The sequence below is a fragment of the Ctenocephalides felis genome, unplaced genomic scaffold (assembly GCF_003426905.1).
Source record: "Ctenocephalides felis isolate EL2017-DRISC unplaced genomic scaffold, ASM342690v1 CF-g0.4_SCAFFOLD_01604, whole genome shotgun sequence".
Classification (NCBI taxonomy): Eukaryota; Metazoa; Arthropoda; class Insecta; order Siphonaptera; family Pulicidae; genus Ctenocephalides; species Ctenocephalides felis.
The window spans coordinates 49,091,406-49,163,494 of NW_020537758.1; the positions used below are offsets into that span (position 1 = coordinate 49,091,406).

The following is a 72,089-nucleotide window of genomic DNA, read 5'->3' on the forward strand; positions in this document are numbered from 1 at the left end:
CCATACTGATTTTTGCAAACTTTGACGAATTTTTAAAGCTGAACCAGTTGTCGTAGGGCCGTAATATTTTAGTATGACCTAGAAAACTATGGTATCTATCGTCAAAAAAATAATCATAAAAATCGTCAAAAATTTTTTTTAAAAAGCTTTATTACAAGAAAATGGCCCGGCCGATCTTTACCAAAAACTAATCAGCACGATTCCCAACCAATATCTATCGAACGGTTTTTGAATTTTCAGAATCGATTCAGAATTGCGAGCTAAAACGTGGACGAAAAATTTTTCACTTTTCTGCAATTCACAAAGAAACGGCCCGGCCGATCGCCGCACAAAACTCAGAGACGATAGTCCTCATCGAGATACATCAAATGGCTTTTAAATTTTTGAAATCGGTCCAACCGTTTTGGAGAAAACGTCGATTTACTGCAAAAAATTTGTTCACACACACACACACACACACATACACACACACACACACACACATACTTTTTCCAAATTTGGTCTCATTCGATTCAGAATGGCTCGAAACGTCGAGAAAACATAAAATTAGCGATTCGGATTTTTTGATGAAAACATAAACTTCTCCTTCGGGAAGTTAAAAATACTTTACTGAAAAGGTGCTATTTTTTTTTAAAAAAAAAAACTTTGGACGTCACTGACAAAAGCTCCAGATACCTGCAGAGATCTATTCAATCTCTTAAGTTACGTTCCGAAACACTAAAATAAGATTCATTGCATTTCCGAGAAACTAGTAACAATTTCCATTCCTATTTTATAGTTTCAATGCTTTGATAATTTGCCTTAAATGTTACGCGATAAACTACTGTACTACTAATAGTACTGCTTATAAGTCAAGTAACTTGGAACTATAGTTAAATGAAAGATAATTGATTTTCTTAATATTTTTGTTTTATAATTCCTGTATCTTAAGATATTGATTTTTAAATATAGATAGTAAAATACAAAAAACAATGAAAACTTATACGTACGCTATATTTCCTTGAGGATTCAATTGATTAAATCGAAAGTGATTAAACATAATGTATGAATTTTAGCATAAAGAGATATTTTAGCATAAAGCGATATTTTAAGTTAATTTTCAATATATTGCAAAGCTTGATTTCAAAGTTCTATTACTCTTGTAATATCGCATTTTTAAAACAAATGGTTTAAATTTTATATAAAGTGCTTCATCAACTTTTGTTCCTAACCATAGTTTTTCAACTTAATAACTATATTCAGAGAAATAGTTAATACCTTTAAAATATTTTTGCCGAAATTCGACTTAACCACTATTTACTGGTGTGGCAGATTAATTTACAATATATATGTGTGCATTGTATATTAAACTCTAATGCACAAACCCTCTATAGGCCAAAGTTTTTTTTTTTCAAAAAGAATTGGGAAAACAAAAAATCAGTAATTATATGCCTATATTATCAAATAATGAAAAATGCATTAATTTTACTTAAAAAGCCATAATTATTTGGTAAAATATCTAAAAATTCGAAATGTGACCTGAAAAGTGACCGGGGTTAGAGAGGGTTGATATGCTTATTTAATGTATTTGAGCACATATAATTCTACTATTATATTCTTTGCATTAAGCGATTTTTCCAAAACGATTACCAATGTTTCTAGCTAATCAAACCATTAACGCAAAATCAAATTTTCTCACAGTACGTGCAGTAAACATTACAGGTTTTTCATTCCCTAGGCACTTAAGGTACCCTCATTTCGCGAATATTTCGGCCCACAGCATCCCCTATGAGAGGGTGTCAATACATAATCTATCACAACCCTCTTATAATATGCATTCAAGTCATTGTGTTTGAAATAATAGTACTTGCAGCATATTGTACTTTGTGCTGGAAGTGCGTGGGAAAGGCAAACCGAATTAGTTACGCAGTGTAATATGATAATCTGATCTCGAATTTGGAAATTTAGCCCAAAGGGATGATGAATAAATACAATAATTGTTCAAGTCTCGGATAAAAACTTGGAAATCAAAACATATACCTACTGCTCTTTTATTCTAGAATACAAAAAAAACATGAACTTTAATTATTAAGTTTTTAATTAATTGAAAATAAATATTAGGATTTTGTTTATCATTTAGGTTATTAACTTCCACTAGGGCAAGTTATAGTAAATCGCAAAAAAATCGAAAATGAAATTTTTATATGTCTTTACGTTTCAAAGGTTTCTGAATATTTTGGCATACCTCAGAAAAAATGGATGTATGTTTGTGTGTTTTAAAAAAAATACATTTTGAAAAATTAAAAAAAAAGATATACAAAATTTGAGAATATTTCAAAAATTAAAAAAATAGACAATTTCAAAAATTACTAAATTCTCAAAATATTTAGAAAAAACGTTTAGTTTAAATTACAAAAAATTTCAAATTTCTGAAAAACTTTCAAATTTTTGAAAAAAATTCTAAATTATCAAAAAATTTCTAAATTATCAAAACAATCAAATTAAAATATTTAATTTTATCACTCATTCTATTTAGGATCCATCGGTAAACTGTACATTTATTAAGTTTTTCAAGATTTCATATGTCTAAAAAAATATACGTATATGGATATAACCAGCTTGTAACTTGTATGCAATCTGTATATGTACATTCTCTTCAATCACATGCAATTTAATAAATAATTAAATATTCTAATGAATAATATAGTGTATGAGTATTCATAATTTTTAATGTTTTAAAGTGTATACAAATAATTCAATGTAATGTTTAAAAAAAATTCTTGGTAATTAAATATATCTTGTCTTGCAATATTCGAACGAACTTAATTATTCAATTATTTATTGCACATCACATATAACAGCAAAATTATATATCACGATTTAAAAAGATAATTAAACAACGTATTTTTGAACTAATGTAATAAAATAACAAAAATGCAAAGTACATTAAGGTGCAAGAATATAGTCAAATATGTATTTGTACTTATGTAGACTATTTGCCAGAAGCCAAATATATTACGCCTAATTCTACGACGGCATTGCATCAAATTTAATGTTACTACTAAGAATATAAACGAATATTTTGCATTTGTTGCAATTCTAACTGACATGTGTGAAATTTTTTATTTTGAAGAATAAAATAAGCTAATTTTTCATTAAGTTAACTAGTAGGAAGTGTACTTTTGCCTTATATTAGTTACACGAACTCTCCGATATTAGATAGTAATCGAGTCGATCAATATGCATTGACAAATTTTCGAATTTTCAAAATTGTTACAAAAACATTTTATAATCGTCAATTGCAAAGCAAGGTTTTAACCGCATTTTAAAAAAAGATATATTTTAATAGAATTTTATTAGAATTTAAAAAAAAAAAAACTTGAAGTGTTTAAATCAAATTAGTGGTGTTCTGACGTAGATAAAAGATAATGTGTTGAACAATTAGTTTTTTTTTTTTTTTTTTTTTTTATTTCATTAAGTAATTACAACTGTCTATAAATATGACATCTAGTAATTTTTATGATTAATATAAATAGAAAGGGCATATCAGGCCGCCCAGTGGTGGTCCTAATATTATTGTTGTTAAACTAAGGTAGATTTGATCCAGGTAGTCTTAAAAACTAAACAAATTAAACTATACATATTAGATAAAACAAAACGAAACAAACAAAAAAAAAAAAAAAAAATAATAATAATAATAATAATCTTCTAATCTAAACTAATCTAGTTTAAACATAGGAGTAGGTCTACATTATTTCTAAACGATAACTTAAAAACCTTATTGTGCTAACTGAATAAGTTTTGTTCTCTTCAGTCTGTAATCGAAAGTTGTGTCGTATAATTTGGCTGCAAGTTCGTTGCTGTGATTGTCTATATTTTGTTTGTGTCTCATTGAATAGTTTTTAATTTCTTCTGTGACTGTGGCTGTGCAAGTGTCTTGATGTATCATCCAGTTGGGGACATATCTGGGAGCTCCCACTGCTTGTCTTAAGAGTTTGTTCTGGAACCTTTGTATGATTTGAATGTTACTTTTTTTGGCGGATCCCCATAGTTGAACTCCGTATGTCCAAACTGGTTTTATGATGGTTTTGTACAACAAAATCTTGTTGTAGGCTGATAGTTCTGATTGCCTACCCAACAACCAGTGTAAGGTTCTTCTTATGTGTTCCATGTGTGCCCGTTTAGCGGCTATGTGCTCTTTCCAGTTTAATTTCTTGTCTAGAATCATCCCCAGGTATTTGACTGTCTCTTTTGCAGGAATTGTGTGGTTGAAGATTCTAACTGGAGGACATGTGTCTTTGCGAAGGGTAAAGGTAACATGTACCGACTTGGAATTGTTGACTTCGATTCTCCACAGCTTAAACCATTGTTCCATTTTGTCCAGATGAACTTGAAGAAGTAATGATGCCATTTCGGGATTCTGATGCTGAGCGATAACGCACGTGTCATCTGCAAACATGGCTATATTGGTATTACAATTAACAGGAAAATCGGCTGTGTATAGAAGAAATAATGTTGGTCCCAGAACACTTCCTTTAGGAACTCCGGCTCTAATATTTCTCACTTCTGACTGAACACCATTTATGTAGACGTAAAATTTTCTGTTTTGTAAATAAGAATTAAGTAAGATATATAAGTTATAGGGCAGACATTTTTTAAGTTTGTATAAGAGTCCTTTATGCCACACTTTATCAAAAGCTTTCGTAAGGTCTAGAAAAACTGCAGAGCAATAATTTTTTGAGTGAAGAGCTTCATTGACTGTATTAACTACTCTGTGGATTTGTTGGATTGTTGAATGCTGTTGTCGGAAGCCAAATTGATAGTTAGGTATTAAGTTTTTGTTATGTATTTCAGAGTTTATTCGTTTTAAAATAAGTTTCTCAAAGATTTTTGATACACAAGAAAGTAGACTTATTGGTCTATATGATGAAACTAAATGATGGTCTTTACCAGGTTTAGGAATTAAAATTATTTTAGCAGTTTTCCATGCTTCTGGAAAGCAACGAAGTCTAATTATTGCATTGAAGGTTATAACTAAATATCTTATCAACTTCTTGGGTGCTTCTTTTAGCATTCTTATTGTTATTTTGTCATGTCCTGGGGATTTTCCTGATTTGGATGATTTGATTAAACCGGAAATTTCTGAAAAGGTGGTTCTGTTAACACTGTTAGTAGTTCTTATATCCTGGTGGAGATAATCATTTATGAAGTCTTCTTCGCTACGACTGCATTGAGGAGGTGCCGGGTTAAAAGTTTCTTGTAAATAGTCAGCAAATAGTACGGCTTTTTCTTTGTGTGATCTTGCCCATGACTGATCAGGGTTTCTGATCGGTGGTACAGCCATAACTGGTTTCTTGAGTCGTTTGCATGCTTTCCACAGCGAATAATTCGTATCTTGAGTTGAAGATAGGTTGTTTAGGTAAGTCCTAATAGATTCATTTTTATAAGCATTAATTGTTGATTTTAAATTTTCGCAGGCTCTATTAAGTCTTTTCTTATCTTCGGGATGCCTAGTGACTTGCCATATTTTACGCAATCTTCTTTTGATGGCTATTTGTTTTTTTATTTCCAAAGGAATACTGAGAGTCTTGCAATTAACATCTCTGGGTGTCGAAATAGTTGCTGCTTGTTGTAGAATAGTTGTTACTTGATTGATGGCATTGTTGACTTCATCTTCAGTTTTCAGGCGAATGTTGCAGTGTAGGTTATTTTCAATAAAAATTTTATAAGTTATCCAGTTTGTGTATTTATTGGTTAGTAATTGACTGTCGGCAACAATATTGAAGTTTTGAGAATACGTTAGTATTACTGGTGAGTGATCCGAATTTAGGTCCAGGCAGGATCGAACTTCTATAGAGCTTTCTTGGATATTTTTGGTTATAAAAAAGTCGAGCAAGTCTGGTAATTTGCTTAAGTCAGTGGGCCAATATGTGGGTTCGCCTGTGGATATTGCATTTAGGTTTAGCAGGTTCATTGCTTTGTGGAGCTCACGTCCTCTGGGAGTAGTTAGTCTCGAACCCCAGCATGTGTTTTTTGCATTATAATCTCCTCCAGCAATGAATACATTACCAATGGATTGAAAAAAGTTCAAGAACTGTTGCTGACAGATTGTAGGTCTAGGAGGGCAGTATATTGCTGAAAAAATAATGGTTTTCGGAAATATGTCAACAGCAATATTTGTTGCTTGCATGTAGTTAGTGGAAAATGATTCTAAAACAGTATGTCTGATCTTGTTTTTAATAATTATGGCTGATCCACCATGCGCTGTTCCATCCGGATGATTTGTGCTATACGTTTGGTAATTAGTAATACGAAAGTCCTTTTTGTCTGTGAGATGAGACTCAGATATAAGCATGATGTCGATGTTGTTGTTTATTAAAAAATATTTAAGCTCCTGTGTATGCTGACACAGACCATTGGCGTTCCATAAACATATTCTTAAAATCCCTGCCATTAAAACTTCCTGTTTAAAATTGTTGTGAGTATATTGAGCATTGTGCTCATTTGTTCGGTCAGTGTTTTGATCATTGTTTTGAGTTCATATAGGTCGTTATTGTTGTTGTTTGTTTTGTTTGTAGTAGACTCTTCAGTAGTCTCTTCAGCTGGGTGTGTATTTCCACGAGCAATCCTTGAGTACGAAACTCCAGGTACTGTTGTGTTACTGGTAAATTGCCTATTGGAAGTGAATTGCCTTTCCCGAGGAGCTGGATATTTTCTTTCGAGCTGTTCTTTATAAACCCTGCAGCCTTTGTAGTTAGCCGGATGATTTCCATTGCAGAGAACACATGTTACTCCGCTATTTATTTTGTCTGTCCATGAGCATTTTTTAGTTGGGTGTTCCTGAGCGCATTTTACGCAGCGGGGAGTTCTGTAGCAAAAATTTCTTGTATGTCCTAGCCTTTGACATTGTGTGCACTGGACTATTTCGCGAGAATATCGTTTGGCTTGAATTTCAACTTTTGTTTTGCATAAAAATTCAATTTTGTAAAAATCTTTATTATTTTCTTTTTGCTCCAGTTCTACCGAGAGAATATTTAGTGGGAATTTTGTATATCTGCTTCTGAGGAAAGAGATGTGTACGACTTTATGCCCTAGTTCTTCTATTTCTTTTTTTACCATGTCTAGGTCGGTGCTAAAGTGTAAGTTTTTAACCACGACTTTAAATGACCGTTTTGACTTATCTTGATAGGAATGCATCTGTGTTCCTCTTTCTTTCAGTTTGTTTAGAATAATATTATAAGTTTGTGCACTTTCAAGATTTATTTTCACTTGTGATGTTCCTATAGTTTTTAGTGTGTATTGTTTCTTGGCTTCGCTTTCTAACAGTTCAATCAATGGCTTGATATTTCCCACTTCGTGAACAAAAATCGGTGGAGGTTTGATCGCTGTTTTATTTTGCACTTGTTTGTTTTGAGATGGTGAATTTTGATCAGATGATTTTTCTAAAACTGCATAATAATTTCTGGTTGGAGTACTAGCTTTAAGCCAGTAGTCTTTCGTTACCACTACCTTGGCTTGTCTTCTTGAAGACTCCGTGGGTGTTGCTGCTCGTTTCTTGTGATTTACAACTTGCCAATCAACATTGGCATTAGATGTATTTGATTGATAGTTAATAGGATTAACAATAGGATCGTCAACAAACTCGTCGCTTTCCTCCATACTGTCGAAATCACTTTCATTATCATTATTTAAGGTTTCAAGCGCTTTATAAACGACTTTTGAGCACTCATGATGGCTGACCCCAGCCGGGGTCATGCTTCAAACACTGTTGTTTTCACTTGCACTATTTGACACTTCTATTGATAACAATGGCTTATCAGTAGTTTGATTATTGAATTCACGTACCCGTACGGGGTACGTAAATACTGCAGGTATAAAACCGGATTATTCGCAGGTATAACGGACGATGTGCACTGCTTCGTAGCTGAAGCAAAACTGTTGAACAATTAGTTGCCAAAAAAGTTTTAAATAGTTTTTTGCATATACGCGCACATGCTTTTTGAAAATGATTCACAACAACATGAAACATCGAAAAATAAAAACTAGTATGGTGTATGGCATCGTGTCTTAAGGCAAATTGCTGGAACTTCCCGTACCGTAAGAAAGTGTTCGAGAAATATTGAATGTTTTCAGATAGATTGTTATAAATATTGTAACATCGTCTAATATTTATAAAACTTATATAAACTAAATTGCAAAGTTGAAATTATTTGTTTAAAGTATATTAGAACTTTGGTCAGAAATAAAAATAAAATCTGAAAAAAAAAGATTGAAAAACAAAATTTTGAAACAATTTTTTTTCCCAAAATCAATTATTTTGTTAAAACAAGCACAAAGTTCTTTGAATCATTCAAATAGGACGCTTAGTTCCATCAAAAACTGCTCTATTTGCACATTTAGCTCTGTATCTTCGAAATGGCTAAGCCTGCCTTTGCAAAAAACTAATAACCACTTGTCCCAATCATTACTAATTAAATGTTTTTTGGATCATTCAAATCTAATGCTCCGATCTCTCAAAAACTCAATTTCTATTTTTCGCACTCTTTGCTCTTTATCTCCGTGACTGCTAGACCTGCCTTTGCCAAAAACTAATCAACACATCTCCCTATCAATAGGAATCGAATGTTTTTTAAACCATTCAAATCGGTTGATTTGTGCGCCCGAAAACGTGACCGAAAAATTGTATCCATACATGTACACACACACACCCCCATTTTTTGTGAGTTATGCCAAAATGTTCAGAAAACTTCAAAACGTCGAGAAATGCAAAAATTTTCAATTTCGATTTTTGGACGATTACAATAACTAACCCTATGGGAAGTTAATAATCGAAACGGATTTTCAGCTGTAAAAAGGTAATAAGCGCAAAAAGTCTCAAATAGACATGATTTTATTTTCAAATTTATATACATATATTGAATTTGTGAAAGCACGAGTTGACAATGAGTTCAGAGTAGACCTTAGAGACAAAAAACAAAATAAGGTTGTTTTTATTTATACTTTTGAACAAAGTCTATTTCTAAATTGACAAATTTCTACATAAGTGACCTCGACATGATGTAATACTATCATATCAACTTAAAACCCTTCCATACATGCTTGTGTATTTCCACCACCTTCCTACCCAATGGGTCATATTGATTTCGCCCTTAAATTCATTTCGGCTCCCACGAAAACATATTCAGTTTTATCATCCGCAAAAGTCAAACCTCACACGGTTTCAGACTCGCCGAGTGCTTCTCAATACACATTGCACACACTCCAATATTTCAATATAGACGCACGTCCGGACTGCGCCACCGGCCAAACAAGCGGGTTGCTTTTAATTCGGTGATACTAGATCTCCCAGAAAATCAACCCCCAGCTACAAAAATAGGGGTGTATGGAGGATAAATAATAGGTGACGTGTCCCTGGTCTTCAAATGTCTATTGCAAGTGACATTATGGGCGGTTGGGAATCAAATACAGGGTACTAATTTGGAACTATGTAGACTGTGATGCAGAAGTAGATTAAAATTATCAGAACACATTATTTAGATTGTGCAACCGTAATATAAGGAATCATCTTACAGTTACTTTTACTACAATGTTCTACAAATTATGTCCAGTTACATTTTTCCAGATATACATTATTTATGTATATTCCAATAAAGATAATTTTTACATAAGCAATTAAATCATCATAATCTGTATTACATCATATCCTAAAGATACAAAAACTCTTAATTAACTTCCCGTAGGATAAGTTATAGTAACCGCAAAAAAATCAAAAATTAAAATTTTTGTATATCTTTACGTTTGCAAGGTTTCTGAACATTTTGGCATACCTTAGAAAAAATTGATGTATGTTTGTGTGTGTATGTTTAAATACAATTTTTCGTCCATGAATTCGGGTGCGCGAATCAACTTATTTGAATAATTAAATAAACATTCGATTCCTACTGATGAGAAGACGTGCTGATTAGTTTTTCGTGAAGACAGGTCCAGTCGTTTCAAAGATACAGGGAAAAAAGTGCCAAAAACCGTAATTCAGTTTTTGAGAGAACGGTGTACCCAATTTAAATGATTCAAAAAACATTTTATTTTTATTGACAAAATGAAAAATTGATGCAATTTTTGGTAGGCTGGTCTAGCGGTTTTGGAGATAAAGAAGAAAAGTGAGAAAAAATGATATTTGGCGGTCAAAAATGATCATTAGACATATGCACATCAAATTATCAGATTTTTGATAAAGTTGAGTAGAGATGAAGAAAAATGAGTACTAATTTTGCTACAATTTTGTTGGGTTTCGTACCATGATATTTATTATATTAATTATATTAACTTTTAAAGTTCACTTATACGGTGCAAGCAAATTTCAAAATTTTCCGAAATTTTTTTTAAAAAATTTTCAAAAATATACAAAGTTTTATACTTCAAATATGAATTTCAATTTTGCAAATCAGTTATATCCTCAGATGGATTCATTCGGGACCTCTTGCTAATGTAAACCTTCTCAAGTGCTATGAGCGATAAGATCGTTACAGTATATTTTATGAACGATAAAATATATAGTGATTATAATTATCAGTTTGAAAATCTTCAAAGCAATTGTTATTAATCATTGATCAATATTTAATGATTACTGATTTTTTTCTCTCGAATATTTATTTCTGGTACGGAAAGTTCCAGCAATTTGCCTTTAGGCACGATGCCATATGCCACTAGTTTCAACCTATGTTATACAAAGACCTATTTAACAATATTAACGAATATTTATTTGAAGCAAATGACCCTTTTACCCAATTCAAAATACGTATTTTTATAATTAACAAATTCAAAAATTTAATGAATATCATATTGAAAAATTTCAAAAATGTTCAAAGTTGGTTACAAAAATCAAAATCTATTTTGATTAAAATAGTTGCTTTAAACTGTAATTTATACATATAATTATATTAATCAAAATAATTTTCAATAAATTTAAACTTAAGCCATCGAGCATCAACAAAATAATTCCTACACCCGAATGAATTACTGAATATTCCGATGTGAGAAAATTACTCTGAAAACTTCATCTAATATCATCAAGGATGATTCGGTCAATATAGAAAGAGGGTGGATTTTTGGTTGTAAATTATTACAACAATGCACACACATGATGGGAACCTGATGCTCTGGTGTCTGACTAGACCAACCCTCTATATAAATTTATTTCTCCCACAAAAGTGGGGTTCAAGTGGTAGTTATACAATTGGGATTTATTACAATATGCTACCGATATCGTTAACACTTTATTATAGAGCCCTGCAGATAATATTACTAGTGGGAAAGAAATAACGATCCAAATTTGAGATGTTGAAGCTATCTGAAAGTACAGAATTAAGTATTCTGAAGATCACATACAAGTTTTCATAAAAGTCCTCACAATTTTTATTTAAAATTCAAGATATGAAGTTGAAAATATTATGTTATTTTGATCCTTTGATAAAGAGCAAACAAAAAATGATATTATGAATTATCAGCTTTGCAACATAGTCGGTTTTACTAACTAATACGAATTCAAACGATCCAGAGCAAAATATTTTTTATTTTAATAAAACATTAATTCGGAGCATAAGTTTTCCATTATTTGCTTCAACGTAATCTTGTAAACAAAACAGTACAATAAATAATTAAATTCAGCTTTCTAGAAATTCAACATATGCACAAATTTTCCGGTACTTAAAAAAACATTTCTCGTGAGTTCTAATTTCATTGAAACCAGAAGTGCAGACAAAATGCTATAAAATTAAGAAATCAGTGCTCATTAAAAATGTCATCATATGCAATACTTAGCTCGAAGTAAAAATGCACAATAAATTATTAATACTGTTTTATAATAATTTTTTAGAGTATAGGAGTAGGATTGTAATTTTCTATAATGTAGCAAAAGCTCATAAGCATCAAATAAAACTAATAAAACTTATAAATAAATAATAAAATATAATAAACAATAATTTATCATATTATTTCAAACAATGCATATTAGACAAAAAATTCAAACATCCAATACTATTTAAATATTTTAATAAATGTTGGCCATCAACGCTTTTTCTGATACATACAGAATACGATCATCTGCTGAGAGAAATTAATGGATCTCGAACAAGTTGTGGACAGTTTTGTATACTAATAATGTGCACACAAAATTATACAGGTATATTCAGTAGTAACGCATATGTAGTTTTATTTAACATAATCTCATGATTTGATTTAAATTTATAATGTATTGAGATCCATTTACCAGTCGTGATTTATCGAAGCTTGAAGTTTTCTTTTTTGCTTATATATTTTGATCGTGTAAATAAATTTGTATAATTCCGTGTGAACACTAATGTATATATATATATATATATATATATATATATATATATATAATATGTTATATATATAATAAGTTGAAGACACGTTAACGCTTCTTTTTTATTCTCCAATAATATGTGATTATTAAGATCAATTATACTTAATTTCTAAAAATATGTTAAAAAATATAAGTATTTTTTATGAGTTTTATACGTTTGTTTAAAATATTATATAGAATTATATTTTGTAAAAATATTGGCTGCCAAATTTTATAACCATATACTATGATTTATTATGTTATTCGTAAATCAATTGCATTACATTTCTCGAATGTCGATCAAAATGAACTGGTATGTAGAAGATTTATTTTGGCTCTATAATTGTCTAGCATAATTGGTAATTCCAGAATATAAACAACATCAAAATCAATGATTCGCAATATCAAGATAAATGTAAAGAATTGACCACAAAAAAATGTTTTGGCAATTGTATCATATTGCAAGCTTAAGAAGACAACGTTTCTTCCTTCATAATCTAGACATTTCATATAAAAAATGTTTCCACATATAATGTGTTTCGTTTTCCTCCATAGGTGGTTCTACTAAGTTTGGTCGTCATGATTTTAATGTACCTTTTAACAAATCGTTTCCTTATAAATATCGGGATCAATAAAATTATGATACGTCCCCATATCGTATCTCATGGTGTATGCTCCAGTGATCATAAGTAGGCTATCTTAACATGGATGAGGAAGCCAAAACAATGGATGTTATTTTTATAAGAAAGGACATTGAATGAGTAATTTGCATATTGTTGTCCACAATGATGCTATGTTTTAAAGGCTCAGCTCAGCACAGTTCAGTTACTTATAGTAATTTATTACTTAGGACCGCAGTAACGGAGAACAATACGCATCGTGCCGGTCAGAGTCGAAGCGGACATTCAAGAGAAACTGGGGACAGAAAACAACCACGAGGATTTGTTTTTAGAATTTACAAATACTTTTTTATAAAGATATCGTTATTGGTAACACGTACCAATATTGGTTTTTGCAAAACAATGAGGAAAACAATACTTTACTTTAAATTGTAATATGTAGTAGGCCAAACTTAGTAGAACTAATAAAATTGATATTTTTTCTCAAATAAAAGTAGAAAGAAAATTTTTATTAAATTCAAATACAATTGTGTTTTCTAAATGTTGTGCATTAGAATTTGTAGTGGACCTGTAGTGGAAGATTAAATACATTTCATGTGGAAACATTTTATTATGGATATATGAAATGTCTAAATTTTTAAGGAAGAAATTTTATTTTATCTTCTAGAGCTCTAAGGGCTCGCCCGTAGGTAAGCGGTTAAGAGCGACGAGACTTGTTTCGGAGGTTCCGGATTCGATACCCACTTCGAGCAGCCTGTTGTCAGGCAGCAGTGACAACGATTTTCACTTGAAAATGTAGATAGCAATATGTTTCCAAGTGAAAATAGCCCTTGCCTGGCATTGCTGCACCAATAAAATGTCAGCCCTATTAGATTAATTCTAATAACAAAAAATTATCAAATATGCATGGATTGTAACCATTGGGTTACCATCTAAAAAATACGAAGTAAGTAGAAGTTTTAGCCCAACAGCTCATAAGACGTAAGGTTCTGATTGCTGTTCAAAAATAATAAAAAAAAGAAAAAAAAAGCTTTAAGAATGTTGACATAACTTGTATAATTATGTCTACATCTAGTCAAATCGTTCAACAGCTTTTCCTAAGATTATTCTGTCCCATTACACTGTTGAAACTATGTTATACATTCCTAATCCCAATAGCAAATGATAAAATAAATCAACGATTGACAAAAAATAGATTGCCTTCTATTTTCAAATATTTAGAGCAATTGCCAGAAAGCTTTTTTTCTTAATAATAGAAATTCTTACGATCACTTTATTGGTTTATCAGTTATTACAATTATTGTTCAAATAAAATATTAATCACAGTTTACAAATTCTAATGCCTAAATCATAGAATATACAATGGTATTTAATTTGTTTAAATTTTTATTTGAGTTAAGAATATCAGTTTTATGAATAATTATTGAATTTATACATGATCACAAATAAATTAATAAAATCATATCAATGTCAAGAATGGAAAGGTTTTATTTGATTTTTTTTAAGGCAAAAACTGCTAACAATCCTTGTAAGGCTTATTAAAAAGAAAAAAATAGTCCTTCATAATTAATATATTTCAAAATAGAAACTGGTTCAAATGTATAAAATAAGTAATTTAAAGTAAGAAGGGAAATAGCTTTATTTGATTCATTTAAAATTAACTTTAGGGCAAAAAAACTGCTAAAAAATTGATATAGGGGTTATTGAAAAGCAAACTAACAGTCCTTTGTCGGAAATATGAGTTAAAATACAAGTTTTAACATTATTACACATTATTAGTAAACTGCAATCAACAAAGGAAACAACCAGTGATAATTAATTCATATATGCAGCCTCAGCTAAAAAAGTATCCAAATTTAGTTATAACGATAAAAAAATGAGAAAATGTGTAGAAATATATATTTGTGTACAATTACAGTATTGAACAAAAATTATTTGGGAAAAGATAGCATTATCAAGACAGTTGCAGTAATTAATTTGAAGTGATAATATATTAAATCACTTATTTTGAGTATAAATAGAACATGCTAAAACCTTATTTAACATATCTAAGAATTTTCCATATTTGGCATTATTTCCATAATCTGGCTAAAATAAGACCGAGACTTTAAATAATATGAAAACCGTAATTTGTAATTGCTAATTTTGCAATATAGATCAAGATCCTCAATTTTCTTTCCAAATTTTATACAAAAAAATAATATTACTTTTCCCGATACGTCTCTATCTAACCTGCATAGTGGTTTGGTTAGGAATCCACAGACACAATAGTGCATAATGCTACATCTAATACGATTAATAAAATTGCACATCAATAAACCATTACAAGCCGCCCAGGTGATGAAATGTGAAAACGTTTGTTCGGCAATATAATTTATATTAGTGCCAAGATTCTATTGTATATTGGACCTAATATTGCTCTGGCTTACATAGTAATTGCTGCAAATTATGTAGCAAGTTGATAGGAAAGTAGAGGCTAATATATCATAATTGATATTAATATCGAATCATTACATTTTTGACATGTAATTTATTGATCGAAAGATCAAAAAGTAACTAGTGGGGTGCATGGCATCGTGCCTTAAGGCAAATTGCTGGAATTGCCCGTACAATAACGAAATATTCGAGGAATATTGAATGTTTTCAAATAGATTATTGTAAATATTGCAACATTGTCTAAAATTTATAAGAATTATATAAACTAAATTGCAAAATTGAAATTATTTGTTTAAAGTATATTAGAGCTATAGTCAGAAATAAAAAATAAAATCTGAATTATTTTCGATATACAAAAAAAAGCACATTTCCCTATCAATAGGAATCGAATGTTTTTTGAATTATTCAAATCGGATGATCCGTGCGCCCGAAAACGTGGACGAAAAATTGTATCCATACATACACACACACACACATCAATTTTTTTTGAGGTATGACAAATGTTCAGAAACCTTCAAAACGTCGAGAAATGTAAAAATTTTCAATTTTGATTTTCGGCCCATTACAATAATTTACCCTACGGGAAGTTAAATATCAGTTTCCAAAAACGTCAATTTCATTCTAAAATTTCAAAATTCTCGGAAACCTAATTTTTTCAAACGTTTCAAAAAACTTTGAAGGTTTTAAAAGTTTCAGCAATTTGGCTTAAGGCACGGTGCCATGCACCACTAGTTCTTTGAATTATTCAAATCGGAAGTACGGCACTCTCTTAAAAACTGAATTACCATTTTTGGTAATTTTTACCCCGTATCTTCGAAACGGCTAGACCTGCTTTCGCAAAAACTAATCAGCACGTCTCCTTATCAATAGGGATCGTTTGATCCGTGTTCCCAAAATCGTCGACGAAAATTTGTATCCACACTCGCACACATCCATTTTTTTTAGGTATACCAAAATGTTCAGAAATCTCTAAAACGTAAAGATATATAAAAATTTCCACTTTCAATTTTTTGCGATTACCATAGCCCCTTCGGGAGCTAATAAATGTTTTTAATTCAAAACCTTTTGTCGCCAAAAAAGTAAACATATAATTAAGAATAGAGTCGGTTAAAGAAAGATCGTAGAGAAAATATCAAGAATTGCAAAGTTATAAATTAACCACAATTTTTTTCTGGTGGAACAATAATTACCAATAAGTCTTTTAACTATTTCCTAGTTAAACTGTTGCAATAATCTTTTATGTTTTCCTCGATTTAATCACCCATTTTCATTTACCCATGCACAATGCGCCTAACCTGACTCGTAACTTCTCCTTTATCTGACTGACATTTGGTTGTTACACATGACCATAAAATAAATTATTTATTATGCATTATTCAGACCGCGTTATTTTCTACTGTGGTATTCTGTAATGATTAAATTACAAAATGCATCTTGCCGCCTCATATTATTGCACATTAATACATTGTGTCGTATTATTGTTATTGTTATTTTGATTATTATATCTCGGATCATCTTAAGAAACGTTTTGTTAGACAGAACTTACCGACTTTTAACGAACCATTGTTATAGAGATTGGTATATCTAAATTGTTCAAAAGAAATAAATTAATCATCATTATTTAGAATATAAAGAGAAACTGATTCTGATTTATATACAGACTAAATAACACTTGCATCGAAATTGTTTATCAGTATTTAGCAAGTAATGAAAAAACTAAGATACAAATAAAACTCTGCAGCTTAACCAAGCCATTTCTGTGAAATCTGGATATGATTTTATATGTATCTTGAGATTTGAGAATTTATCATCTGTCCATTATCATCCGCATTCCAGGTTAATATATACAGAAACAGTAAATAGAATCAAAATTCATTTAAGGTTTACGCATAACAAAGTGTCAAACAATCTTAAATCGATAATGCTACTGAATTATTAGATATCACATAACCAGTGAGGCGATGTGATCTCGTAGGCTTTTAGCGGATTAAAATACAACGGAATTAATTTTATTAGATGTGATATGCATATCAGCCCAAAAACGTGAGAACGAACACTTGTTATTTCTTATATACATTTACCAAGAACATGAGCAAAAAATTCTGGAAATAAACGTAACCCTAAATCTTATATTCTAATATCTATTACAACTTTTAATATATAAAACTTTTCCCAACTTGATCCATCACACCTTTCGATCTTCTCTTTTTCAAGTGCAAACCAACAGTGTTACAAAAGTTCTGAGAAGAGTCACACTTGCCCAAATCCTGATAGCACAATGAGTTCTTTTTCCAAATAATATAAAAATAGTAATAAAAAAAGAGTGCGTGTAAGGTTCAAGCGCGATTGAAGTAAAACTTATTTGCTATTGTACAAGATGGCATTGAAGTAAAAATAAATACATCATATAACAATTTTGAATAATGCTAATTAGTAATATGATAGCACTCGTGAAGCACATATTAGTGTCACCATATAATGATAAATTATAAATTATATATTTATAATAGTATTAAAAATATGTATAATATTTAAAAACAATAATGTAGTTAAAGTCATACTTCAAATATGACATGCTCGGTTTGTCATTGTAATTAGCATTTAGAAATGAGCCTTTATTAGAGAAATGAAGTAACTGCTGATTAATAACTTCTATAATATTCGTTCACACAGTGGATTATGTTGAACAACGCGTAAACAACTATTGTTTTTGCAACTTCACTCATCATTTAATAATAGTGTTTGAAGAACTTCATGTAATTAAAATTAACATACATTCATTGACTGATGGTATTTTTTTTACTTTTTCGCTGGCAATATAACCTCATTCTTTGAACAGCTGTAACATTTGTTTTGTCTACAAAATATTTTCCATTTCAACAACTTCAAAGATTTATAGGAACTACGAATAATATAGAAATTATTTCAATAAACTTATGTTTCATACACGAAGCAAATGCTGCATTTATTTTATTATTATCATTATAATTATTTGCGGTTTTATAAATCAAGGTTTATATTACGATGTAACTTTAAAATGTTTATTTATATATGCCGATTTCCTTGTTGATATCGGTACGCATACAACGTTGACGCCGGTACGCATACAACGTTGATGCCGGTACGCATACAACGACAGATCTCTATTCACATACGCGAGGACTAATCACAATCGATCTGTATAGAAATGATCGAGAGCGAATGACGAATCATTGGCACTCGAATCTTATCTGCCGTAACGCACTTCCGTTGCATTTGTACGGATGTACACCCTAGTCGCGCCTAAAGAAGTTTTACTTAAAAAAACATGAATCATTTGTTTTAACTCTGTAAAAATCAGTATCCTAACTATTATCCTTAATAACAGTGATCATGTCAATAAAACATTAAACGGATACCTTCAAAAAGCATCGAACAATATTTGTTCGCGTGCTAACATATTATACGAGAGTACGAGAGCATTTTATTTCAGATACAGACACTGCACCCGAGGGGATGTTGATAAATAGATCACGTTTTTTATTATATTTTATTGTATGTCCCCAGGAATAGTTGTGGGAACAAAGTCGTGTTGCCTTGAAATTTGATAGGCATCGCGAATGAATTAGAGATTTCTGATGCAAACGGGCGTATATTGGCATTTTTAATTAGGGTGAGCAGAGGGGATGATGTTCCTAATTTGTTTTTGTATTGCTCATTTATGGGGATAGATAGATTTCACATCATAACTTTTTTTACTTCCACAAAATTGAGTTTTCTATTTTACACCGAGTAAAAAAGTAATTAGTTGGTATTGATATTTTGCCTTGAGGCAAGTTGCATGAATTTCCCGATATGTGTAAATAATCGACTTAATTAATAAAAAATTAATTCATTTAACAAACGTCAAAAAACAATACTAATTTTTGAAAACTTTGACGAATTTTTAAAATTAAACGACTTGTCGTAGGGCCGTAATATTTTAGTATGATCTACCAGACCATGATATCTATCACAAAAAAAAAATCATAAAAATCGTTGAAATAAAATTTTTTAACACTTCATTACAAGAAAACGGCCCGGCCGATCTTTACCAAAAACTAATCAGGTCGATTCCGAACCAATATCTTTCGAACGATTTTTGAATTTTCAAAATCGATTCTGAATTGCGGGCTAAAACGTGGACGAAAAATTTTTCACTTTTCTGCTATTTACCAAGAAACGGTTAGACCGATCGTCGCACAAAATTGATGAACGCTAGTCCTCATCGAGATACATCGAATGGCTTTTAAATTTTTGAAATCGGTGCAGCCGTTTTTGAGAAAACGTCCATTTGCGGCAAAAAATTGTTCACTATACTTTTTCCAAATTTGGTCTCATTCGATTCAGAATGGCTTGAAACGTCGAGAAAACATAAAATTAACGAATCGGATTTTTTGATGAAAACAAACTTCCCTTTCGGGAAGTTAATAATTGTGCCAATCAGCACGTCTGTTATTTTTTGGAATTAACAGAAGCTTCTTTGTGCTTTACTTTAATTTTGTATCAGTTAAAATGTAAACAACTAATAAGACTCGAAAAAAACATGATTTTGATTGAACTCTATTTTGATCCAAATGTAATATACCATATTAACGTATAAATAGTTGTAGAAGCAACTGCCTATCAAATGCTTTTATTTTTTAGAAAATATAATAGCTTACTATTATTTTCAATATTACAAATATTGATTAATTAATATATTCATTCTATATCTTGTACAAATATATCACACAAAATATCTCTAAGAAATCTTAACATTGCCGATTGCACATGCCGCAATTAAGGAGCGTACGAACAAAAGTTAATCGAGCTTACGGCGTATCACCGACTCAAATCTTTGCTACTTAGGCACTATTAATGCCATAAGCTATTTAAAATGGATAAAAACCATAGAAGAAAATATTGAGACAACAATATAATATGTTGTAAATAGGTTGCCAAAACAAAATTGGTGAATAGGTGAAGGTTAGAGTTGAAGATGGGGTTCAATTTTTGTGAAAGCAGCCTGCAAACCCTTCTGTTGTAATCAAGACCTACTTTTTACCGACAACTACAAAAATTACACTTACATTATAGCTCAGAATATTTTAAAAACGACTAATATCTTGATTAGATTAGATAATTGAAAAACTTACAACGCAATTTTTACACAAGTTAAATGCAGTATTGCATTGCCGCATTTCAAAATGAAAATATTTAGTTGTGTTTGATAACTGGGTATGATAATATAATAATATAATATCTTAAAAAAATTTAATTTGTATCACTGTATCACCCAGAGAAAACTTATATTGTTGTAACCGGCTGCAACATGTTTCGAATACAACTTTTGAAACAGTGAAAAATTCAGGCATTACAAATGTGCCAATACTGAGCTGACCGTGAAGTTATGCCCAATTACTATTTGTTTTGACTTTACCAAATGAATAAATGAATGGAATAAAGTAAAATTTAGTATATTTCTTAATAATTTATCATTTAATTTCTTTTACCATCTTGGTTCATGTTAAATGTTCGAATCCTCCTCAACTACCCAAATAGCCGCGCCTCTCAAATCACAGACTGTGACGAAGAAGCAGCGCTCAAGCGATGCGAAAATACATATTATTACTTATGTAATTTATAATATGACTGAACAACAATCATGACAGAAATTAGAGTAGGTGTGGCATCTAATTGTTAATAGCCGATGAGTCAAACACCGTTAATAAACAAACCAGATCTCGATTATTTCACATGGGAAATTATGGATTCGAAAAATTATCGAACCGTGATTAGAAGTGTAAAGGAGTTATAGTTAGAAGAGTTCAATTAGCATTTCAAGAAACTACAAATTGTACGAATTTATTCAAACAATTGCATTGGCTCCATTATTTGAATGCATTATTAGAAGAATTAGAAATAATTAAGCAGCAATGTCAGAGAAAGGACAGTTTTCACTTGGCAACCTAATATTTGAATATATATTTTCAGGCTGAAATAGACATCACTGCTGCTTTATATCAGGCTCTCTTTTATGTAGGATTTGAAACCTGGTGCTTGTAAGACTAAATGTATTACCACTATGCCATAAAATTTATATTTTACTCCTGTGTCAATCAGTGTAAAATTCTATAAAAATCACCCACAAACAAAAGATCAACATCAGAAACTAAAAATTCAGTGTGAAAAACACATAATAGTCGTAAAATGACTATTGTATAGTATTCATAAGATTACTGATATTATTAAAATAATTTGATATACATCAAACTTAAATTTGATCAACGTTATTATAAAATAAAACTAGTGGGGTGTAAGGCATCGTGCCTTAAGGCAAATTGCTGGAACTTCCCGTACCGTAACGAAATACTGTAACGAAATGTTTGAGGAATATTGAATGTTTTCAAATAGATTATTATAAATATTGTAACATTGTCTAATATTTATAAGAATTATATAAACTGAATTGCAAAGTTAAAATTATTTGTTTAAAATATTAGAACTTTAGTCAAAATTAAAATTAAAATCTGAACTATTTTCGATATACAAAAAAAAAAACTAAAAAAAAAAAATTGAAACAAAAAATTATTTTTTCCAAAATCAATTATTTTGTTAAAACAAGCAGAAAGTTCTTTAAATCATTTAAATCGGATGCTTAGTTTTCTCAAAAACTGTCATTTTTTGCGCATTTAGCTCTGTATCATCGAAATAGCTGGGCCTGCCTTTGCCAAAAACTAATAACCACTTCTCCCAATAATTACTAATTGAATGTGTTTTAGATCATTCAAATCGGATGCTCCGTTCTCTCAAAAACTCGATTTCTTTTTTCTGTAGTCTTTGCTTCATATCTTCGTAACGGCTGGACCTGCCTTTGCCAAAAACTAATCAGCAGAACTGCCTGTCAATAGGAATCGAATGTTTTTTGAACCATTTAAATTGGTTGATCCGTGCGCCCGAAAACGCGAACGAAAAATTGTATCCACACACACACACACACACACACATCTATTGTTTCTGAGGTATGCCAAAATGTTCAGAAACCTTCAAAACGTCGAGAAATGCAAAAATTGTCCATTCTGATTAGCGTTTGTAAAACACAGAAAAATGCTTATTGTTTTCATAGAAAGTAAGTCATGAAGCAAAAAAAGAAAATATTGAATATGATTGATAATATTTTGGAAGTTTCATCTATTCAGTATGAAGTTTAATTATTATACGAAGGTACCCATTAGATTGTCTGAAATTACAAAATATACCAATAACAAAAAGTCATTAAAATTAATGAAACTGGCGAGCAGTAATATGTATATGAGTTCTTATCTCAACCTAAACATATATTAGATAGTAAATATGTTTTATACTCAAGTGCAAATTATATTGAACTGCTATTAATCAATTATTCAACTTAATCAAAAGTTCAAATTAGAAATATAAGTATTATCAAATCAACTTAGACACTTGCAAATTGGATATACAGTCACTTGTCATACCAACTCGCCGATTTAAATATATACAAAATTAAATTTCGCAATTAACCCCAATCAGTTTTGCTTTTATTACGGCTGTCGGCCGGTTCAAAAATCATAGTGAATGTTCAGGTGAAAATCTTAGAGCACAAAAAATTAACGTAATATAATTACATGCAATTAACAAAGTGCAAATAATTTATCACCACTAATGTTCCAATGAAATAAAAGCGTGCGGTGAAATAGTGAATGGATAATGTCAGTATGCGAAATAACGTTTTCATTAAGCGCAAAGACAAGTTAATCCTCCATGTGACAGTGAAACTATTTTCTGATCCGATTATCTTTTACAGATTTGGAAAAATATTTCTCACTTATTAATGCAATGATTGCGTAAATGAAGAATCTATAGGTTGTTTCAAAAGGAAACGTTAGTTTTCAGGGAAAAAAAACTACTGCAATTCAGCTTTAGGAAAGCGGTAGACGTAGGTATAAAAAGTATTTAAAATTGGTTGCAGAATAAGTTTACATAGAAGCAGTTGACAAACAATAAATAAAGTGAAGTAAATATTTCTTTATTCTTTTAATTGAGATTTCTTGATTTTTTTCCAAAACAGCAACTCTGATCTATGCTTAGTTCCAAGTTTATATTATAGTTTACCAAGATTTTAAGAAAGCATACCAATGATAGTCTTTACTAACTCGAATTGTTATTATATTTAATAATGAAAGCTTTTAGAAATCAACCCAGCAGCCGTTATCAACTTGTACTAATTCCGAAAGACTATTTTCACTTAGAAACATACTTTATTCTATATGTTCAAGTTGAAACTGATAATACTACATCTTGTTATCAGGGTTTTCAAAACTAAAGCTCCTGCTACGGATTTAATAGATTTTTTGAATTTATATTTTTCTACTCTTCTATAGATTACAGGTGTAAACGTTCCAAATCCAAAAAAATAGAACACAAAACTTTAATGGTGTTTATGTCCAAACTGAAGCACCACGATATTATAAATTCTTCACTTCTCGATTGCTCTGATTTTATAATTAATCTTGAAGAAATATATTAATGATAGTTTATTACAAATACAGATAGCAAAACCTGATACCCGCGGATTCAATCTCAACTTAATATATACCTTGACGCAACCCACATTTTCAATCGGCAGAAAATTGAATGTAACGCCATTCGGAATATAATTATATATTTATTGTGATAAGTGTAATTTTTTATTACCGTAGATGGTTATTAAAGAGTATATACATGTTTACACCAACGTAGTAATCTTTATATAGTATTGGTCGAGCTTTGCAATGGTAATAATCTAATAATCAGAAATATTGTACGAAAAAGTATCGATATGATAGAATGATAAGACAGAGTTTATTCATGCTAAAGAAAACCTGCAGCAATATTAAACAATGCTGATATACATATTATTTTCAGTTTGAAAATAAAATGCACTTTACAACCGCAGACATATTTAATTAATAATTCATTTATGGGGATATAAAATTCTAATATAGTACTTCAATTTAATTAATTCAATGGCGAAATGACTATACCCATCCGATGAAAATTTCTACAAAAGTTCAATTCATAATCATGTACGATTTTTGATAAATTTGAAATTTAAATTAGTAATAAAAACCTCCTTTCGAAGCTTATGAAATTATTTGGACTGTAGTTTGTAAAACAAGCGTTTGCAATGGACTTTTGAAATTCTAATTTATTAATATTGTTATCACATATGAAACAAAATCACCAATAGATATTGCAGAATTTATTAAAATAAACCCATCAAACAGAGATAGACCAAACATTGCTGTTTTTTGAATCATCACTACAGCTTAACTGAATTAACTTCTGATTGCTGTTCTAATAAATCCAAGAAAACTTGAAAATTGGGTTATTAATTTAATAATATATGATTACAAGAAAAACCTTATTGCAATATTTTTATCAATTTCTTGTAATACATGGATACGTTGTCCACCCATCCAAAGTTATCTATAAAATTTTACAATAAATAGAACAAACAACAATGATAAAACCCATCCGAAAATATTTTTTGCTAAAGTTTAGTTCATAGTAAATTTCAATTTATAAAATATTTCAAGTTTAATTTAATTGAAACCTGCTGCCAAAATGCTTGTGAAATTATGTCGACTGTGGAATACAAGTGTTCAAGAGACTTTTGATATGCACTAATAATAAAAATGGGTAGTATTGCACTCGGGCAGGTACGTGAGCTGAGTCAAACTCCAACTCGATTCAGGAAAGAATAGTGTGAGAGATTCTCCATTACCTATGACCATTTCATACCGCGTTGCCAAGGTGGGCTTATTTTCAAATGGAAACATAATTTCTATCTATATTTTTAAGTGAAAATGGACATCGCTACTGCACGACATCAGGACTCCAGAGCGCGGGCTGTCCATACAAAGTAATATAAGAATCAGAGTTGTCCACAAACCCAAAGTTTCTATATTCATATCGAACAATCGAAAGCAATCAATTTTATCGAAACATTTAGTAATGAATTTGGATGTAGATCTATAGTGAGCTTAAGATATATTTCTGTACATTATGTTAACTTTAGTAAATAAATGTCCAACCAAGGTGTGCTCCACATTATTATAGAGCAGATATATAATTTCCTTTATTGCAAGTGTCTGGTGAACGATTTTTTGAACAGCAATAATAATAATAATAACAATAGACCATACCACGACTTGGAATATATATATATATATATATATATATATATATATATTTATATAATGGTTTTGCAGTTTATTGAATGCGCCTTAAACTAGATCAACTCGGGTCAAGTTATTTATTGCGAGTTCCGCGGGCACTGGTCTGCGGCGCCACCTTCTCGCCTCGGATAAAAATGCATGCGGCCACAAATCACAGAGTCAGACGAAGAAAATAATTGCTCTTGTAAGATGTAAGTCGGATATTTTTGCAAATTTTAAAAAACATGAACAGATTTAGAAACATTCCATGTAACTGTTAATCTTTGCTCATCTGCTTAGGAAGTTTGGAAACCTCCCGGATGAATTGATCTCGATCAAGATTTTGTAATTGGTATATTGATGGCCCATGTATTTGTCTGTGCTACGGAAGTTACAAAATTTAATAAGAATCAAATTTTAATCAATCAATTTTAGATCTAAGGAAATTGAATCGACACTTTTTTATGGTTTTTTAAAGAATGAATGGTTCAATGAAGTTATTAATAATAAAATTCATGAAGTATGTAAAGCTCATGATTGGAAACGCGCATGAGAAAAATCTCAGAGATTGTCTGTAAAACCATCCTTTAAATCTGTGAACTATGGCTTCATCCTTGCCTTCTCAAAATGCAAATAATATGATAAACTAGTGGTGTGTATGGCCTCGTGCCTTAAGGCGAATGGCTCGAACTTCACGTATAAATAAATGCTGTAACATTGTCTAATATTTATAAGAATTATATAAACTGAATTGCAAAGTTGAAAATATTTGTTCAAAGTATATTAGAAGTTAAGTCAGATTTACAATTAAAATCTGAATTATTTTTGATATACAAAAAAAATTCTTTTGAAAAAGAAAACTTTAAACAATTTTTTTTCCAAAAGCAATTATTTTCTTAAAACAAGCAGAAAGTTCGTTAAATCATTCAAATCGTACGCTTAGTTCTCTCAAAAACTGCCATTTTTTGCACATTTAGCTCCGTATCACCGAAACCGCAGGACCTGCCTTTGCCAAAAACTAATTACCACTTCTCCCCGTCATTACAAATTGAATGTTTTTTTGATCATTCAAATCCGATGCTCCGATCTCTCAAAAGCTTGATTTCTATTTTCAGCATTCTTTGCTCCGTATCTCCGAAATGGCTGGACTTGCCTTTGCCAAAAACTAATCAGCACATCTTCCTATCAGTAGGAATCGAATGTTTTTTGAACCATTCAATTCGGTTGATCCGTGCGCCCGAAAACGTGGACAAAAAATTGTAACCATACATACATACATACACATACAAATCCATTTTTTCTGAAGTATGCCAAAATGTTCAGAAACCTTCAAAACGCGGAGAAATGTAATAATTTTCAATTTCGATTTTTGGACGATTACAATAACTTACCCTACGGAAAGTTAAAAATTGGAGAACAAAATCGTAGTTTATAATAAAATTTTATTATAAATATATATATAACATTACAAATCAATATGCAAGGAAAAGATAGCAAACACCTTAAAATTGGTAAATGTTTACAAACATTACAAATTGTACATCGTCATAAATAAATTGTTGTAAAATAGAGATAGGTAAACAGATGGGCTGTCTTCTGAACAGCGTCGAATCATCCCAACAGATTAAGGATTAAGGGACCATTAAGTTCTGATCGCTGATTCAATAAATCCAAGGAAATCTTCAAAATAGCCCTGATATATTGTAAGAAAAGATTTATTACAATATTTTAATCAATTCCCGGTAACGTATATGGACGTAAAATGTTCAGATGGAAACTATTTAAAGCGATGGAGTTGATCAACTGAATAGAAATTGTATACTTGCATGTCGAATAAGCCTTGAAGGATTGATTATCAATGATAATACAGACTAATATGATATAAAGTTCATAAATAAATTTAAAAACTATTAGTGACTACCATTTGAGAAATTTTCAACCATTTAAAAAAACATGAAATTTTCATATTACTTAAGATTATGCCTAAGTTGAAGATTTAGATAGGTGAGTACTTGATACTTTAAGGGGGTATTCTACTGTAGAATTTTGAAAAAATCGAAATTTTTTTTTCCATATTTTCAAAGTTTAGTTATTCAGAAATATGTCATTGGAAGTCAATTTTCAAAATTACTATTATTTCCTGAGTTATATCCGTTTTAGTGACGTGGCCTCGGTTCGGGTCCGACCGAGTCTCAAAACTTTGAACGCGTTTTCCTCGGAGCTACTTTTTTCGAGCTGGCGGTAAAGATATCTCGAGTTCTAATGAACCGATTTACTTCAAATTTGGAGAGAATCTTCTCTATACATCGCTTTATCGCATGGACATTTCCCAAAACTATAACTTTTCATTTAGTATTTTTAAAAAATTCGGAATTGTTAAAAAAAACATGAAAAAAAATTTTTTTTTCAAACTGCCGCCATTCAAACAAAATTTTTTTTTAACTTATCCAAGGTTCATACGATAGCGGCATCTATAAAAATTAAGAATCCATCTATTTTTTATGTTTCGGATCACCAGGAGCGTTGGAATCATGCACGCCAGGACACCCTCTTTTTTTGAGCCCCCACTTTGACAGCTCATAACTTTGTGAATTCTAATTTTTTTTTCTTTAATATTTTTTTATGTAATAATAAAATATCAATAAACAAATGATAAAAAAATCGATAGTAAAAATATTATTTGCTTCCTTTATACAGCGCTTCAAAAACCGGCCAAAATTCATGCTTCTACAGTAGAATACCCCCTTAAATTCGTGTCTGCCAAGTAGCTGACCTGAAATGCAACAATAAGTGCGGGCGTATTGAAGAACTTGTCTGGCGAGATAATGAAGTTTAGAAAACACATTACTACGTTCGAAGTGATGTATTGGTGACAACTCGTTCTATTCGTATCCACATGCTTTCAAACAAGTGTGGAACTGTGTTGGATTTGCATTTAGATAGGTTGTAATATATCAACAAAAATCTTCGGTAGATTAGGAGAATGATCTACTATGCTCTCATACGGAGTCTGATATCTTTTCTCTCTGATATAGTAGGTACATTAATGACTAAGTTGGTAGAGTGAATTAAATTGATTTATAGTATTTTTTGGAGAAAATTGTGATTCACAATATATAGTTCATATAACTAGAAAAAGAGTCTAATTCGATAATTGTAGACTGCAGACAAGAAAATGAACAAAAACAACAGAACAAGTATGTAACTGTGTTGGATTTGCATTTAGATAGGTTGTAATTAGGGCTTCCAATACCGTACAAAAATCTGAATACCGGTATTCGATATTTGAAAAATGAAATTCCGGGATCCCGGTTTTAATACCGGTATTGTCGATGAAAAATTAAATAGTTATATTTTTACTTACTTCAGTTGTTATATTGACATATTAACAAATAATATATGAAATCTAACAAATATTGTGCTGAAATGAGTACATATTATTTATTTATTACATAAGGAGTAGAAGTAGATAGAAACAAAAAAACGTGTCAGTAAAAAATATATATTTTTCTATGTTACATTTTACATTCTACATTTATAATAAGAATTAATTATTTATTAATATATTTAAGAAAAGAATAAATTATAATTCATGGCTAATGTTTTGCTTAATAAAATATGCTCTTAAGAAACATAAACAATCAATTGTTTGATCATCAAGCTCTTTCCGTCTTTCCGATTCTACACTTGTTGGTACAATTGTAATTAAGAAATTATACATATTTTGTAGGTTCGTTCTTTTTATTCCTGTTTTTTTTCAAAAAAAGTAATTTCATCTTTTATTTTTCGTTCTAGACTTGGAGTTTTTTTAACACACACACGGGTGAAGTATTTATTTTAATATTTTTTAATTACATACCAACTTAATTAACTTTGGTTTATATACTCACTTATAAATATCATAGGTTCAAATTAAACACAATATTTACACAATATTAAACACACTATTGTCTTCATATAAACATTTATTTTCCCGCAACTTTAAGATGTTATCTACACGAAATTTACACAACTGCCTACTTAAAGTTACATTTCGGCTTTATATAACATTTTATTTAGTTTAAGGGAATTCCCTTGATTTTGAATATGATCAATAGAGTTTTTTTATATGTGTGAGTGCAAATCAAGTTATTACCCGTTCGGATTTCTCGGGAATTACTGCGATGTGTGCAATTCATCGATAAAAGATTATTACAATATTGACTATTCTTATGTTGAATGCAATAGAATTGAGAATATGATTCATTACGTGGTGTGTTTCTACTATATTAGTTATTAATATTAACTAATTATAACAATACCCTTCGCAAATTCTCAAATTGTTGTCAGTGACACGCAATTTAAACAACTGCCGTTCTTACTTATGTAAAATGATTTATGTATAATAAATAAAGAATTATATCTCATCGATTGTATATTATGTTTAAAACTTATTGATCGTGAATTCGAAGTAGGAACGAGGCACGTAAACGCATAATAACTTTTGTAAATGAACCCTTTTATTAGCTGGCCGTCACACATAATATATAAACAATCGCTTTATCTTGCCGACACCGCTTGTCGCTTATCTCACTCAGCTGAGTCAAGCACACAATACATAGTTTGGAAACTAAAACTTGATATGTATTTTGCGCAAGTTGAATTTTTGATAGAATACTGGTAATACCGTAATACCGGTATTATTTGCATCAATACCGGTATTGAATACCGGACAAAAATCGCCCGGGATCCCGGTTTTCGGGATTACGGAATCCCGGTATTGTAAGCCCTAGTTGTAATATATCAACAAAAATCTTCGGTAAATTAGGAGAATAATCTACTATCCATAGTCAATTGCTTATTGGAGCAATTACTACAATTTTTTTTCTTCTTTTCTTTCTTTTACTTTCTTTATTTTTTTCTGTATTTTTTTATCTATTTTTATTTATTTATTTATTATTATTATTGTTATTTTTTTTCATTTATTTCTGTGATTATTATTATTATTATTATTATGTGTAATTTAGCCATATAACTCATAGGGTATGTAAATAACTCTGATTGTTATATAATATGAAAAAAAAAAAAAATCTACTATGCTCTCATACGGAGTCTGATTTCTTTTCTCTCTGATATAGTAGGTACATACATTAATGACTAAGCTGGTGGAGTGAATTTAATTGATTTATGGTGTTTTTTTGAGAAATTGGTGATTCACATTATATAGTTCATATAACTAGAATAAGAGTCTTTTTATCAAAAAAAGTCTAATTAGACAAAAAATTAGGAGTATAATTGTAGTTGATTGTAGAAAGTAGTAGCATGACTGCAGACAAGAAAGCGAACGAAAGCAACTGATTTTTTTTGCGAAAACAAATAAACAAATTTAACCCTGATTGAATTGTATATAAAATAATCATATCTTGGTTATAACTATTCATTCATTCTAATCTAACGTACGATGAGACAGAAATTCATCTCTTCTCATCTTACCTATTGCAAGTTATAAAACTTATTTTTTAAAGTAATGATAAAATATATTGTTAATAGTATTTTAATAAGATTTCAATTACCCTGGGGAGGTTTGGAGTATGATTATAGAAAGTGGTATGATTGCAGATGAGAAAGTGGATGAAACAACAGAATTTTGGAATACAATTAAAAAAAATAACTCTGTAGTAATTGCATATGAAATAACAATTTCTTAGTTGATTTTGGTTGATCGCAATGGATCTTTCACAATCTAACCAGCAGCAAGACAAAAATTTCTTTCCTTTACAAGTTGCAAAACAACAAAATGGATTTTAAAGAACACTTTAAAATGCAAGTCTAAAAACTATTTGATATTTTTGTGATATCGTCAGTTTTGCTTCAGCTACGAAGCAGTGCACATCGTTCAGTTATACCTGCGAATAAACCGGTTTTCTACCTGCAGTATTTACGTACCCTGTACGGGTACGTGAATTCAATAATCAAACTATTGTTAAGCCATTGTTATCAATAGAAGTTATTTAATAGTGCAAGTGAAAACAACAGTGTTTGAAGCATGACCCCGGCTGGGGTCAGCAATCATGAGTGCTCAAAAGTCGTTTACAAAGCGCTTGAAACCCTAAATAATGATAATGAAAGTGATTTCGACAGTATGGAGGAAAGCGACGAGTTTGGTGACGATCCTATTTATGATCCTATTAACTATCAACCAAGTACATCGAATGCCAATGTTGATTGGCAAGTTGTTAATCACAAGAAACGAGCAGCAACACCCACGGAGTCTAGAAAACAAGCCAAGGTAGTAGTAACGAAAGACTACTGGCTTAAAGCTACTACTCCAACCAGAAATTATTATGCAGTTTTAGAAAAAACATCTGATCAAAATTCACCATCTCAAAACAAACAAGTGCAAAATAAAACAGCGATCAAACCTCCACCGATTTTTGTTCACGAAGTGGGAAATATCAAGCCATTGATTGAACTGTTAGAAAGCGAAGCCAAGAAACAATACACACTAAAAACTATAGGAACATCACAAGTGAAAATAAATCTTGAAAGTGCACAAACTTATAATATTATTCTAAACAAACTGAAAGAAAGAGGAACACAGATGCATTCCTATCAAGATAAGTCAAAACGGTCATTTAAAGTCGTGGTTAAAAACCTACACTATAGCACCGACTTAGACATGGTAAAAAAAGAAATAGAAGAACTAGGGCATAAAGTTGTACATATCTCTTTTCTCAGAAGTAGATATACAAAATTTCCACTAAATATTCTCTCGGTAGAACTCGAGCAAAAAGAAAATAATAAAGATTTTTACAAAATTGAATTTTTATGTAAAACAAAAGTTGAAATTCAAGCCAAACGATATTCTCGCGAAATAGTCCAGTGCACACAATGTCAAAGGCTAGGACATACAAGAAATTTTTGCCACAGAACTCCCCGCTGCGTGAAATGCGCTCAGGAACACCCAACTAAAAAATGCTCATGGACAGACAAAATAAATAGCGGAGTAACATGTGTTCTCTGCAATGGAAATCATCCGGCTAACTACAAAGGCTGCAGGGTTTATAAAGAACAGCTCGAAAGAAAATATCCAGCTTCTCGGGAAAGGCAATTCACTCCCAATAGGCAATTTATCAGTAACACAACAGTACCTGGAGTTTCGTACTCAAGGATTGCTCGTGGAAATACACACCCAGCTGAAGAGACTACTGAAGAGTCTATTACAAACAAAACGAACAACAACAATAACGACCTATCTGAACTCAAAACAATGATCAAAACACTGACCGAACAAATGAGCACAATGCTCAATATACTCACAACAATTTTAAACAGGAAGTTTTAATGGCAGGGATTTTAAGAATATGTTTATGGAACGCCAATGGTCTGTGTCAGCATACACAGGAGCTTAAATATTTTTTAATAAACAACAACATCGACATCATGCTTATATCTGAGTCTCATCTCACAGACAAAAAGGACTTTCGTATTACTAATTACCAAACGTATAGCACAAATCATCCGGATGGAACAGCGCATGGTGGATCAGCCATAATTATTAAAAACAAGATCAGACATACTGTTATAGAATCATTTTCCACTAACTACATGCAAGCAACAAATATTGCTGTTGACATATTTCCGAAAACCATTATTTTTTCAGCAATATACTGCCCTCCTAAACCTACAATCTGTCAGCAACAGTTCTTGAACTTTTTTCAATCTATTGGTAATTTATTCATCGCTGGAGGAGATTATAATGCAAAAAACACATGCTGGGGATCGAGACTAACTACTCCCAGAGGACGTGGCTTCACAAAGCAATGAACCTGCTAAACCTAAATGCAATATCCACAGGCGAACCCACATATTGGCCCACTGACTTGAGCAAATTACCAGACTTGCTTGACTTTTTTATAACCAAAAATATCCAAGAAAGCTCTATAGAAGTTCGATCCTGCCTGGACCTAAATTCGGATCACTCACCAGTAATACTAACGTATTCTCAAAACTTCAATATTGTTGCTGACAGTCAATTACTAACCAATAAATACACAAACTGGATAACTTATAAAATTTTTATTGAAAATAACCTACACTGCAACATTCGCCTGAAAACTGAAGATGAAGTCAACAATGCCATCAATCAAGTAACAACTATTCTACAACAAGCAGCAACTAATTCGACACCCAGAGATGTTAATTGCAAGACTCTCAGCATTCCTTTGGACATAAAAAAACAAATAGCCATCAAAAGAAGATTGCGTAAAATATGGCAAGTCACTAGGCATCCCGAAGATAAGAAAAGACTTAATAGAGCCTGCGAAAACTTAAAATCAACAATTAATGCTTATAAAAATGAATCTATTAGGACTTACCTAAACAACCTATCTTCAACTCAAGATACGAATTATTCGCTGTGGAAAGCATGCAAACGACTCAAGAAACCAGTTATGGCTGTACCACCGATCAGAAACCCTGATCAGTCATGGGCAAGATCACACAAAGAAAAAGCCGTACTTTTTGCTGACTATCTACAAGAAACTTTTAACCCGGCACCTCCTCAATGCAGTCGTAGCGAAGAAGACTTCATAAATGATTATCTCCACCAGGATATAAGAACTACTAACGGAGTTAACAGAACCACCTTTTCAGAAATTTCCGGTTTAATCAAATCATCCAAATCAGGAAAATCCCCAGGACATGACAAAATAACAATAAGAATGCTAAAAGAAGCACCCAAGAAGTTGATAAGATATTTAGTTATAACCTTCAATGCAATAATTAGACTTCGTTGCTTTCCAGAAGCATGGAAAACTGCTAAAATAATTTTAATTCCTAAACCTGGTAAAGACCATCATTTAGTTTCATCATACAGACCAATAAGTCTACTTTCTTGTGTATCAAAAATCTTTGAAAAACTTATTCTAAAACGAATAAACTCTGAAATACATAACAAAAACTTAATACCTAACTATCAATTTGGCTTCCGACAACAGCATTCAACAATTCAACAAATTCACAGAGTAGTTAATACAGTCAATGAAGCTCTTCACTCAAAAAATTATTGCTCTGCAGTTTTTCTGGACCTTACGAAAGCTTTTGATAAAGTGTGGCATAAAGGACTCTTATACAAACTTAAAAAATGTCTGCCCTGTAACTTATATATCTTACTTAACTCTTATTTACAAAACAGAAAATTTTACGTCTACATAAATGGTGTTCAGTCAGAAGTGAGAAATATTAGAGCCGGAGTTCCTCAAGGAAGTGTTCTAGGACCAACATTATTTCTTCTATACACAGCCGATTTTCCTGTTAATTGTAATACCAATATAGCCATGTTTGCAGATGACACATGCGTTATCGCCCAGCATCAGAATCCCGTAATGGCATCATTACTTCTTCAAGTTCATCTGGACAAAATGGAACAATGGTTTAAGCTGTGGAGAATCGAAGTCAACAATTCCAAGTCGGTACATGTTACCTTTACCCTTCGCAAAGACACATGTCCTCCAGTTAGAATCTTCAACCACACAATTCCTGCAAAAGAGACAGTCAAATACCTGGGGATGATTCTAGACAAGAAATTAAATTGGAAAGCGCACATAGTCACTAAACGGGCACACATGGAACACATAAGAAGAACTTTACACTGGTTGTTGGGTAGTCAATCAGAACTATCAGCCTACAACAAGATTTTGTTGTAAAAACCATCATAAAACCAGTTTGGACATACGGAGTACAACTATGGGGATCCGCCAAAAAAAGTAACATTCAAATCATACAAAGGTTCCAGAACAAACTCTTAAGACAAGCAGTGGGAGCTCCCAGATATGTCCCCAACTGGATGATACATCAAGACACTTGCATAGCCACAGTCACAGAAGAAATTAAAAACTATTCAATGAGACACAAACAAAATATTGACAATCACAGCAACGAACTTGCAGCCAAATTATACGACACAACTTTCGATTACAGACTGAAGAGAACAAAACTTATTCAGTTAGCACAATAAGGTTTTTAAGTTATCGTTTAGAAATAATGTAGTCCTACTCCTATATTTAATACTAGATTAGTTAGATTAGAAGATTATTATTATTATTATTATTTTTTGTTTTGTTTTGTTTAATCTAATATGTATAGTTTAATTTGATTAGTTTTTAAGACTACCTGGATCAAATCTAATTTAGTTTAACAACAATAATATCAGGACCACCACTGGGCGGCCTGATATGCCCTTTCTATTTATATTAATCAAAAAAATTACTAGATGTCATATTTATAGACAGTTGTAATTACTTAATGAAATAAAAAAAAAAAAAAAAAAAGAAAAAATTTTGTGATATATTCGACAGACAGACTAATAGAAGACAAAAACAATAAGATACGTTTCGAAATTTTGATTAAAAGATTATAAAAAATACCTAGTTGAAAGTGGCATTTAGCCTTAAGGCATGTTGAATGAACTTCCTGAAATATGTAAGAATTGACTCAATCAATAGAAATTGAAAATTAGATTTTTAAGAAATAAAGTTATCGCTTTCAATTAAATCTAAACATTTCGATTTCGAAAAGAATTTTCTCAAACGCATTCAAATTGACTGTAATTATATTAATTATATTGCAAAGACACGTGCTTGTATGCGCTAAAATTGTAAATAATTTTTTTAGTTTTTAATGAATTGATAATATTTGACTTATCACATCACAAAAGCTATTTTTGATACAAAATTTGGCTATATTTTCTCAAACTTTGATGAATTTTTAAAATTAAACTTTTTATCGTAAGGCCGTAACATTTTAGTATGTTTTATAAATCCATGATATCTATTATATTTAGCAAAAAAGGTTCATAACAATCGGCGACATTTTTTTTCTACAGTTAACTTCAAAAAAAACGGTCCGGTAGATTTATACCTAAAACTAATCAGTGTCATTCCTAACCCATATCTTTCGAACAGTTTTTGATTTTTTTAAATCGATTCAGAATTGAGAGCTAAAACGTGAACGAAAAAATTTTCAATATGTGCTTACAAAGAAACGGCTCAGCCGATCGTCGCACAAAACTGAGGAAAGGTACCTAATCCACATTGAAAAACATCGATTTGAATTTTTGAAATCGGTTCAGGCGTTTTTAAGCAAACGTCGATGAAAGTTCTAATTATGAAAAACGCTAAAAAAACCATACCCATTTTTGACAACTTTGAAGAACTTTTAAAAATAAACGATTTGTCGTAGGGCCGTAATATTTTAGTATGATCTACAAGACTATGGTATCTACGGTAAAAAAAAGTTATAAAAATCGTCGGAAAACAAATTTTTAATACTTTATTACAAGGAAACGGCCCGGCCGATCTTAACCTATATTATCTTTAAAGATTTATCTATAATTATAGATTACATCAATACTACATACTAGTTAAATAATCGAATTAAAATAGGAATCTGAACTTTATATGGTATTTGCAATAATTTGCAGGAAAAACGAAAGGACGTCTATTTAAGTTGTAACTTATCAGAAGTTTAATCATCAAAGACAAATTATTGGATACGATATACGTTTTTAAAAAACCACTATCTCATTCGGTCAGCATGATCAAATTTTTTGCCCTGCAGTTTACCATTAGACAAATATCATGCCTGGCAGTATCAATACACCTGTATTATTACTATCGTGTTATTATTGATTATTGATTCTTGAACATTGAATTATAAAATGACCTTATCAATTGGTTTTATATATCGTTCACATTCTTGATAGAAAGTCAACCTGACACCCGTGCAGGTAGCCTAATTGAGTTATTACTATGATTACTGCAAAGAATGATTATATGATACTTGACACGCATACCAAAGGCACACTATTAATTTAATAAGTTAATACCGCCGAGCTAAAATTTGTTTTTGTTTGCGGTTTAGATAGTATATCTTATAATTATACAAGATTGGCGACGGTTCCAATTAGAATTAATAACGAAAATATCATATCATACTTGAACTAATCATTTGATTTTGCAATGGTTCAGATAAATTGCAACTCATAACATTGCAATTTTGAGTAACACTCTTCCTAAACATGGTGGTATATGATATATAATTATCAAGGGCTTCGGATAAAATAAATATTTTTTCTGCTTTGAACAGTTTCAATACCAGGCTTAGGTAACGAGAGTTCCTATTAAAATTAATAAAACTATTTTTTTATTCAGAGGTTCCAGAAATCGATGTCTAATACCAAGCAGGAGTACAACATAATATCATTTGGAAATATAGATTGTAATATGAATTTTATCACATACAGGTAGGAAAAAAGTACTATTCTGGACGTCCCAAATTGGAGAACCTTATTTTCGTGATCTTGGATGAAGTAAAATATCATAGTTAATATAAGAACTAATGAAGCATTTATTAATATAACAATATATTAAAACATGACATAATTCAAAACACTTGTTTTCAAAGTGAGGTATATTTTTATGTTTATTTCCACTCTTGTGAGGTTGGATTCTGCTATCCTGGACATCTATGAGGAGTACTATGGACATTTGACTTCTAGGATCAAGGATATAGAGTCTTGTCTTCTTAGGATCTCTTCATCATGTGGTGATTCAAGGCTAAAAGGAGTCACAGAGGTTAGTGGTATGAAATCTTAGTAGGACAAGGCTCATGAATCTTGAGCAGATCTCAGATCACAGATTATCACTTGGTACATGTTCTAATACAAGTTTCTAGTAGAATTTCATGTATTATTCAAAAATAAAATTTGCATTATCAATGCAGACAACTTGATTGATTATCAGGAGAAAAACAAGAGGGATTAATCAGGATCAACAATCTAATTGTAAGAGACTAATAACTGTAAAAAGTTAAGAATTGTGATAGTAGCGTCATTTGCACTTTAAGATAAACTTTAACTAAAGGTCCGATTCTGCCGTAAAATAGACCAATGTTATAACAAGGCTATGCTATGTAGCAGTTTTCATATAAAGTGGTACTAAAAACTGTCAAAAGCCTATGTGGTTGCTGTGCAGTCAGGCGTTTCAGATCGAAAACATAACCTAGAAAACGCACAAATGTAAAAAAAAAAAAAGTTTTTATCATAATTGCATCTTTGAGTTATATAACTCATGGCTTGATAACATATGAGTGAAGTTGCATCTTCTGTGTGAAACGCCTGATCGAACAGCAAATACATGGCATTTTGATAGTATTTAGTAGCATTTTGAATAAAAAATGAAACGTAACATAGCCCTGCCATAACATTGGTCTATTTTACGGCAGAATCGGTGCATAAATTTCAATTGTTGTAAATTTCATGCGTTAATGGCGCATTAAAAGAACCTGAGACCTGATACAAATGAAATTGGAATTTATATAAATTATGTCATGGAATTATTAATTCCCCATTAATAAAGTAATATCACAACTGTAACTACAAGTTGTTTCTAATACAGTAGAACCCCAATTATCCGAATTAATGGGGACCAGGACCGATTCGGATAATCAAATATTCGGATAATCAAATATTCGGAGTTTTTTTTTAAAATTGCCATTGGAGAGAAGAAAAGTGCAAGTTTTGATATTGCATTATTTTTTTATAGAATTAAATGAAAGAAACATGACATTTTCACATGTTTTAAATATAAATAAAATGTACTTATGTACAAGTTTAGAAATAAAAATCATTGTTTTGTAAACATCTCCGTCAAATCAAAACAAACAATGTGCCTACACTAGCTTCGCTGGTGGAAGAATAATAGCGCACTTAGACTTTTTTTGGACATTTTTTTTTCTGAAAGTGATTCGGATAATCGGCGATTCGGATAGTCGGAGTTCGGATATTTGGAGTTCGGATGATTGGAGTTCGGATGATTGGAGTTCGGATGATTGGAGTTCGGATAATTGGAGTTCTACTGTATAAAAAAAATCTATTATAGTCCAGGCGCTGTAGGGCATCGAGTATGCATAATATGAGGACCGCCAACTCTCTTCAGATTTTTTTATCTGAGATGCCAAATAAAGAGAAAGCCCAAGTTGCCAGTTGGTTTTTGTTTGTTAACATTTGCTTTTTAACATTTATAACCTGCGCCGACAGTTCCAGCGCTTTCATTAAATAAAATATTGATATATCAGTAAACCTAAATAATATATTATATTATAGGATGTTATTACAAATAAAAGTAAAACATTATTAGTTTTATACTGCGTCGAGCGCTACGACCCATGGAGGCTTGGGTAAAGTAAAAAGGCAGGTACAGGGAAATACTTGGGATTCTCTTCATTTGGCATCTCAGATAAAAGAATCTGAAGAGTGTTGACGGTCCTTATAATATGCATACTCGATTCCATACAGCGCCCACCTTATTACATGACTACACAAAATCAGAAGGATTACTGAATGCACTTACCTTTGGGTAACAAAATCTTGAAGTATTGCACAAAAATATATGTCTATCAATCAATCTTTTTACTTTTTATTCAAAATAATAACCGATATCGTAGGAAACTAATCATGTCATAATTAAAAATTACTGAAACTTAAGCTACATTTATAAAGGCCGAATAAAACATTTCACTTAAGCAGGTGCAATAGAATCTTATAAGAATTGATTACGATGTGCTTAAAACATGCACAATATTGATAAAATTATAATAGATTTCAACAAAACACTGTAATTATGTATAGATTTCCAAGATAAAGTAAGATTAACATAACCATAACAAAACAGTGAGCGATTAAAATACATTTGCTGGATTTGGTTCCAGGATATGTCAAAAATATTTGATTCTAATAGGTTGGTAAACATTAAAAATTTATTATTATAAAATGGTACAATTATTTGTTGTCTGTGAAGTTAGTATTGAACCTGTTTAGTTTTGAAATGTTTATTTGACATTTAAAATAAAATAATAATTAATTAATAAAGATTAATTTAAAATTTTAATGACTTATAACCACTTAATTTAGAAGTGTTGTATTCAAATTGTGTAAAAAGTGAAGTGAAACAGTGTTGACATTCTTGGAATATTTTGTTCTACATGTTTGATTAAGGTAGGAATCTTTATTTTGGATTCTTATTAGAGTAAATATTTCATATCAAATCACAAAGTAATTATTACTTTTCTTTTATACTCTGTTATAAATGTTGTCGTGCCTAATATTTTATACTTACTCTATGACCTTATCCAAAAATTATGATTAATGTATCACCTTCTCATAAGATTTTGTATGACTTTGCATGTCAACTGTTTTATCCTAGATTGTTTTATCTGACATAATCTAGCAAGGTATGTAGTTTATTCAAAATACAAATTATTTTAATATCTTTATCACTTATTCAGCCCTAGTAATTAGTGCTACGTCTTTCATAAGATTTCGATTTTTCTTGATATCATTTTTGCATCATCGAATTACACATTCTGTTGAGAAGCATTGGCTACCTATAACTTTTTGATTGCATATGTTCTTATCTTCTCGCATAGCCTATATATGTCAATTTTTTTTCATTGCCTATGATTATGCTTACTGCTCTCATAATTTTTCAATATTCTTCTTAAGAATCCTTTTTTTACTTGTCTGTATTAGTTTAGATTTTGTAGGCATTATAAAACTTTTTTTGACTATTTAATCAGTAACAGTAGTTTCCTTTCTGCACATATTTTGCAAATCAAAATATTTGTCCAAGTTTTTTGTAAATATTTGCTTGTACGTAATGTATAAGGTTCCAACAGCGTAAAATTAAATTTTAAAATAATACGTCATCATTGTGAACAAATACATTTTTTTAAATATATGAATTGATTATACATAAAAGGATAAAATATATAAATCATAACATTTAATAGATTATATTCTTATTGATTACATTGAATTTTACCTATTAACATCCAGCACCTTTATATCTAATTAACTTTATTCTAAATTCAAAGAATATACTACAAAAATGAAAAATGTTTCTGTTTCAAAGTTGCTTGAATCATAAAGTTTGAATTTTGTACAATATATTTTCTAGAATTCTTATCTATTTTAATACTTTCATAAACTGGCTCATATGATAACAATAAAATTGACTTCATTATGCAATGTCCAGTATAAGGACAACGTCAGATTAATAAATCCATTTTAATTCATAGTAAATGTGCAACAGTTTAATATATTTCTCCATATTTATAATGATTGATTTTTTCGCACAGACTTTCTTAAACTACTCGCATTTGTTTTTTACTGTAATCATTATTTGGTTCGTTTGATGAATTAAATATAATGCGCTTGTGAACACTGAATTTGCTCTGAAAATAAAGATATTTGTTAAATGTGCAATATTTTCATGTAATCAGTTTTTCTCATAAAATAAGCAATGAAACTCACTGTCCCTCCTTGAAATACTCTTTCAAAGTATTACTAAATCTTTTTGAATACTTCACAAATTCACGTTTACGTTGCTCCAAGGCTTGCTTTGCTGGAGATCCTGGCAGAAAACCAGAAACATCATTCACAGCATCCAGAAGCTTCTTTATAGCACTGGCAATTTCCCTATAAAAAGTTATATTTTGACATTCACGTAACAATAAGGTTACTTAGATTAGTTTTGCATTTAATTAGATTTTTACTTAATACATACTTGATAGTTTCAAGAAATGTTTTTCTATCTGTAATCTCATCTGGTATTCGACTTAAAATCCGTTTTAAAGCAGCCGATTTTCTGTTTAATTCTTGAAAGGCATCTTCGGAACGACTTAATTTATATTCTACAACTATTAAAAAATTCAGTTAATTTTAGAATTACAATCAGTAATTCTCTAATATTTTAATAATAAATTTTTCTATCTCTAATTTTCTTTTCATACCATCAGTGTCTGAAATCTGCCCTTGCAATCGCAAAATGCTTTCATTGACATTAAGATTGACTTCAGCTCGTCTCAGTATACCTTGCACGAGTTCTAGACTTAGGCCTGGGTGTGCACTTTCGGCTTTTGTCAATGCTGATCTAAGGGTTTGTGAAGCGGCCCTGTCTCTTCTTTCCAGCTGTAAATTATTGTTAATCATCAGCAATCGCAAAGACACAGAAAACTTGAAATTATTGCCTTATTGTACAGTAATAATAAATAATAATGGGGTACTCTGGCCTAGGGCAGGTCCGAGAGGCGAATTAATTTTCAACTCGAATTAGGAAAGAATAGTGGAAGTTCTATTGCTATTACACAGCACATTGCCTGTAAACGGGCTAGTTTCAATTGGAAAAGTACTTTCGATCTATATTTTTAAGTAAAAATTGATATCACTGCGGCATAATATCAGGGGGCTTGAACAACCTTGTCAACACAAGAAAGTATGCTTAACTTTTATGCCATAGAAAACCCATTAGCTGCAATATCAGTACCTATTATAATTTTAATAATTGGAATCACATTTTTATGAATCTCAGTCTTAATGAATTTCAAAATATCTACAATTGTGATCAACATATTGATCATAATTCTTTTTCGAATCATGATGAATAATATATCACTATATTTTAATAATGGATGCAATTGCTAGCCTCAATATTATAATACTATTGTAATTATTGATTGTAATCCTCTTTCTGTAATCCTATCATCTTGTTATAATATGACACTACATCTCAATAGAGAACAAAATACATCTACTGCGAAAATCTTAGTCTTGATCTTGTAATACTATTGTAAATATTGATGAAAATTCTTTTCGTAATCCTTTTAAACTATATTTCAATAACTGATAAAATACATATATTGCAAAATTGTTAGCCTTGATATTATAATACTATAGTAGATACTGATCGTTATACTTTTTTGGTAGACCTATCATCTCGTTATAATATAACACTATATTTCAATGACTGATAAAATACATCTATTGGGAAATTGTTAGCCTTGATATTGTAGATACTGATCATTATTTATTTATTTATTTATTTATTTATTTAAATATATAGCCCACAGATTACTCCAAGAGGACTCAAAAATACAGTTATTTTACATAATGAATAACAATTAAAATATAAACAAAATTACAATATAAAGTTATTAACTTAAAATGCTTACATAAAATTACATATAATGCAGAATGTAACAATATTATTTATAAACAGAATAAGATAAAATAATGAGATATTTGAAAAGAAAATAAAAAGGTTAACTTGTGCAGATGGTGATTATTTGATTAGGTGAAGTGTTGTGAATATCTATTTCATTATTAATTAAGTTAAAGTTAGAGGACATAAGTAGAATAGGCGAATTTAAGAGAGAATTAGATTTAGGAGTAGGATAATTGAAAAATAATTGTGAACGCGTAGATAGCCTTGGAACATTAAAGGATAGTTGATTAAGAATAAGAGGACAGTCTATAGAATTATTGCAAAGTTTAAATAAGAACATAATTGTACAGATAAATCGACGTGAGGCAAGGGAAGGAATACCAAATTCTTTTAGTAAAGTGTTGTGGTCAAAGCCACATTCAGGCTAAATTTTATATGTTTTATAATAAAGATATTTCAGAAATTTTCGCTGAACCTTCTCTATCGCATCAGAGTTGTTGGTTTGATGAGGATACCAAATAATCGAACCATATTCTAATTTTGAACGTACAATAGAATAGTACATGCAAAGAAGCGCATTGGTAGATTTAAATTGTTTACAATTTATCAGTATCAAAGCTAAAGATTTGTGTGCTCTATTACAAATATCAGTTATATGATCCGTGAAAAACAAACCAGAATCAAATAGAACTCCTAAATCTAAAATTTTATTACATCTATCAATGCTGGTGTTAGAAATTTTATAATCAAAAAGTATTGGAACGCGTTATACTCTTTCGGTAGCCCTATCATCTTGTTATAATGTAAAACTATACTTCAATAATGGATAAAATAAAAAAATTGGTTGTCAAATATCTCCCTTCCGCCTTTTTGTATTATAAACCAAGAGCAAAAAAGCGGAAGGGAGATATTTGACAACCTATTATTAAATACATCTATTTGGAAATTGTTAGCCTTGATATTATAATATTTTTGCAGATATTGATCATAATACATTTTTGGTAGTCCTATCATCTTGTTATAATATAACACTATATTTTAATTAATAATAACATACATCTATTGGAAAACTGTTAGCCTTGATATTATAATACTCTTGCAGATACTGATCGTTTATAATGTTGTTATTATCTTGTTATAATGTAATAATATATATCAGTAACTGTTAAAATACAGCCATTTAAAAAATTCTAGCTTTGATATTGTAATACTATTGTAGATACTGATCGTAATACTTTTTCAGTAGTCCTTTCATCTTGTTATAATATAACACTACATTTCGATATTTATTCGATATTATTTCATCTTGTTATAATGTTACACTATATTTCAATAACTGATAAAATACATCTATGGGGAAATTGTTTACCTAGATATTATAATACTCTTGCAGATATTGATCATAATACTTTTTTGGTAGTCCTATCATCTTATTATAATATAACACTACATTTTGATAAAGAACAAAATACATCTACTGGGAAATTTTTAGTCTTGATCTTGCGATACTATTGTAAATATGATCATAATTCTTTTCGTAATCCTTTACTGCTATTGAAATATAGTGTTATATTTTAACAAGATGATAGGAGTCATCTTGTTATAATATAATACTATACTTCAATAATGGATAAAATACATCTATTAGGAAATTGCTAGCCTTGATATTGTGGATAATGATCGTAATACTTTTTCAGTAGTCCTATCATCTTGTTATAATGTAACACTATATTTCAATAACTGATAAAATACATCTATTGGGAAATTGCTAGCTTTGATATTGTAATACTATTTTAGATACTGATCGTAATATTTTTTCGGTAGTCCTATCATCTTGTTATAATACAATACTATATTTCAATAACGAATAAAATACATCTATTGGGAAATTGTTAGCTTTGATATTATGATACTATTGCAGATATTGATCGTAATAATTTCTGGGTAGAGTAGTCCTATCATCTTGTTATAATGTAAAACTATATTCCAACGGATAAAATATAATACATCTATTAGGAAAATGTTAGCCTTGATAGTGCAATACAATGGTAGATAATATGAGATTATAATCATATAGAAAATATTGTATTCCAAATAAAAATAACCGAACATTTAGCATTATTATATCTAAAGTTTACCTGTGAAAGAATTGGGCGTAATAGAACTGGAAGCACAAGGGAAGTGACAGGAGCTTCATCGCCCATTGTCATATTTGGTGTTTATATTTGAAAATTCTTGATAAGATATAGTAACAAAATTTTCTAGCATCGGATACTATATTTAAATTTTATTAAAACCCACACAACAGTCTTTGTTTTCAATATTATTGACAAACGTTCACAAATTCCTTTCGTGCGACTGCTTTGACATTTGTGACTGTCAAAATCAAAATGTCATACTGCAGAACTGTCAAAAAGAGAAAGTTATCGAAGAAATGAATATGAAGATGTTATAAAAATTATATTGAATTAATTAATAGAAATGATCTGATTTATTGGTGTATTTTATACTCTTTTCAGTCGTTAAGAATAAATTTTTAACAAGTTTTTCTGCATGCACGTGCCAACATTATGTCAAAAATGACATTCTGTCTGTAGATTATCTAATTCCTAACCTCAAAAATATTTGCTTACACCCGATCATACTTCTAAGAAAACTGCCTTTAAAATGAGTTATGATCTACAGAATGAAGAGAGTGTTAAAGAATACTTAGAGAATTTGGGTATCGAATATAGATTCGGATGTTATCACGAAAAAAAGCCCGAAGTTTGCCATCTACTAGCAGATTATTTCGAAGCAATCAAAAAAGACTTCGAAAAAGCTGGCAAAGTCTACCAAACTAATTGTGATGACTCCGGACATGGTAAATCTTGTTTCAAATTTGGCAGCTACTCTCTTCTCGGTAAGGGTGTGAAAAAAACTGATCACAAAACGGCTGTGAACTACTTCGAGAAAGGATGCAAATCTGGTGATCCTGATGCTTGTCTATATGCTGGTCTTATAAGAACATCTAATACGCCAATTCCTGAAGTGGATCACCAATTTGAAAATGGTCTTCGAATGCTAGAAAAAAGCTGTGATAGTAAAAATGGCAATGCTTGTTATTATATGTCCGGATTATACATGTCGGGTTATGATAGCACTAAATTTGCTAATAGAACAAGTGAAAAGGACTCAAAGAATATTTCCAATTTTAAACTCTTGAAAGATATGAAAAAAGCATTTGAATTTTCAGAGAAAGCTTGTGCATTACGAAATATTTATGCTTGTGCTAATTTAAGTCAAATGTATCGACGAGGAGATGGTGTAGTTCAGAATGATGAACTTGCAGATAAATTTAAACAATTAACTTTAGATATGCAAGATGAAATAAAAAAGCAGCAACCAGAATTGTCTTTCCAACAGTAATGTTGTTTGTATATTTTTTTTATTCATTATAGTAATTAGAAACTATAATATGTATTATAAAGTTGTAGATGAGCATTTGTATATTGATAGTTATATTTGTTTATATATTTATAAATAAATATTAGATTCATTAAAATGATATTAGATGAATACTTGGAATTATTATTTGTATTTAAAACCCTTCATAAATCCATTTGATCAAATCCTTTGATATCGGAGTATTCTGAAACTTGCTATATTTTTGGCTAGTTGACTATGTCTATAAGTCTATATATCATTTATCGCTCCATTCATTTTGAATTTTCTAGTTCAGCAACATCAAATATGATTATGATTACTTAATAATTCTTTCATCACAGTTTCATCATTTAATTCGTTTTCATTACAGCTTTAATATAAACCAGTAAAATAAAAACCTAAAAAGCAACAATTTAAGAGCCAGAAAAAATATTAAAAATAGTTACCTTTTCTGTTACCATGAATGCTTCAAATTATATTTAACTTCATCGTTTTTTTACAGTTGTTATTCCTATGGTTTCCATAATCTTTCTGTATGATCTCACACTATTATGAACAACACTTTTTTAATGTCATATCACACAAGTGAAAAACCTATTTCACAATTTTATTTAATCATTATACTTAAAACAAATTGCTGGTACTTCCCGTACCGAAAATTACATTTTTTGAAATAAAATATTTTTTTTTTTGAAGTTTGAAAAATTAGATTCTTGAGAATTTTGAAATTTCCTTGAAATTTGCAACCCATTTTCAGAACAATATCGCACTGAGTTAGCTGCGCAAAGACGAAGTATCGAAGCGCGGAAGCGATGAGTCGCACACTAACGGATGACCAATGATACGGAACCCATAAAAATGTAAACAAAATTTGTTTTTATTATTAAAATCTCTAAAATACCTGCTTTTGGCAAAAACTAATCAGAACGTCTTCTTATCAATATGAATCGTTTTTTGAATTATTCAAATCGGATGATTTGTGTTTACGAAATTGTGGACGAAAAATTGTATTCAAACATACACACATACAGATATTCAAAAACCTCTGGTAAGTAAAGATATTCAAAAATTTTTATTTTTGATTTTTTTACGATTACTATAACCTCATCTACGGGAAGTTATATTAACGGCAAAATGTATTATAAAAATATTTGGTTATAGATTTTCCAAAGCTTATGAAGAAATTAATTTAAGATTTTTTTTATTTGAAGATTTGGTTATAAACATGATTCATCTATTTTGTTTAAGATATACTTTTTTAATTTGATATGATATTTAGGATATAAATTTAAATGCGTTCAGATAACTTTTGGGCAAGATTTGTAATGATCTTCACTTTATACAATGCGCATTTAAAATTTCTTTTTGATGCTCGAGCTTCTTTTATTTGTTATATTTGTTTACTGTAATAAATGATGAAAAGTTGATATTTTTTTTTCATATAATTAACTTAGCATATGGTCACTAAAAGTACTAAATCCAAAGTTAAAAACATTACTCTAAGTAATTGTAGGAACTAATTTAACTTTCACCGAATTCATAATCTACTACGATTATAATTTTTTGAATTTTATGACAAAAATCGTATATTAATACAAATTATTGCTCATAATTGAATATATGTCTATCAAATTTAAAGTGCAAAAAGTTATATAATCACACGATCTGAAAGATTTATGGATATGACATAATTGGGAACAAAATCAAGAGCAATGTTAAAAAAGAGAACTGAATATCATATCGCGATTTAAGCAATGATGAATATTGAATTAGATTGAGGAACTAATTAATGTAGAAGTCTGAACGAAATTGAACGTATATCGAAATATATGACGAAAAGAGAGGTCTATAAGTGACTATATAAAAACTGAACATTGATCGATTATTTCATTTTGAAACTCTCATTCACAAGAAATGAACAGATCTACAATGAAATTTCTAGTAAGTTAATAAATAATTAAATAAATCAATATGTATATTAAAAATTTACACTTTATAAATTATATTATATAGATTGTACTAGTCGTTGTTGCCTCTGCTGTTTACGGCGAAAACGATAAGAAAATCTCCAAACGCGGCCTTCTTGGTTTAGGAAACACTGGATTGCACGAACATGGATTGGATTACGGTGGATTATCCGGCGGTCATGGACATGCATTGAATGGCGGATTTTTAGGAGTTGGCTTAGGCGGAGGTTTATCAGGCGTGGGTTTAGGTGGTGGAAGTTTAGTAGCCGCTGGATTACTACCCTCTCATGGTCATCAAGTCAGCCACACCGTATCTGTAAACCGAGTAGCAATTCCAGTAGCACATCCAGTTCCAGTACCAGTAGAAAGGACTGTTCATGTCCCTGTTCAAGTACCTGTTGCCTACCCAGTTGACAAGCCCTATGCTGTCCACGTCCCCAAACCGTACCCAGTCCAAGTTGTTAAGAATGTGCCAGTCTCTGTGGACCAGCCTTACCCCGTACAAGTACCAGTCCCTGTCAAGGTTCCAATTGTCCACAAAGTAGCCGTTCCAGTACCAGCTCCTTACCCTGTTCCAGTCCACAAGGCTGTCCCAGTTCCAGTTCACACCCCAGTTCTAGTCAAACATCATTTACATCACGATTATTCAGATCATTTTGGTCACCATTATTAGAAAAAAGTAGTCTTAAGTATTACATAATTTATAGTAAAAATATACATCGTTTAGTTAATAAAAAAAATAATTTAAACTTATGTTTTTTCATTTAGTCTTTATTCGGTTATTGTATTTAGTAGATAATATACATATTTATTTATTTTTAGTCCACAAATTTAACAAGATAATTGACTTGGTTTAAATTAATTTAAAATATTTCTGTGATTTTGGCAGATCACATTCCTTAGATGGTTTAAACAAATTTCAGTAAATTTACTCATACTCATCATTACAAAAAATAATCTTACACTCATGATCTTTCGAAATATGATTGGGATTTTCAAAGTTATCCACTATATGGAATATTTGTAAAATTTATATTAATCTTATAATAATTAAATTTTGATAAATTTAAAAATTTAATAATTTTGATAAATTATTAATTCGATTACGTAAATAAATTTTGTACGATTATCGGTCAAGTCGATACGTTGAATTTGAAAGCTATATTAGCAACAATATGTCAATTTATCGAAACTCTCGCACACATATTGATTTCAATAATTATTGTTTTCGATAAATATGAAATAATAATAAATTAAGATTGAATGAATGAAGTTGTACGTAAATTGCTCATGGATAAAAAAATATTCTAAAAGTTACAAATTCCATAATTTTTAAAGCCAAAATTTAAATAAAGTTTAAAAATTCAAATAACAAATGCTTGAATTCAAAACAGTTGATGATGTTCATCTTCTACAGTTAAACTAGTTGGTATTGGTATTTTTCCTTAAGGCAAGTTGCATCAATAAAAAATAAATTAATTTATGAGTGATTAAAGTATGAAAACGAACGAACACGTTAACTCGGAATATTTTCTAAGAGCAAATTTTAAAAAATCAACAATTTTTATAATTGAACCAGTATCCGTAAAACTTTAATGATTTAGTATGTTCATTAAGACCAAGTACTCTATCGTTATACCAAGTAAATCGTCTAATTTTAATTTGAACAAACGTCGAAAAAACTACTCATTTTCTAAAACTTTGATAATTTTTTTGAAAACTACATGCCGTAAGGCCATAATATATCAGTAAGTTTTATAAGACCATGATATATATCGCCAAAAAAAAGTTCAATAAAAACCGGCTCAATTTTTTTTTCAATAGTTAACCACAAGAAAACGTCTCGGTAGATCTTCGCCTAAACCTAATCAGTATCATTCCCAATTAATATCTATCTTTGATTTTTCAAAATCGATTCGGTAGTATGTGGACGAAACGTTTAACACTTTTTTCTAAATGACAATTAAACGGCTTGACAGATCGTCGCACAAAACTGACAAACGATAGTCTTCGTCAAGATACATCAAGTGGCTTTTAAATTACTGAAATCGGTTCAGGCGTTTTTGAGAAAACTTCGATTTACGGCGAAAAATCTGTTTACATACACATACACACACACATACTTTTTCCAAATTTGGTCTCATTCGATTCAGAATGGCTTGAAACGTCGAGAAAACATAAAATTAGCGAATCGGATTTTTTTTTTATGAAAACATAAACTTCTTCTTTGGGAGGTTAATAATCATTTTAGGAATTTGTTTGGACTGAACCCCAAAAAATGAACTGTTTATTTAATAATCAAAGATATTAATCAATGAAAGAACAAAACTAAAAACTATTAAACAAATTTTTTTTTTTCTCATTCGAGCTCGAGCAACCGAACTGAACGGATCGGAGCGACTAGTAAGTACAATAAAAGTGTTACATAAGTAATGTTTTATAATGGAGTATAAACCGTTCGAACCCGGCGGGGTATCAATACCTGCAGTGATAGATAAGGAATACAATAGCACGGAGGTCGAAACAGGCATCCAAATAGGCAAATCGATTAATGTTATCAACAATGATGAAGTAATGGAAAGTGATTTTTCGGAAGAAAGTGACAGTGAATTTTTAGATACAACAGTTTTACCGAGCAATGTGGAAAATAATTCGCGGAGTGATAATAATACATCGATAAATCAAGTGAATTTAAATAATATGAATGATGATGACAATAAAGCTATGTTGCGAAAAAACAATAAAAGAAGCAAGAATAAAGCTAGTTTAAAAACGGTTAATATACCCGAAGAATTAATCAAGAAATTGATAAAATTGGATTCTAAAAAAGACAAAGTAACAACATTAAATGAAAATATGGAGGATAACCCAGGTTGCAGCAGCACTGGAAAAAGTAAAAGTTGGATAGAAATGATGGATGAAGAAAGTAATATGACAAATGAAGATAACACTAGAAATAATAAAATAAACGAAGAAATTAATTATTATGAACCATATGATGAAGGACCGTATACGGTTTTTGCAGAATCAACTAACGAAAGCATTGGCAGATTTCACAATCTAGCTTTAGGCAGATTGATATTCAAACAATCGCTTAACATAAGCAAAAATATCATAGATATCTCAAAGATCGGGAGAAACAAAATCAAATTAGTATTTAAAGACTACTTTTATGCTAATAAATTAATCAAAGAGAAAATTTTGGAAAAATTTAACATACGAACGTACATCCCAAGACATAAATTATACAGAACCGGCATTATTTTTAACGTTGAACCCGACATGGATGAGCAAGAAATCATGGATGTTATTAGATCGGATATTAAAATATTAGAGGTCAAATGCATTAAAAAAAGAAACTTAGAAAAAATAAATATGAAATCACAAATGGTAAAAATAGTGTTCAGGGGTAACTATCTGCCAGAATACGTCTCAATGTATTCGGTTAGGTGTGCTGTTAGTCCTTACATTCAATCTGTAATGCAATGCCACAAATGCTGGCGTTATGGACATATAAAAAATCAATGCAAAAGCAAGATAAGATGCCGATTTTGTGCAGAAGAACACTCTCATGAAAATTGCCATATCGTGTCAGACTTTATATGTGCAGTATGCCATGGAAACCATCAAGCAAACGACAAAGAATGTAAATTCTTCAAAGTAAATAAAGAAATAAAAGAAATGATGGCACTACATAACATATCTTATCTTGAAGCTAAAAACATGATGTGGAAAAAAGGATATGCTGAGGCTGCTAAGATCAACCCGTACAATCCGGGGTTTAATTCATCGTTTCCGAGACTAAACGGCAATACCGAAATGGATTCACACAGACATAAAAATAAATATGAATTATTGAATAGTTTAGATGAACAAGAAATTAACATTGACAAAGACAGATTAATGTTAATGAATAAACCAAGAAATATTTTGTATAAACGTCGAACAGAATACTTGAGGCCGATCAATCGATATAACAGAGACCAGATAAATGAAAAACCTGAAAAAAGAAACCAAGAACAACTAAGCCTAAACAGTAATAGGACCAATAAAAAGGAAGAAAATAAACGACAATTAAATCATTTTATAGAATTGGCATTGAAACTTCGAGAAAAATAGAATGTGAGAGAAATAAAGAAAGTAAAGAGATAGATGAAATTATATATAAGTTAAAATGGAATACACATACCATTATGAATTACTTAAACCAGAACAATAAAACAGGTATAGATAATCGTGATAAAGATGAAATACTCAATAAAATAAGTGCAGTCAATTCTAACGAAAGTTAGAAGATAGTGAAAAAATAATTATAACAAATACCAACCAAAGATGGATAATATAAATATTTTACAATTAAATTGTAGATCTTTAAGAGCAAATAAGGAAAGCATCGAAAATCTTATGTTTCATAAGAAAATTCATATGGCAGCTTTTACTGAAACATGGCTGAAACAGGGCCAATTATTTAAATTCAAAGGGTATAACATATTTCGACAGGACAGACAGGACGGCTACGGTGGTTCGGCCATATTGATCAAAGATAACATTCCGTGCGAAGAACTCGCACATTCACTAAGTAACCGAGACATACAAATGACCGCGGTAATAATTAAATCGGCTACTCCGTTCTGTTTGGTTTCAATATATTGCGCACCACAGGCAACAAAGGATCTATACTTAATCAAAAATATCATCGAACAGATTCCTGTCAGAATAATTCTAACAGGAGATTTTAATAGCAAACATTTAGCTTGGGGTAATGAAATAACTGACAGAGGAGGAGCTATTATTTACGACATTGTGGATAGCCTAAATCTGTTAATGCTGAATGACGGAACGCATACGACAACACAAACGCCTAGGAAGAAATCAGCCGCCATCGACCTGACGTTCTGTTCGCCTTCTGTTCATGATAGACTTCATTGGAGCGTAATTCCAGATAATGTAGGCTCTGATCATTTGCCTATCTTAATAAAGATGCAATTCAAGTATAATACGAGAGTGGGATGGTATCCAGGCAGAAAATGGATGACTAAGGAGGCAAATTGGAATGAGTATAGATTAGATATCGAAGAGACTTTAGAGACATCATACATTCCAAATGATTCGGAAGACATGTATAATTTTATTCAAGAAACAATAAATAATGCAGCCACTAAACACATCAAACAGTATAAATTACCAAGATCGGATACATTTAAACCGGCGTTATGGTGGGACAACGAATGCGAAATTCAAGTTAGGAAAAGAAAAATAGCATTTAAGAGACTAAAAGCTCAATTCAACTACAAAAATTACCTGGAGCTCCAAAAAATCACAGCACAGACTAGAAAACTATTTAAAACAAAAAAAAGAGAAAAATGGCTTGAATTCGTGAATTCCATCAATAGAAATACAAACATGAATAAATTATGGAACATTGTAAAAAGATTAAATAATAAAAATAATGGCGAGTCCCCAATTCAGCAAATGAGTGACAATTTCTGCGAGACAATTTTGAAGATCCACACGCCTGACTTTGTACCTGGTCCCGTACAATACTCCCAAGACCAAGCAGAAGAAGCAAGTGATGACCACGCAATTCATGAAATCGAAGGACGCATCGATTATGAGGAGCTAGAACTGGCACTAAAAGACAAAAGAAATAGCTCGCCAGGATTTGATAACATCACATACATTATGATCAAAGAATGCCCCAAAGCATTCAAATGTAAAATAGTTGAAATGTTCAACTTTATATTAAATTCAAGTTGGATCCCGGAAGATTGGAAAATTGCGGTGCTAGTGCCAATACTAAAACCGCAAAAAGATCCAAGTGATCATAAATCCTATCGACCAATAATGCTTCTTCCTTGTCTCACGAAAATCTTTGAAAGCATTTTAAAAAAAAGATTAGAATGGTACATAGAGGAAAAGGGTATATTAAATAAATATCAATTCGGATTTAGGAGAGGAAAAGGTACAATCGACTTGTTAAGCGAGCTACTTGTAGATCTTTATAGTGCATTGACAGACAATAAAGAAGTGCTACTAGTTACGGCCGATATTGAAAAGGCATATGATCATGTTGATCATAATATTCTCAAAAAGAAGCTACATAATTATAAGATCCCAGACAATATTATTATTATTATAATGTCACTGCTATCCAATAGGAAAATTTACGTGAGAAATAAGAATCGTCTAATAGGGCCAAGGACAGCATATACGGGCATCCCACAAGGTTCGATTCTGAGCCCTCTCCTATTTAACATCTATATGGCAGACTTTATATCGTCAGAAGGGACAAGAGTCAAAAAACTACAATATGCGGACGATCTGATTATGTACACAGTTTCTCACTCAGTAGAGCATTGTAAAACAGAAATGGCTAATGCCATATCAAAAGATTTGGAATGGATGCGGAATAATAGGCTTGCTTTGGAACCGAGGAAGACCAAAAGCATAATTTTTACCAGGCATAGAGCTCCCAAAAATATGCATGGAATAGATATTGACACGATAAGAATCGAAATATTAGAAAACATTAAAATCCTGGGTGTGACTTTTGATAAAAAATTAAATTTCAATAAGCACATAAGCGAGATTTTACTCAAATGCGAGAAAGGCATTAATTTACTCAAAAGAGTATGTAACACCAGCTGGGGTACACACCCAAATGCATGTCTTTCTTTATATAAGGCTATCATTAGACCCCATTTCGACTATGGCTGTCAAATTTACGGAGGATTGTCCGCAGGCTTATATAAAAAGTTGAGTAGAGCGCAATTTGCAGCTATAAGAACATGTCTGGGATCTCTAAAATCAACCCCCACTAACTCTTTATTAGCTGAAGCCGGGGAAGCTCCCTTAGATATAAGAAAACAAGTACTAACGAATAGATTCTTGATCAAAAAATTTAATTTTGATCATTCATGGATTCAAGATCAGTTGGAGGCACTGGCAGTTCGGCATTTCAATAATAGGTACTGGTTTAATAAACCGATCCCTCCGCTAGTTGCTGGTTTCCATTCATTAAAGTCTTTAGAAGATAACATCATAATAAGCAACAGATTGGCGTACTACACAGTGACTTGGAAAGCAACAATTCCCAAAAAATATATACACCTATCAGACGAATTAGTCATTGGAAAGAATATGGATAAGAAAATAATCAATATGGAATTGCACGCCTTATTGAACACTAGATGGGAAAAGTATATACAAATCTATACGGACGGCTCAAAAACTGATGACGGCGTTGGCTGTGCTGTATACATACCAAGCCAGGATTTACAGCTTCAAATTAAACTCCCAGATTGGGCATCAATATTTACTGCAGAATTGACGGCTATCAACAGTGCGCTAGACCTAATTAAGGAACATAAATTAAAGAAAGCAATAATTCTGTCTGATAGCATGTCCTCACTGCATGCCTTAAATATGCCGAAAGATTATGGCAATCCTTTAATATTCGACTGTTTACAAAAAATAGAAAAGCTAAACAACAATAACTACAGGATCGAATTAGTATGGATAAGAGGCCATCACAATGTCACCGGAAACGAGATCGCGGATAGCCTGGCCAGAGAGGCACAAAACTCAGCCACTTTAATTAAAAAAGCTCCTGCCGTGGATCTGAAACGAAAGATCACAAAAATGGGAATGTTGCATTGGCAAAAAATATTTGATCTCGAATCAGCGTCAAAAGGAATATTATTCCGACCGTGTAAACCGATAGTGTCCAGAAACACATGGTTTGAAAAATTGAACTGGAACAGAAGAGAGATATCTACAATATGCAGATTAAGATTGGCGCACACGAAGAATAATGTTCATCTATTTAGGATTGGGATAAAACAAGACCCGTTCTGTTCGTGCAGCACTGTCTGGACACAATAGATCACATATTGTGGAGTTGTCCATTGTATGAAAGGCAACGAATAATTCTGTTCAAAAAGCTTCAACAGCGGAATATGTCATTTCCTATAAATGCTAGGTTCATCATTAGTAGTAATAACATTGATTTGTACAGAATACTGATAGACTTTGTAAATGAATCCAATATAAGGTTATAGAGTAGGATGTTTTTAGGTTTGTTTATTGTAACTATTCTGTATTGGTATTGTGAATTTTAATTTTAATTTTCTTCTTAGTTTATATTTATATTTGTATTGTAATTTGTAATGGCTGGATGACTAAGAAGTCGAGGCCATTTTAAATAAATAAAAAAAAAAAAAAAAAAAAAATTTTTTCTCGACGAACTTATTATTTTTTTAATTATATAATATTTAAATTAAAGGTAGCTCATTAAATATTTATTTTTCTCTGCAAAAGTGGTTAAAATCGGCTGCATTATTTTGACAAAAATATTATTTATAAACTAAAACTAATTTGTAAATAATATTTATAATATAACAGATAATGCTATGAGTTATTAATCAAACTTGAAAATTTTTATTATTATTATTTAGTGAAAAATGTAATCAATTGATTTTTGAGTTACATAATCGATATTAAGGGAATAGTAGGACTGTTTCCTCCTAATACTCACAATAATAAAATAAAAATACATTTTTTATAAATTGTTTTATTTTAAAACGTGTTTTATGAATTACAAACTACATAACTATTTAATTCTAAATTATTCTAATAGTGGTGAGCGAAATGGTGATCATGATGATCGTGGTGTAAATGATGTTTTACTAAAACGGGTGTGTGTACTGGAACAGGAACAGCTTTGTGAACTGGAACTGGATAGGGTGCTGGAACTGGAACTGCTACTTTGTGAACAACTGGAACCTTGACTGGAACTGGCACGTGTACGGGGTAGGGTCTGTCAACAGGGACTGGTACGTTCTTGACAACTGGGACTGGGTAAGGCTTGGGTACGTGGACTGCATAGGGTTTGTCTACAGGGTATGGAACATGTACTTTGTATGGTACATGAACAGTACTTTCTACTGGTACTGGAACAGGTTGAGCTACTGGAATTGCTACTCGGTTCACGGATACGGTGTGGCTAACTTGATGATTATGAGATGATTGTAATCCAGCAACTCCTAAGCTGCTTCCGCCTAAACCGACGCCCGATAAACTGCCTCCCAAGCCAACTCCTGAAAATCCTCCGCTCAAGCCAAGTCCATGACCGCTGGAAAATCCTCCGTGGCTTAATCCATGCCCGGATAATCCGGCATCGCCTAAGCCCAGCAGTCCTCGTTTAGCGATTTTTTTATCATCTTCGCCATAAACGGCGGCGGCAATAACAACAAACACTACCTAAAAATATTAAAATATAAAGAAATATGATTCAATTACTTATGATTTGTTGCGATAATTACTAGTACTAAATTAATGAACTCGTATTTATTATATGAATGAAATTTAATTCTTCAAATAAAAAATCTATAGTTGTTCGTATGTGGAATATAACTTATCAAATTATGAGATAATAAATAAAAACATAACTAACCAAAAACTTCATTTTGTTGTCTTAAGTTGTGATGAACTAAGAATGATGCTGATTCAGAAACTAAAATCTCTTTTATATACATTTTGTTGAGACATTCTGACGACTAGTTTTTGAAACAGTTGTGACATACCCAGTTCTTCATTGAGTTATTAGCAGTTGCATAAAAGTTGAGGCTATATTAGACCAGATTATTAGTTTTTGAAATATAATGCTATTTATATTATATATTTATTTTATAGAACAAGATTTTTTTGCAATATTAGTCAAATTATTTCACAGTTTGAATGTGAAAAAAATTAGGGTTAGAAATTATTTCGTTATATATGTATATACATTTTTGCATACAAATACTAATGATAATAATAACAGTTATTCTTATTATTATATTAAATAATTTGGATTAATGTTAAAAACTAGTGGTACATGGCATCGTGCCTTAAGGTAAATTGCTGGAACTTCCCGTACCAGAATTAATATTCGAAAAAAATTAATAATCAATAAATATTGATTATTAACAATTGTTTTAAATATTTTAAAAAAGATAATTATAGATACCATTATAGATATATTCGTTCATATAATGTACAGCGACGATCTTATCGCTCAAAACACTTAAAAATGTTTACATTAAGAAGAGATCGGAATGAATCCATCTGAGGATATATTTCTTACGATTGCGATATCGCATATGAAATATATACATTTTTATAAAATCATAAAACTTTGCATATATTTGAAAATTTTGAAAGAAAAAAATCTGAAAATTTTGAAATTTGTTTGAAGCGTATAAGTTAACTTTAAAAATTAAAAACCTTGGTACGGAACTCATAAAAAATGTAACAAAATTAGTACTCATGTTTAAAATCTCTATAAAATATTTGATAATTTGATGTGCATATATCTAATGATCATTTTAGACCGCCAAATATAATTTTTTTTTACATTTTTCACTGTATATTCGAAACCGCTGGACTTGTCTTCCCATACTTTAAAAACTGAATTATCATTTTTCGCACTTTTTGCCCCGTATTTTTGAAACGGCTGGACTTGTTTGGCCAAAAACTAATCACACTCATCATCAGTAGGAATCGAATGCTTTTTGAATAATTCAAATCGGTTGATCCATCGTGGCCCGAAATCGTGGACAAAAAATTGTATCCAAACATACATACATAAATACACACACACACTTACATCAATTTTTCAAGGTATTCAGAAACCTTTGAAACGTAAAGATATGCAAAATTTTTTATTTTCGATTTTTTGCGATTACTATAACTTACCATACGGTTACCATAAGTTATTAAAATCATTATTTAACTCTTTAAACATGTGTTTTTTTATAAAAGATTCATCTGGATTATCAAAAAAAAATCAATTATTGATTACAAAGAAACAATTTCCAACTGATATTTTTCGAACATTTTTTAAGCTTTTAAAATTAGTTCAGGATTATTTACGAAAACGTGTATAAAAATTTCTGCACTTTTTTCTCAATATTAAAAAACGTCTTTGTCTATCTTCTCGCAAAGCTATTGAACGTGAGTTCTTTTCAAGTTTCAACAGAAACTTATGGAAATTTTGAAACACACACTCAACATTCATAAACATACTTTTTTAATATTGGTTTCAAATGATTCAGAATATTTTGAAACGTCGAGTAAACACGAAATTAGCAACTCGGACTTTCTGACGAAAACAAACTTCTCTTTTGGAAAGGTAATTAACAATAATTGAAATTAATAATCAAATAAATTTGAGTGCATAATTATATACATGCTTTTGTATTTAAAAACTTTTGAATTAATTTTAAAACTACCACAGTGGTCATTGTGAAGCTTGAGCTATTTATTTTGTTATCAGTAGAAGCTTGGTGTCATTATCACATTTATATCTGTGCAATAACTATTAATATTGGTAGATTATATTAGGTATATTAGAATTAGATTAATATTAAACTTTCAAAATTTTTAACAATATAAATTTTAACTTTGAAGCTTCGAAACTGTATAAAATGCTATGCAAGCAGATCCTGAAAATATCAAATATTCATAATAATTATAAATTATATTTTATTTTATAGAAAATTTATTTATTTATCTAAACTCTTTCATTATCACATATTCATAGGTACTAAGTTAATATTAAAATTACTCTAGAAGTGGTGTGCGAAATGATGGTCGTGATGATCGTGGTGTAAGTGATGTTTTACTAAAACAGGTGTGTGTACTGGAACTGGAACAGCTTTGTGAACTGGAACTGGATAAGGTGCTGGAACAGGAACTGCTACTTTGTGGACAACTGGAACTTTCACTGGAACTGGCACTTGCACGGGGTAAGGGCTGTCCACTTGAACCGGAACGTTCTTGACAACTGGGACTGGGTAAGGTTTAGGCACATGGACTGCATATGGTTTATCCACTGGATATGGTACTGGTACATTGTATGGGACATGGACAGTTCTTTCTACTGGTACTGGCACGGGCTGGGCTACTGGAATTGCGACGCGATTGACGGAAACGGTGTGGCTAACTTGATGGTTGTGAGAGGATTGTAATCCAGCAACTCCTAAGCTGCTTCCTGCCAAGCCTACGCCTGATAACCCACCGCCGAAACCAAGTCCATGTCCACCGGAAAGTCCTCCGTAGCTTAATCCATGGTGAGATATTCCTGCATCTCCTAATCCTAAAAGTCCACGTTTAGCGACTTTTTTATCCTCTTCGCCGTACACCGCAGCTGCGATCAGAAGGGTAACTAGCTGTAATTAAAATTCATTAATAATTCTGTAATTAAATGATTCAAATGTTACATTATATTATATATTACCAAAAATTTCATTATGAATGTTCTGTATTCAAAGCGTTGACTTGAATGATTTTTAATAACGTTCTTGTCTATATATATTATTCTAACTCGATAGAATTCGTTAACGTCATTCTGTTTTATATCAAATATATATTTGATAATCTGACTCCACACAACGTTGAGATAGATTTTAGATTTACGAAACCAGTTGATTGCGAGAAACTAATATGAAAGCTTGAATATTGTTTAATGCAATAGATTTAATTATAAATTGTTTCCCTTTGTAGAGATTTTAATAACTTAAAAAAAGTGTTTCAAAGTCAAGCTGAAGCATTTCATATATATATATATATATATATATATATATATATATATATATATATATTAGGGTGGTCCTTAAAATGGTCATTTACGAATTTCCTTGCTCCCAGGGGCTCAAATGGTTCAAAATAGATAAAAAACAATTCTCTGAAAGTTTCAGCTCTTAATATTAACGTTTAGATAGAGCGCAATTCAATCAAAGTTTTGTATGGAAATAGCATGAGAAAATTTTCAAAAATTTTAAAAATGTATTCTAGATGTAATTTAGCGAACAAATGAATGAATAAAACTCATTCTTTTATCGCTAAGTTATACCTAAAACATTTTTTTTAATTTTCACAAATTTTTCCATGCTCTTTCCATACAAACTTTGATTGAATTGCGCTCTATCTAAACGTTAATATTAAGAGCTAAAACTTTCAGAGAATTGTTTTTTATCTATTTTGAACCATTTGAGCCCCTGGGAGCAAAGAAATTCGAAAATGACCATTTTAAGGACCACCCTAATATATATAATATATATATATATATATATATATATATAATATATTATGTTGTTAGACAGTCTGTTTTTCTTATATATGATATTTTGCATACCGTTATTTATAAACATTTATTTTTAATATGAATTTTATTAAAAAATTAAATTTCAATTTTGCAAACTCTTTGTTATATTTTCTAGGTATTTTTGATTTTTATGGTATAACAATCAAATCATCTATATAACTAATATTTTCTAACCCTTACTAAAGTAATAAGGATACTGATATTCATAATGCATCACTGAAAAAATTAATTACGTTTAAAATAAAACCATAGATTAGTGAAAGTATATTTTATATACATTTCATTTTATATCATTTATAATGTTGAATCAACTAATGATATAAATTGATAGGAAAAACTAAATACCTTTATTTAAATTAATTTTACAATAATTTGGTAAAAAAATATAAATAATCATACAAAGGAAGTTAATTGCCTCATTACCTATTCTAGCAAATTAACTTTATTATATGTTATAAAAAGTTTGTCTAAGATTGATGAATACAATTATAGTAGTTTTACGCAAGCTCTATATTTCAAAAACTTTGCATCATGTAGCTCTGTAAAAATTGGTTATCGGATACATCGAATTGATATGAAATGAAACAACGAATAACGAAATATTGAGACTGTGAAATATATATAAAGACATCGTATAGTTTTTTAAATCATTCGAATCAACGCTTTGATTTCAACAATATTCGCAATGAAATTTTTGGTAATATATGATTTTGCGTATTATTCTGAATATTTAATTACAGAAATATTAATGAACTTTAATTACAGCTAGTTACCCTTCTGATCGCAGCTGCGGTGTACGGCGAAGAGGATAAAAAAGTCGCTAAACGTGGGCTTTTAGGATTAGGAGATGCAGGGCTATCTCACCATGGATTAAGCTACGGAGGACTTTCCGGTGGACATGGACTTGGTTTCGGCGGTGGGTTATCAGGCGTAGGCTTGGCAGGAAGCAGCTTAGGAGTTGCTGGATTACAATCCTCTCACAACCATCAAGTTAGCCACACCGTTTCCGTCAACCGCGTAGCAATTCCAGTAGCCCAACCCGTGCCAGTGCCAGTAGAAAGAACTGTTCATGTCCCATACAATGTACCAGTACCATATCCAGTGGATAAACCATATGCCGTCCATGTGCCTAAACCATACCCAGTCCCAGTTGTAAAGAATGTGCCAGTCCCTGTTGACAGACCTTACCCCGTACAAGTGCCAGTTCCAGTCAAGGTTCCAGTTGTTCACAAAGTAGCAGTTCCAGTTCCAGCACCCTATCCCGTTCCAGTTCACAAAGCTGTACCAGTTCCAGTACACACACCTGTTTTAGTAAAACATCACTTACACCACGATCATCACGATCATCATTTTGCACACCATTATTAGAATAATTTTAAAAATAATATAGCACCTATGAATATGTGATAGTCTAATAAATAAATGAAAAAAATAATGAAAATTGTTTTGTTATTATTGGTCCGTCATAACAATTTATGTGAATCGTAATTATCTACATAAATATTCAATATGAATGAAAACTATATGAAACGATGTTTTGAATTTTATTTCAGATTCAAATTCGGAAAGAAAATACTATGCAAAGTTATAAAAGTACAAAAAAATCTAATTATCTAGTTATTAGTTAATTATTAGTTAATATCTAGTGAATGATAAAGTCATCTAAAAATGTTATTAAATTATTATCAAGTAAGCCAAATCAAAACTTTTCTTTTTTTGCAAGGTATATTTGAATTTGCCATTAAAATAGCTCATTATTTAATATAATATTAAGCAGTTTTGTTAAAATTCAAAACATGTTGTATGAAACTAATTAATACAACTAAACCTTCACCCTCGGAAAGGTATATCAAATAAAAAGTAGCAAATAAAATAGTAAATTAACTTACAATGAGCAATTTTACAAGAGCAACAAAAATAAATAGTTATTCTAACGCTGCTAATGAATATTTCTGATAAAATGTCAGATCAAGGTTAATTTCAGTGTTATCTATGTTCAAAATGCACCCATAAAGTTTATATTTTGCATTGGTTGAATAATGTATCTATTATTTGGCCGTCCCAATTTACCTCGTCTGTGGGATAAAAAAAACAGGTTATAAATTTTTGTAAAACAGCAAAAAAAATACATTTCTAAAATGATGATTTTACTGAACATAGTCAGATATTAGCTTGTTTGCTATGTTTTATTTGTTATGATGTAATTGTTTTGATTTTCGCAATATAATTGCTCAAAGTCAAAATGGACCTTTGATAACTGATTTGTTTTTGGTAGTTTATAAAATAATCATATAATCAAACAAAATATTTTTTAATAAAATATAAGAAAAAAAAAGTTTGTCTAAAATTTCTGTTCAAGTCTTACTTAATAGCGATACCATTTCTGGAGAAAACTGATGGGCCATTTTGATGGCTTTTAGAAATAGATGTTAAAAACACAATAAAATTTATGTCCAAAAAAGTTCAATTTATACATAGCATTGTTGTGGTCAATGAGTTCAATATAAGACATTGGTTATGTACGTAGACAATTTTAAATTTTACCAGGAAATTATCAAGGTAATAAAAAATGTAGCTGTAAATTTTAGAATAACTTTCTAGCGGTGATTGAAAATCTTACTACATATTTCTTATATGTCAGTTAAAATGTGCACTAAGTAATATATCTATGTTTTATTTTATTACTTTTATTCATTCTTAATATGTTTAATGGAAGTCGAGAAGTGAATGTAATGTAAAAAATTAAAATCTTTGCGTTCTCTATTAAGTAAGCACAATAAAAATAAAAGCATACAATTGCTAAAAAAATATTTTTATGTATCAAATGTTGTACCTATAATTATAGATTTTGAATACAATTGTTTATCTAGAGTTTCTCAGAAGAGAACGTGTGCAGTATACTCAAGTTTAGAATCGATACATTTTTTTAGTGATTTTTTGAGTTTTTTTTACAAGTTTTTTAAACATAATATATGTACAACTAAAAATTTGAACGTTCAAAGGCGAAAATGAGTTTAGTTATATTTTGTCATTATGTTTAGAAACGTTTCGAATCTCCGTTCAAAAAACATCACAATTCATATAAAAGGTTAATAAAAAACTTATTTCAAAAATTAATATTAAGCCTCATAACTTGAACGTTTTTGCAACTATTAATAACTCAACGAGGAACTTGATCTGTCACAACTGTTTCAAAAGCTAGACATGGCGATGTCTCAACTAAATGGATATAAAAGAGATTTTATATTCTGAATCTACATCATTCTTAGTTCATCACAACGTAGGAGAACAACAAAATGAAATTCTTGGTTAGTTGTGCATTTTTCTTTATTATCTAATGAATAATACAATAATTGAAATTATATAATTGATAAATTGCATCCTGAATACACTCAGTTATACAATTTTAATTAAAATATTAATATTTTTTGGTGTCAGTACTTATTATTAGTATGAATTATTATTCTCACTTAAATTTTTAGGTAGTGTTAGTTGTTATTGTCGCCGCCGTTTATGGCGAAGATGATAAAAAAATCGCTAAACGAGGACTGCTGGGCTTGGGCGATGCCGGATTATCCGGGCATGGATTAAGCCACGGAGGATTTTCCAGCGGTCATGGACTTGGCTTGAGCGGAGGATTTTCAGGAGTTGGCTTGGGAGGTGGTTTATCGGGCGTTGGTTTAGACGGAAGCAGCTTGGGAGTTGCTGGATTACAATCATCTCATAACCATCAAGTTAGCCACACCGTATCCGTGAACCGTGTAGCAATTCCAGTAGCTCAACCTGTTCCAGTACCAGTAGAAAGGACTGTTCATGTACCATACAAAGTACATGTTCCATACCCAGTAGACAAACCCTATGCAGTTCACGTACCCAAGCCTTATCCAGTCCCGGTTGTCAAGAACGTACCAGTCCCTGTTGACAGACCTTACCCCGTACACGTGCCAGTTCCAGTCAAGGTTCCAGTTGTTCACAAAGTAGCAGTTCCAGTTCCAGCACCCTATCCCGTTCCAGTTCACAAAGCCGTTCCTGTTCCAGTACACACACCTGTTTTAGTAAAACATCATTTACACCACGATCATCATGATCACCATTTCGCTCACCACTACTAGAATAGTTTCAAAAATAATTTAGTTTTATATGATTGTGATATTGCTGAATGAATAAATGAATTCTTGTATGATATATGATCTATTTTTATTTATATGAGATTTTTGTAATACTTTTTAAACGTAACTTGAAGTAACAATATGGTCTATGTTCAAAGAACTATAGTGAATTGATTAGATTCAATTTGGAATATTAAAATATATATTTTCTCAGGATCTTTTTTTGAACATAATATTTCAATATAATATAGTAAATGTATTATTATTAATATATTTACAAAACTACATTTATTTAAACATATAAATTGTATGTGCAGTTTAATATGCTTTTAATAATAAATATAATTATAGTGTTTATTTTTTGGAAATATATCTTATAAATTTCCCTAATTCATATTATCACACATTTTTCTTAAATACCAATATTTTTGGACTCAAATTCTGTTTAAAAACTAGAATTTTAAGAGATCGCGTAATTTAAGAAATAAATAAACATCCGTCTATAAATAATATATACCAGATATAGTTGCGATAGAAAACAGTATAATTCATTAAATTTTCGTAGGGCAAAGTTATTGTAATTGTAAAAATAGAAAATAAAATTTTATATATATATTTACGTTTGAAACCTTCTCAATATTTTGCATGCCTTATAATTAGACAAAATGGATGTATGTGTGGGTGTATGAATATATATATATATATATATATATATATATATATATATAAATATGAGTGGAACGAATATTAATTGTTTAATATGAACAAAACAGCACTCAGATTTGTTTAACACAACTTTATTTTATGATTACAGACGTTTCGAGACCATGGTGTGTCTCATCTTCAGTGTAATTTCAAAAACAGTTACTTATATACTACAAATTCTTTAATAATTTATTTAAATTTCATTTAATTTTTGATATACAAAAAACACCAACTATTCCTTGCAATGCTTGACACCGTACTAAAGAAACATATAACACTTACAGAAATATTCTAAACAAATTTGAAGTACGTCTGTAATCATAAAATAAAGTTGTGTTAAACAAATCTGAGTGCTGTTTTGTTCATATTAAACAATTAATATATAAATATATATATATATATATGTATATATATGTGTGTGTGTAAGTGCGGATACATTTTTTCTTCGATTATTTCGAGAACACGGACCAACCGATTTTAATGATCCAAAAACATTGATTCATATTAATTCCACTTGTATTGATGAATTCAAGAATTGATAATCTTTCTGGAAACGCAGATGCAGCAGTTTTGGAAAACCAATGAAAAAAAGACGTATGCACATCAAATTATTTGATATTTTCATAATAAGTACTAATTTGGTTTACATTTCTATGGCTTCCATGCCAAGATTTATATTGTTTAACCGTTATAATCGTTAAAGCGGCGATTACGCGCTCTGATATTTTGACTTTAAATCAGCTACGCATAGCGACTGCTTCATAATTCTCAAAAATTTCATTTTTAAAAAGTTTTCTAAATATTTATATAAGTTTGCTTTAAAGCACGATTTGATGCACCACTAGTTTTCTTTAAAAAAAATAAAAACCACGGTTAGCTCTTGCATTACTTTTACATAAAATGCACCAATCTTACTAAAACGTACCTAATTAAAGCTGCACATAAAAATATTAATAAATGAAAGTTAATTTTAGGTGTAAGTGATATTTTGCCTTATGTATTTTTCTAAGCTTTGATAACTTTTTATAATTAAACCGTCTTTTCTTAGGCCTGTAATATTTTAGGTTTTTTTTAAACCATCCACTCCATCCCGATATAAAGTTTTTAAGAACTAATCAACACGAGTCCTATCCCTATTTATATTTTTTGAGCAATTTTTGAATTTTCAAGTTCGAAATGTTTGGTGAAATTGGGTCAAGAAATGTTTATGAACAAGAAATTGTGTGCCTTAATGAAACAAATTTAGTATATTTCAAATGATGATGTACTGTGAAATTAATATCGGTGTATAAATATTGCCGCGTTTTATTATTCAATTTGAAACATATTAATGAGTTTTTATTCATTCGCATTGAACGTTTTATTTTTTAAATCATTTACAACTTCGAAGATCATAATCGTTCTGTGTACCTAATATAAATTAAATATTAATATTATGCAGATTATTAATTATAATTTCATATCAGACTTTATTTTTTGTTATTAGTTTTCTGTAATACTTAGAAATATAAACTCGATACAATTTAGAAAATTAAATTAGTGAGATGAATTTTCAATATTGAGGAAATCAGCAAATTTTTATATTCATAAATAATTGATTTAAATATACGTATATATATATATATATATATATATATATTATCAAAAGTGAAATATAAGGAAGAGTGAGATCGAAAGTATTGAGTAACAAATCCAGAGCAAGACAAAATAAATATGTGTCATATAAAAATCTGAATATTTAATTAGCGCGATGTCGCTCTTTGCGGTTTAGTATGCAATCATATCATTATGTTACAACAAACGGTTGTCATTTATGTTTTTTGACATCGGGTGTTTGAGACAATTTATGAAATAGGTATCACTATAAAAGCAGAAAATGTATGAAATAAAATCATATCATATCTAACTCTCGAAACAGAAGCACAATCATGAAGTTCTTGGTAAGACGAAAAATAAAAACGTTTTTGAAACGTAATAATAAATTAGAAAAATATATTACATTTTGCAGGTGGTACTCATTGTTGTGGTAGCCGCAGTGTATGGCGAAGATGATAAAAAAGTTGTTAAACGTGGTTTATTAGGATTAGGTGATGCAGGATTATATGGACATGGATTGAGCCACGGTGGATTATCTGGCGGTGCTTTGGTAGGACATGGACTTGGTTTGGGAGGAGGTCTATCAAGTTTAGGTGGAAGCAGTTTGGGAGTTGCTGGATTAGAATCCTCGCACAACCACCAAGTGAGCCACACTGTATCCGTCAACCGAGTAGCAATTCCAGTTGCTCAACCTGTACCAGTTCCAGTAGAAAGAACTGTCCATGTTCCTTACAATGTACCTGTACCATACCCAGTGGACAAACCATATGCCGTCCATGTGCCTAAACCATACCCAGTCCCTGTTGTCAAGAACGTTCCGGTTCAAGTGGACAGCCCTTACCCCGTGCAAGTGCCAGTTCCAGTGAAAGTTCCAGTTGTTCACAAAGTAGCTGTTCCTGTTCCAGCACCTTATCCAGTTCCAGTTCACAAAGCTATTCCAGTTCCAGTGCATACACCAGTTTTAGTTAAACATCACTTGCATCACGACCACCATGATCATCATTTCGCACACCACTTCTAGTCTCATTTTAATATATAGTTTAATTTAGAAATTAGATATGTTATTAATATAGGTAAAATAAATTTTATAAAAAAAATATATCGTTGTTATTATTTGACGACTTTTGAAATAAAAACACACACTTAGGATCCTCAATTTTTTATGTTTTTTTCATCTTCATATGTAATGATAACATAAAGATTTTTGTGAATATTTTTATGAATATTAAATTAATTTATATTAACTTAAATTATAAAAATACCTATTCAACAATACTTAATTATCTAGAATATTATTTAAATTTGCATGTATCTTATTCTAACAAATCGAAATAAAATCATAGATAATATATGTTTTATAATATTGATTTTTAGAACTACTATTATACATAGCACTACGTAGTAAAATATTTTCTTAAAAAGTTATATAAATAATAAATAAATATATAAATAATCTTATAAAAATTCAACAAATAAACATTGGATTCAACATTAATACTTTTTCGAAAAAGTGTTATACGGTGATTTATGCGCTATGTACATAGATGATCTTGAATTTGTAGTTTTCTGGGGAACTTCAAAACGATATTGAGTTGCTTGACCTCCTTTTCTCTTGAGTTTTAAAGGTGTGTTTACATAACTTGATTGTTTTATATTTGATTGAACGCGATGTCCCACAGGCACGGAATTGACGATTCCCTTTCGATAATTGTGCCCTTTGTTGGGACCAAAAGTATAACTTCCTGATACACTATAAGTTTGCCCGCCTCGCAACTTTTCTTTGTGGCCCAAAGAACTTAGAATAATAGGCTGATCTAGGCCAGGTTCTTTATTATCCGGAAATGAAATCCTGGATGGCTTAAATGTAGGTGTCTGTGTATATCGAACTACAGGTTCTCTATAAGGTAAAGATAAAGGCGCAGTAGTTGTTTGTACTATTTTGTATTGAACTGGTTTAGCATATGCTTGAGGCACAATTTCTCCATGTATTGAATTTTCCGGTATTCCTTTACCATCATAGAGTCCGGAGTTTTGTGAGTAACTTCCCAATATAACATTCCCTTCGTAATAATTTTGTCCAATGTTCTTACCAAAGTTATCATAGGATAATCCTAAGCTTGGAACAAATCCTGAGTCCAAAGTGATACTTTTAGCAAAATAATCATGTCTTCTATCATGATCAGATAATTCACCATTTCCTTGATTAGCAAAGTGTACTGATCCTCGCTTTTCTAGCTTTTTATCGCTATCAGAAAATTCAGCTGATACAAGCAGCAAAGCTGACAAAACCTGCGAAAATTTTACAAATTAATATTAATTTTTAATTGAATCTCTAGAAATCTACGTATAAAGCGTATAATCATTCTAATGATTGTTATGAAACCAGTATAACTTACAAAGATTATTCATTGTTTTTTAAATATCAATATCATTATTACCTTTTCAATCACATTTAAAAAATAGTGTTAAACAGCGAGTTTAATAATGTTGAATAATTTTACTTTTCTTTTTAAATTTAATAATTGGTTAATACATTGAATAATTTAATTAATGTGTTACTTGTTATAAATAAATTGGTAATGTAGTGTACTAATATATAAATTTGTTTAAATATTTTTTTACTTTATTTACTATATGACACATATATCAGTTCGATTTTTGACGAAGTGATTAAAACTTTATTACAATTTTGTGGTATAAAAACGCCAAAAATTTAAAAGTCGTATACGGTCCACAAATATATAACGCATTGTGATATATTTTGTCTATTAATATATTTCATAATTGTTTATTATAAACAAATCAATTTAGTATTACATATACGCAAAAAATAGTAGAGTATTGAAATTTTTATTACTAAACACATTTAATATTCTAGTAAAAATTAAATGGTTATGGACATCTTAGATTTTGATTATCTATTTTAGAAACAAATAATTTCACTTCGTAGAATGCTTAAATATAAATATTATGATCACAATCGATTTATCGCCACACACTTTTTAATTTCTTCATAATTTAAAGAACGTTGTATTCTGAAATCTACGAATCCTTGCTGACTGTTATGTATATTTTCAAAATAAATTTGAATAAAGATTTTTTTTTCAAATTTCAAATATCTTCAAAAGTAATTTAAAATTAAATCTATAAACAACGTTAACTTTTTTGATATATTTCAATTAACTTATTTTTTTTATATAATTTAGAATACGTTGTATTTTCAAGCTTGTACGTCGACTATGATATTTTTAAATAGTTTAAATAGTAAGAACAAAACTTTGAATTTAAGATCCGTATAAATATATTCTAAAAATTATGACAAACTTCAACATAGTTTTGAAGAAGTTTAATATTTTAATTTAATTTAGAGTTTATTGTTATATTTTATTTTAGTTTTTTTTTTGTTTAGCACGTTTAACACTACGCCACGATAAAAAATTTTCGGAAGAATTTTCTGCAGGAAGAAATTTTCTTGGGACATAGTA

The 72,089-nt window shown here is 30.5% G+C and overlaps 4 protein-coding genes across 4 annotated transcripts; 3 read left to right on the plus strand and 1 right to left on the minus strand.

Annotated features, from left to right (window-relative positions):
- Positions 1-41,765: 41,765 nt before the first annotated feature.
- On the minus strand, positions 41,766-46,131 carry LOC113372967 (programmed cell death protein 10-like). Its single transcript, XM_026613297.1, has 5 exons — positions 45,793-46,131; positions 42,444-42,621; positions 42,218-42,350; positions 41,965-42,129; positions 41,766-41,885 (listed from the first exon to the last, which is right to left on the minus strand). Exons 1-5 carry the CDS (start codon positions 45,862-45,864, stop codon positions 41,801-41,803), a joined length of 633 nt encoding a protein of 210 aa, XP_026469082.1. The 5' UTR covers positions 45,865-46,131; the 3' UTR covers positions 41,766-41,800.
- Positions 46,132-46,188: 57 nt separating this feature from the next.
- Positions 46,189-47,129, plus strand: LOC113373051 (cytochrome c oxidase assembly factor 7 homolog). Its single transcript, XM_026613387.1, has one exon. It carries the CDS (start codon positions 46,322-46,324, stop codon positions 47,060-47,062), a length of 741 nt encoding a protein of 246 aa, XP_026469172.1. The 5' UTR covers positions 46,189-46,321; the 3' UTR covers positions 47,063-47,129.
- Positions 47,130-48,994: 1,865 nt separating this feature from the next.
- On the plus strand, positions 48,995-49,720 carry LOC113373904 (cuticle protein 79-like). Its single transcript, XM_026614169.1, has 2 exons — positions 48,995-49,021; positions 49,094-49,720. Exons 1-2 carry the CDS (start codon positions 48,995-48,997, stop codon positions 49,718-49,720), a joined length of 654 nt encoding a protein of 217 aa, XP_026469954.1.
- A 19,216-nt stretch (positions 49,721-68,936) lies between these two features.
- LOC113373905 (zinc finger protein 512B-like) lies at positions 68,937-69,625 on the plus strand. Its single transcript, XM_026614170.1, has 2 exons — positions 68,937-68,948; positions 69,017-69,625. The coding sequence occupies exons 1-2, from the start codon at positions 68,937-68,939 to the stop codon at positions 69,623-69,625; spliced, it is 621 nt and encodes a 206-aa protein (XP_026469955.1).
- Positions 69,626-72,089: the final 2,464 nt, after the last annotated feature.

What these genes read in the sequence shown, in the direction of transcription:
- LOC113373904 (XM_026614169.1), top strand. Translation starts at nt 48,995, where the DNA reads ATGAACAGATCTACAATGAAATTTCTA. An exon ending in GATCTACAATGAAATTTCTA is followed by an intron (nt 49,022 to 49,093) that starts GTAAGTTAATAA and finishes TATATTATATAG; the next exon opens with ATTGTACTAGTCGTTGTTGC.
- LOC113373051 (XM_026613387.1), top strand. Translation starts at nt 46,322, where the DNA reads ATGAGTTATGATCTACAGAATGAAGAGAGTGTTAAAGAATACTTAGAG.
- LOC113372967 (XM_026613297.1), bottom strand. Translation starts at nt 45,864, where the DNA reads ATGACAATGGGCGATGAAGCTCCTGTCACTTCCCTTGTGCTTCCAGTT. An exon ending in TACGCCCAATTCTTTCACAG is followed by an intron (nt 42,622 to 45,792) that starts GTAAACTTTAGA and finishes AATAATTTACAG; the next exon opens with CTGGAAAGAAGAGACAGGGC. An exon ending in ACATTTCTTGAAACTATCAA is followed by an intron (nt 42,130 to 42,217) that starts GTATGTATTAAG and finishes AACTTTTTATAG; the next exon opens with GGAAATTGCCAGTGCTATAA.